We start from the raw sequence: 72,089 nt of genomic DNA on the forward strand, positions 1-72,089 counted from the left end.
TAGTCTAGGACTAGTCTAATCCCTGTCCGGGAAACCGCCCCTATATGTTTTCAGAAATATAGTCGAGCAAGTCTCTTACCTCCAAGCGAATGCGTTTCACGCTGCAAAGTCCAGATGGCCCCGGCCGTTCAGCGTCTTGTGGAAAGGTAAACACAGACGGAATGGAAGATTCCAAAAGAGCGACTCTCTTCATTCCCAAGACCATGGGTCTTCAACCGGGGGTCCGCGGCCCCCAGGGGGTCCATGACGGAACTGCAAGGGGTCTGCCAAATGATGTTTAATGACAGGCTATTTTTTGGTTAAAAACGTAAAATATATGTACAAAACGTTACATGTCCTCTTTAAGTTGTGCACGTGCGTGTCCGCATAGGTTTGAAGGCGCGCGTTCAGTTCAGCCAGCGGACCAAAGAAAAGAACTAAAGATTATAAATGTCCACTCAGGAAGCAACAGTAGCGACAGAAAAGTCATCAAAAAACAGGTAAATCTTATGTGTGTCTTTCTTTCAGAATGTTATTTTAGAATCATTGCGACATGTCTCATCTATATTTTTGAACTTGGACGGATGTTTCGCGCGGTTCAGATTTAAAGCGCTAATTCAACAGGCAAATTACACCACACCGCGTCTGCATTTTAAACTGTGACAAAACTATCGCTCGATTTTAAAAATTAATAAAAACGCGCGCCGTGATGGTGCTTTGTGCAAGATTCATAGTCAGGTTGAAATCCGCCTTTCAAAAAGTTGCCCCAAAGAGATGGCCTCAGACTCGTTGCATGTTCTCCTGAGTCTGATATGAAGCTATGCAGAAAATAAACCCTGCGTTACTCAAACTCGTGACAATGATGATACACGAGCAAGGCAACAGACCTCAAAATTATAAAGTAGCACAACCTCTATCCCCACCAGAATAGAGAGTCTCTTTGTGCTTTCACCATGATCAGTATCTTTATAAACTGAAAGCCTATTGTGTCCAATTCACAATATATTACACTGCAAATACCTTAAAATAATATTTTATTATTATTATTAATAATATTATTATATTAATATAAAAACAAAATCTATTTTAACAAAAAAATAATGCATGTTAATATGGCTGTGTGACAATATGGTTTGTTTCTATTTATAAAACAGTTCCAGTCCTTGATTCTGATTGGTCAATAGTTGTACTTTACTCCACTTTGCGTTGTGCCTAATACGAAAAGGCAGCATCTCGTACCTTACTGCTTACTTAAATATCTCTGTTTTACTTAGTTTTACTGTTTTATTTAGTATTAGGGGGTCCCTGCTCCATACCTCTCTCATCTAAGGGGTCCCCGACCCAAAAAACGTTGAAGACCCCTGCCCAAGACATTTAATTGGAAGTCTTCTTTTTTGAAATAAAGACTGCAAACCTTTAGTTTTGTCAAATATTCCGCGGGTGTGTATTCCGAGTAGTACGGATGATTTATCACCCTGAGCCACTGTTTGCATCGCTCCGTATCTTTCGGTAGATAATGAAAACTTACTTGTTGCCCTTTCCTTGCTCTGACTGAACATCCCTGTACCATGCAAGAATTCACCATTTTGAAAGAAAAACAAACGAGGAGTAAAACTAACTCGATAAAAGTTTTCTGTGAAATGAATAAGTCTTGTATGCGGTGTTCTGGATTAGTGGGAGTGGCTTGCGGAGCTGTGCATTGTGGTGCATTGTGGGAGTTGTAGTATTCTATACAAATGACACCCTAAAGTCAATTTCTGTCTATTCTTGGTCAAGTAGGCACCAAATTTGAATTGTGTGTTAAATTTCTACTACAAATATGACACACTTTCAATAAAGATTAATGTTTCTACGGGTGAAATGCTCCTTTAACTCTCTAAACATGTGTCTCACTGCAGACCTCTCTGTTCAAAGCCATGCCAAAACTGACTCCCCAGGTGCAAACACTCCCAGACTAATGCTGCGTTCCAGGCAGGTTTTTGAGCCCATGAATTACGACCTCAAAACCACGACCCACGACTCTATGCGTTCCAGGCAGCCTGTAACCCGTGTTTTTACAACCTTCGACCTTTGAAAGTGCACTGGAACGGCAGTCAAACCCGTGACTTCCCACCCGTGAACTCGTACTAGATCGATGTACTCCCAGTTCAGAGTCGTGACTCGTGGTTTTGAGGTCGTAATTTATGGGTTACAGGTTGCCTGGAACGCAGCATAATTAACCAACTTTCCTGCCAGCACTGTGGAACAGCCCACAATTGCAGGGACCAAACAATCTTCATTCAGAGGATCATTACAAAGCACATGGCATTACCTTAACTAATGCACATTAAAACACCATATCATTTCATCTCAAAATTACTTAATCAGCATCTCATAAATATAGACAGTACTCAAAATATACGCGGAAGTGAGTTAGCATTTTAGCACTACGGGTTCCCTCGCCCTGAAGTCTATGGGTTTTTTGAATGGATTTTTGCTAAATCGCCTGAAATAAGGTCTGTGGTTAACAAAACCTCTAAATATTTTCACGTTTTGTTCTATGACATAAAATACACCAGTTATAATCTGCTTGTGATTTTTTTTAACTTTATTGTGCCTTAAAAACGGTGGTTGCTAACAAGTTGCTAATAGGGACTACATCCTTGGCGGGGAGTTTAGACGTCATCATGACAGGAAATCTGTCACTAGCCTTTCAGCCTCACGTTCTCAGAAGTTTACCTTTCAGTTAATATACATAACGTTATATATTTAGTCTTTTCAAATTGTAGTTTTTCCAAATATTGTTGTACTGTGGAGAGACTGTAGTTTGACATGTTTTGTTTTGTCCGGAGATGCAACCACAAGTCGTCGATGAAAGATGCTCGTTTACCGTCCGATGTTCCCCAGCGGAGACTGTTCGTGCCGTAAGGTAAGCTAACACAACGATGATTTCCATGAACACCGTATTTACTGCCTTAATGTGGCCATGCACGACCAAACTTTAATGGTGCATATTGCTCAACACGCGATTGATATGATACTTTGACGGTCAGATGGAATTAAAAAGGCTAAGTTAGCAAGAATAAACGTTTTTCATAACAAAATCAACAGCTAAAATAACTTACCTGTGTCTTTCTCTTAAAATATCTTAAAGCTGATTTACTTTGCTGTTTAATAGATTAGATCCGCTGCAGTTTTATTAAAGGCTAACGTTACTTCGAGAAATGTGTTTAATTAAAATATTCAAAATAATACCTGGTTTATTGACTTTTATTCCACTTTGCTTTACCCACTAATAATAATGATTGTAGTTATTTGTAAACAGCACTAGTTAGGCATTAGATAACAATGATATTAATCTTTGTTATTTTAGTAGTAAAGTGTGATTTTTGTAATTTTAATTTGTAAAGGTGTAACTTCCTTAAAACTAACACTGCTTATTTTGAATTTATCCTTAGACGAGCTGACCGGATGCCCAGTGTCCATTCTCGCATCTGCAGCTGTCATTTTCCTGCAGGGGATAAAATGTCCCCGTTTTGTTTATATCCACAAATGATGTTCCCACTGGACGAATTTTGGAAGATCATTCATACTCCTTGAGACAGGATAGGGCTGATGTGCCTAAAAATGTTCCACCACCCATTTATAAAGAGGAGGAAATGGCTACAATTTATGGCTGACAAAGATGATGAACCATCTCCGGCTGATCAAACCCTCACTATCAATTCTGAGGAACAACCAAATAAAAGCACAACTAAAGAAGAGCTGCAGTCTGGACGAAGAAGAATCCAGCTTGAGATTGAGTTAGAGCATTCCATAACAGAGATTCAGCTTCTCAAAGACTAACTCCAAAGGCAAACGAGTAACTGTCATGACAGGTATTCAGCCTTTCAGATGAGTGAAAGTGTGATTCGAATGGAGACAGGATTGCCAAATAGGGATACTTTCATTGCTGTGTGTGAATATGTTGCTCATTTTGAGGATTCCATTACGTACTTTGCTGGATGGAGGAGACCCAAAGAAATGAGGACCTTGATTAAAATTCGCCACAACTATACACACTTGCACTTGCATTTTCCATGTGGGCATTCACATTGTGTTGCAAAAATACCTTCTTTCCCTGTAGAGACTTGTCATGTGAATTATATAGTATATAGTTTGTTTTCAGTTTACTTATTTTATGAAAATAAAGATGCTTACTACAAAACGTGCTGCAATGTTTCTGTGGATCATTGATTGGAGCATTTTGTTAACTTTTGTTTAATTCCCAGAGAACACGCTGATATCTATAGCTTATGAATGCACTGTAAGTCACTTGTCTAACAAATACCAAAAATTAAATGTTAAACTATTGTATACTATTGTAACTATACACCAGTCAGCTCACAGTAATGTGAGATAAAATTTACTACACAGGCTCTCACATTGGGGCTTGTGGATTACCAGGTAAAAATATATAGAAAATGTGAACAAAATTAGTATGGTTTATTTAGGGAACATGTATGGTTTAATTATAATATATTGTATTTAAGCATTGATGTTGTTGGACAATTCTCTTTAAATTCAACATATATAATTATATATAACTATTATATTAAATGTTTGGATTTTAACTGTGTTCCATTTGTTCAGAGATTGTAAAGTTATCTTATAAATACATAGAACACTTTATTTAACTCCTCTATCTCTCCATAGTTTTACTTAATGAGACTTGATAAACCTTGTCCCTCATGCTGGCCCTTACAATACCGGTAAGTAAACCAGTATCTAAGCTGCACTGTTATATCTAGATTTATAGTGGTTCTCTCTCCTCGATCTATGGTTTTCTATCGTCTAAATAATAAAAAGTACATAAGATTGAAAATTGATACGGCAATAGCTAGGGCTTCTGAGATGTTTTTTTTCTGGCGAATTAGCAAATGGTATGCAAACATACAATCAAACATAATACAGTGAAAGATAATCTTTAAACTTTATTTGGGGCACAATGATCATGCATAATAACCTTAATCACAAAGAAAATAATATTAAGGTTTATATAAACTAACGAAATAATAAACTAATAAATAAAACATTAACAAAAAATCTCAAAGAGGCACGCGTAAACAAAATTTCTAACATTTTTGGAAATAACGAATGGGCAATATTTCTCATGAAAAAGTGGATAAGTGTCCATAAACAGCGCAGATCATAATGAGCGAGCGTGTTTTTTAAATAAAGTTTGAGAAAGCTTGATGATGACGTTGATCCGCGACCGGTGCGCTGTAGTCCGTTTATAGCATACCGTTAGCATTTTATATCTGACGGCTTTATTTAGGCTTCAAAATGTATACATTTTCATTTAACTTATAAAGATTATCTTGATAGACAAAACGTGTAAGGTTCATAACTCTTTGTTGAACACAGATCTTATTTTTTGCGATTTTCCAAAAATCTATGGGAAAAATGAATGGTTTTTCGATCGAGGGAACCCATGCACCGCTAACTTACGGGTTGGCCTACAAAGTGACGTCATGACTTCGGCACTCTATTGTGCATAAAAACACACACTTTCAACATGAACAGTTCAATCACACTATGATCACATAACAGTGTATACCTTAGAATGAACAGGGGTGCGTTCTCCGATAACGTTGTCTCTTAGCGCGCTAGGAAGACTCTTAAGTTAAACCTTAACTACAGGTATACCTTTCCTACGTGTGTTCTCCGAACTATACCTTAGGATGTTGCTTAAGGTAAACCTTCTTAAGTTTAACCTTAGCGGGTGCTGTCCATGGTGGAGGTGCTGAATAGGTTGATATCGATTGCTCGACAATCAATTATTCACTTCATGTAATAGGTTTTGCTGCGTTATGAGATAGCGGTGTTCTTTATTAAATAAACATTTTTGAAATAGTTCAAGTTCAATTTATTAGGAATATCTGGTAAAAAATATTTCAAATTGCAAACAACTAAATTCAACCTTCTATATTTTATGTCAAACCCGTGCAAAACCCGCAACTTTATTTCCAAACGTATCATGTTTAAACTGCTCCAATTCATCCGCTATGCCTTGAAAGGATCATTTATATTAGGGGTTCCCAATAAGTGCGTTGAACAGGGAAATAAAGTGGGTTGTGCAAGTACTTGGCTGTGCATTACACTTAAAATATATAAAAACAAACTGCTGTTGTTCATTAGTTCACGCGTTTATTGTATTTCTTGGACACTGGGTTGCGTATGCACAAGCAGCGCGTTAACAATGCGGATAAAGCTTAATGGACGCATTTCTGGAGCCTATCTGTCTAAATATAACATATCACATATTATATAATAGCCTATAAATATATAGTATGATTGCTTTAGATTTTAGCTTTGATTAGTTTTAATGTGGAAATGTTGTTGACCTTAGACTATACAAACAGTAATCAAGTGCACAGTTTATTTTGAATGTTTATTAAGAATATGGCATGCAGTTGCCTCAAAGTTATTAAACATTAAAAAACTTCGATGCAAAGTCGAATTTACATTAATAATCATAATTATTTTTTGTAATTTTACCCGATTTATTTATGCAGCTAAAATACTAGCCGTTAGACTAAGATTTAACGGATATGAAATGCACAAATGAAATAGTAGGATTCGCTGTATAGCTGCCAGTTTCACAAACTCCATCACCCAAAATATATTTTTTAAATAGTTTCTTAATCCTTTAGCATATAATAGTTCGCAGTTGATGTCCCTTTGGAAAACATAATTAAAAATCTAACAACCATCAATGTAATGATGTCTAATTATGTAAATGTTTTATTCTTTAAATATAAAAATATTTGCCTAATTAAACACGAAGTGTATTGCTTTTTTTTACAAATATTTAGTTATATAGACTGCAATGTAAGCTTTTATGAAAGTGATGGCCCCTAGTGGAGTCATGTGGGATAAGGTATAGCTAAGAGTGCTCCAGACCAACCTTCCGAACGAACGACTTACAGAAGTGATACGTAACTAAGAACGTTTCGGAAAACACATATTAGCGATAAGGTACAGCTTAAGGTACAACTTAAGAACGACGTAGCGTTAAGGTAGTTTCGGAGAACGCAGCCCTGATGAATGTAGCATAGAGCAGTGGCTCTCAAACTTTTCCAGCGTGCGGCCCCCCTCGTGTACAGGGCATTCCTTCGCGGCCCCCACAGAAAATTTATGACAATTTTGTTTTTAAACGTAATAATTAGACAAAACATATTACAGTATACAAAGTAGTGCTGTTGGTTAGTAGCCTTATTTATTAAGGTTAAATTATACAGAGTTCATGATAAATTAATGTATTTTATAAAATGTCATAAAGCTGGGGCCCCCCTGGCACCATCTCGCGGCCCCCAGTTTGAGAACCACTGGCATAGAGTACTCACGATATTAAAATCCAAGTGATGTTAAATGATAACAGTAGTTTAACATTGAAAAACAAGAGGCAACGCAATGTATATAAAGGGACACGGTAGATTGCACTCTGGTGATGATGTCATCACAAGGATGCGTCAATACACATATTTATTTCCAAATACACTTCAGTTTTGTCTTTGTTTAACTGGAGGAAGTTTTGACACATCCAACTGTTAATTTCATTAATGAATTATTTGACCAAGTGGGAGCATATACAAAATATAGCTGCAAGCAGCAATTACCGGGTTTCGAGCATTAAAACACGTCAAAGACGTCAGACGTCATCGACCAGGCTGAGGAGTTTCACCCGAACACAGCCACAATGAATGATACATCACTTCGCATCCAGAAAAACGAAAGACATGTTCAGAAATGGTTCATACAGACTATGTATGCTTACACACACGTGCAGCCATAGGACAAACTTGTCATGTCCTTAATGTGAAGTCATTCTGATAATTTGTAAGGGAGAATATTAGTTTACCAGATTTATACAGTAACATACAATTCAGAAATGGCCATGTTTAGTTTAACTACAAGGACATTGAGTCGTGGTATGGTCAGCAAATTAAACAGAAGCAGTGCAAGAATTGAGCCCTGTGAGACTCCACATGTCATGGATGTCCACTCAGATGTATGGTTACCTATGTTCACATAGTAACCTCTCTCTTTCAGGTATGTTTTAACCAGAGTCGTATAATAATAGAGTTACGAAACGCTTTGATCTCGCCGCCGCACGGTCACGTGATTCATGTAACGTTCTACAGTTCCAAACCAAGCAGGGCTGTCAATCTGTTTGCATAGGTTTTCAGCTATTTTAGGTAAATATTAGCTTGGAATGTGAATTGATCACTATACTTACTATATTTATAACGTTTTTGTTTTTTTTACTAGGGAGTGATGGAAATACAGTAAATCAGTTAATAAACATAAACAGTTAATGGTGACCCAAAGATAAATGTGGTTATGTATACCAACTAAAGCAACACAGTTTATCTTTTATTTTTGTAGCAAAAATATGGCTATATAAATGGCTATCAATCTGCTAAAAACATAATTTCTACACTTTTACTATATTAAAATCACAAAAAAGATCGCCAACGCGGTTATTTGTAACAGTGAAGCATAACAGAAACACACTAAATTCATATTTAATTGTATTTATAGTACACATTAAATGTTAATATAATTAAACATGATTTTCGAGGATACATCACTCGTATTACTTACCAAACACAATGAAACACATAGCAGCATTGTGAAGCAGTGTGACTTTCCTATAAGGCATTTAGCTTGTCGCTGTTGCCCCCTAGTGTTACTCGTAATATATAAAAAAGATAAGTATAAAGTAGATGGCCACCAGTAATAAAATATTAAACCATTAAATCTATATTATTCACACATTATACACAACTCATTAAAATATAAAAATTTTACTAGTTATTATTAACGATAATCATTACCTACAGCAGAGTTCATAAAATATCACTGTTAACTATATTCATAAAATGTCTGAAAATGTAAAGAGAAACGGTAATTTCATCAATTTACCAGCAGGTGCCATTGAAATGGATGGGCTTCAGTGCTGCGTTTGAAACTATGCGTCACTGCATGACACGCTGTTAATTCCGCATTCCATTCTTACAACGGACGTCTATGTGAGTGTCGTAACTCTATTATTATACGACTCTGGTTTTAACCTGGCAAATCCGTGACACTTGTGATTTTGGGAGGTTTAATGGAGCAATAAGGTATAAATTACAACCTTCATTTATCCTGAAATAAGCTGTATTTTAGGGTTGTTATTATTATGTAGCATATATGTAGAAAGTTATTCAGGAATATATAACTGTTATATATAGAAAGTTATAAAAACAATATTCGGAAAGATTTTGTAAAAAATAATATAGTACATTTGGTAACACTTTACTTGAAGGGGTGTGCATAAGTCTTACATGACACCTTCATAGTCATGACATGACACGTGTCATGAACATGATAGAGATTTAAAGCACATTTATGATAACTGTCATTAAGTGTCATTTGTTCAATTATGTCATTTTTAATGCAAAGATTACATTGTTTGAGATGTCTTTGTTATGAAAATTTGACATAAATCAAGACATCATACAGTAACTTGTCATTAATGTGTCATAAACATGACATAGCAGAATAAACTTGAAGGTGGAGTCCACGATGTTTGAAAGCCAATGTTGATATTTGAAATCACCTAAACAAACACGCCTCTACCCCAATAGAATCTGGACCTTCTGTTGATAGACCCGCCCCACACATACGCAACCCGGCAAGGATGTCGGTTAGTAGACACGCTCCTTACTGCTGATTGGCTATAAGTGTGTTTTGGTAGTCGGCCCGTCACCTTTTCCAAAGCGTTTTTCAAACATCGTGGACTCCGCCTTTAACGAACTTATCTTCATGGGTTAACATTACATTAAAGTGTCATTTACATGTCATTAGGTGTTAATACTCAAATGTCAAATAGTTTTATAACAACATCATGAATATGACCTTAACTACAGTGGTACAAATTGAACTTGTTTTTAAAATGTCAATGCGTGTTAAAACTATGTCAAATAATTTTAAATACCTTAACAAAATGCAACAGACACATCAAAACACTATACTTAACTTTATGTATGTGTTAAGTATAATCAATACATAAAAACTGAAAACTAACAGAACTTGTTCCCCACACAGAGGGAAATTTCTTTTGCAGCGATATGGACCCAACGCTGCATGGCTTAACCCATTATTGTGCTGTTTTTTTTTCCAAAATGCAATAAAATATTATTTTATCAATTTTAATAAGTAGCCTATTATTAAACTCTGATTAACTGATGATAGAAAAGGAATCTTTTACTCCATGTTGTGAAACTACATGGAGTTAGGTCACAGTGACCATGTTTACATGCACCCTAATAATGCAATTATAAAGGGATTTTGGCAATACTGCGATTATACTTTACCTCATGTAAACGCAATAATTCGATAAAAATAATGCGATTAAGCTCATAAGTACATAAGTATAATCGCATTAAAAGAGGTGGCGTACGCCGTTTATAATAGCAGTATGCGTCCATGTAAACGTTTTAATTGCATTTATACCACACTAACTGAAGTGCGCGTGTTTTTTAGTCACGCACCTTAAGCACAAATTCGTTTTAAACTTGAAATTAGGAATTTTTACATGAACTCTGCCAACACGACTCGCTGTCAGCAGTATCTTCATTCAGATACAGCTCAAATAACACGACAGCAGTGTATAAAACCTTTAAGGGACATTAACAATAAATATAAAGATAAATATATTAGTGACCACATCATAATGATAACTTCATGCTAATTTGCTCAACGGCCGCGGTATTACCTAATATTGGATATTTCTTGTAATAAAAGCTATTTTGCAATTGTTTACATTACCCTGATAGCACACTAACATCTCAAAGACGTCTATTTGATGTCTGCGTTTACATCTGCAAGACGTATTATTTAGATTGTTTGCTCATCTGCAATAAGTCTCTGAGACGTTTCCTAAAAGATGTCATATAGACATATTGAAGACGTCTGCAAGACGTTTTTGATTTAGAATGTATGTAAAGCAGCTCTTTCTAAGACCTTTATAAGATGTTTTTACACACCAGATGTATTCCAGATCTCCAGATCTTTACCAGACATCTTGCAGACGTACCTGTGCTATCTGGGTAGGGGTGTCAACAATAATCGATTCGGCAATGCATCGCAATGCGCGCATGCACGATTCAGCATCGATGCAGCAAATGCCATAATCGATTATGTCACTGTTTATTTTCTGGAGATGACCGTGATAGACGGGTAAATAAAAATGCACCCTTTTCCGTGGAAAGTGGACATATGGGCACATTTCGGGTTCTATGAAGTTAGTGGGAAACAAGACTTAATTACTCTGTGTGTAAAATTCTCATTTCAGGCAGGGCTCGCAAAATCGCTAGCCCGACGTCTCGTTTCTATTGTGAATTCCTGGCTGTCGGGCTCCCAAAATGTATGTCCACCCTGCCCGTCGGGCTATCTTGGGGAGGAAATAATATTTTAAATTTTTTGCTTTGTCTCAGATTTAGTTAAGTAATTATATTATATGTATTTCGGTGTCCTCTTGTCAGTCATTATCCTCACTTACCAAGTGAAACTGTCAGGAAATGAAGTGAAAGTAACTCATCCTCTAATGTGCACGTCTGATATGCGTGCGACCCTCTGGACGCGCTTCTCTTCATGAGCACCTGCTTGCGCGAACTCAAGTCATTTAATAAAATAACGTAATTTCATTTTTACCTCATAGACTAACATTGTTTTAGCTTTTATTTTTTCTTTCTTCAGTTAGTAACTTAAATATGTGAGAAGGAAAATATGTTTGAGTGATTTCCGATGGATTTGACACATCTAGGCTATTGAGAGTATGATGTTAGAAGCTGATAGGTGACTAAACAGCAGTGGTAAGATATGTTTACCTAAAGCGAATAGAATGTGTGTTTGTCATTTCATTTTACCTCAGAGTCTAACATTAGGGGAACATAAAGGGAATTATGTGTATTCCTTTTTAATAAATATCTGCTTTAAGTCTTCTATATTGTGTTAAAGTCACTGGTTGTTTATATATTTGATAAAATACCATGTTATCTAAATACAATGTGTGATGTGTTGAGGTATTTTTATAAAAAATAACCTGTGTTATAATACATTCATATCATATTTCAGTAATATAACAATTAAATTATTCTAAGGTTATGGGAACGTTAAAATAACCTAAAAATAACATTAGGGGAATGTTTATTTTATTAAAGAAAACATTCCTGGCTAACCAAAAACCCTTGGAAAATAGGGGAACGTTTCCCAGATAGCACAGGTACGTCTGCAAGATGTCTGGTAAAGATCTTGAGATCTGGAATACATCTGGTGTGTAAAAACATCTTATAAAGGTCTTAGAAAGAGCTGCTTTACATACATTCTAAATCAAAAACGTCTTGCAGACGTCTTCAATATGTCTATATGACATCTTTTAGGAAACATCTCAGAGACATATTGCAGATGAGCAAACAATCTAAATAATACGCCTTGCATATGTACACGCAGACATCAAATAGACGTCTTCGAGATGTATGTGTGCTATCAGGGTTTGGGAACCAAATTGTTAGCTGGGATGGGCAGGAATATTTGGCTTACATGTAAATCCAGGATTTATCAATATTCTACATTAAACAGTGTATTTTTTTATTCGGGCTACTTATATTCATTTCGGGCTACCAAAAATTAAAGAGTGTCTGTCCGAAGGGCTACCAGGGATTTAAAAATTTTGCGAGCCCTGGTCAGGTATATAATTGTCATTGTCTTCAAGCTGCTCAGCTTTCGTTTTTGTTGAGAATAGTTGCACTTGAGTTTACTACTTGACTTATTAAAAATTTGCCTTGTTGTGTACAGTAGAATTCTGATGCATCGCAATGCATCGTAGAATCGAATTGAATTGAATTGTTACCTGGTGAATCGTAATTGAATTGAATTGTGAGGGCAGTGCCAATGCACACCCCTAGTTTACATGTCACTGAATATGTAAATATGCTGTTCTTGCATTTACACAGCGGGAAACCAGCAGATGTCCTCAACTCGCTGCGTTTCGTGTAACTAAACAATGAATGTAGTAGTTTGTGTAATAATATCTTACCTTTTGGCATAGTCAGTGTGGTAGATGCAACTGCATCAGCACTGGGTAGACTACCTGAGGTAATTTTATGTTATAGACCTCAGCAATGAATGAGCTTTACTGCATTTAAGTGCGCGTGCACTTCAAGTTAAATAGATTTGATCTGTCAATGGTTTATCGTTCATCATGTGCCAAAATCGCTATCGTTATAGTTATTGTGTGAACCTTGCTATTATCTTTAATATAAAACAAATTTTAAAACTATATTTTTATATCGTTTTAATGTGAACAAGGCACTGTCATATTTATATCTTCATCACAGCACCGGATAATGAAATACATCCAACAACGTGTTTGTCATTTAACGTAAGTAAATTAAAACAGTGGACCATATATGTGAGTTCATCATTTGTGCTCTGCATTGGGCTATGTGTGAATAATCCGAAAATAAAAACTGCATGTAAACCGGAGTGAAGAGGTTAGCTCCAGTCATGTAAACATCTTACTGCGATTAAGTCCTTACTCGCCTTATTGGAAATAATCGCATTATTTGTGTGCTTGTAAACGAGCTCAGTGTTATGCAATGCTTTGACATCATACCAAATGACATACAAAAACAAAACATTTTTTTATTACATTTTATTTCTCAAATGCACATAAAGATATTAAAGTAGAGTCCATTTAATTTTCTGAGTAATTAATTTTCTATTTTGCATATATTTAACATAGTGGAAAACAATGAGTTATCTTTAGCAATATAGTAACTTCAGCCTCTCACTACTTTGAAATAAACTGCATCAGGAATAACATATTTTGATTGTGGTCAACAAACGTTTCACTATACAAAACTCTAAATAAATTAAATTATACATCATCATTTAATAATAAGTCTCTTATGACTATAAATGCAGACAATGATTACTTTTAAATTTAGAAACAACTACTAAGCAGTGTACCTATCAAGGAGAAAAAACTTGCTAAAATGTCCAATAACTGATTTTTGCCAAATGTCCATTTTACCTTATAGCAACTAAATGCAATCATTGCATCATTGGTGTGTTTTAACTTCTACTAATGGTTTGGGTGTAATTCTGAATAGTTGTTTGAAAGTATGCAGCAGTGTTCTTCTTTGGTTGAAACAACATGATGTAGGATTTTGGTATGAAATAGCTGAAGAGAATTCCATATATGCTGGTTATTTGGGCAAACGCATTCAAAAGCAGGACATATTTGCTTTTAAAAGTTAGATATATTGTATAGTATGTAATCCAGCTGAGATAGTACAAAAGTAAACTGAAGGTTATTATTTTGGCCTCATTGTAACTTTTTGGCAGATCTCTTCCCATGTAAGAAAATGAAATGCACAGGAAACCAAGAAACCAACTTATGAACAAAACTAGGCTCATGGTTACAGTGTTTCTCCTTTCACAAATCAGCATAATTTGGTCATTAAAAGTCAATAAGTCCTTGACGGGATGGTCAGGTGAGACAGTTGCCCATAATACACATGAAATAAAGTGAACAGAAGTAGAAAACACAATGAAGAGCCACTGGCCATTGTGCTTTACCCACAAGCTGTGCAATATAGGGAACCCTGCAGCCATTTTAAATACACAGACAATTTGAAAGGAACGGACGGTTAAACAGGATAGACAGATGGTGAAAAAAAAGGAAAACATGAAATTTCTTAGGATACAATGTACAGATGTGGGTTGTCCAAAGAAAAAGAACACACTTATGCTAGACATTACTAAACACCCTAACATAAGGAAACACATGTTGCCACCAGCAGATCTCACCACTGGTGTGTTATAATTGTAGGCAAACAGACAAAAGATGAAAATGAGCAGAGTAATCAGACATACAGTAGAAAATATGACAAGAATGGAGGAGATTTCTGTGAACTGAAGATAGACGACAGAACGTCTCTTACATGTTGTGCTGCCCTCATCAGACCATTCACTCTCGGCACATGGATAACAGGTATAAGGGTTCCCTGGGAAATACATCAATAACAAAATGTGAACATATAGCAATACAAACAAAACTAGTGTGTTGTGTTTAAGGCTGTTTTCACATTGGGCTCGTTTGCTATGGTCTGAGCCTGAGTGTTCCCGGAGCGTACGTTGGTCTGGTTTCACACTCATTGGATTCAATCAAACGTTAATCTCACGTCATCACCAACACGCACCTACAAAACAGTCTTTTGACCGTGTGGTGGTGTGCCATATAAGAGACTGCTTTAGTTTAACTGTGTTTTTATTTTACTTTAAGTTTTCTATCAACATCATTCAATGCTCATTGGACAAACCGGATCAACCTCTATTAATTATCTACACAACTGCACGCGTCAAGATATATTCAACTCAGCCACAAGTATTAGCAATTAAGGAAGCAAAAGAACGACAAGAAAAGGCTAATACACATATTATAATGTCTGTGATGGACCGAAGCATGACAGCAGAATCTGAAGATGTAGAGATTTATTGCCCATGGTCATATTTGTCCAAGTTCATGTCTCTAAAAAAACAAACAGCAACCCATTTGTCGTTCTGACTCTGCGTTGAAAACTTCAAGCACATAGAAGTAAGAGCCATTTTAAATGAATCCTCACCCTTTTTTGCTTCTTTAACAAATGTTTATTTAGATATTAAGTGCAGATGAATCCGTGTTTTTCCATTATTCCAGAATCTAATTTGTCCTGCCAATGTTTTGAAACAAACCTATAAGAACACTAATGCAGGGTTTACACCAAACGCGTTTTGGGCATCAAAATCGCGTCTACCGCGCCTAGTTCGCCGCTTGAACACTTTGAATGCATTTGCGCGTGTAGAGCGGAGTAGACGCGCTGAAAAAGCAAGCATTTGATGCGCGTCCGAAGCAAAATCCGCTTCTTGTGGGGGGGCAACTGCTGTGCGAGTGTCTGTTTGCAAGATGACTGATGTTACTACTTGTGCATTTATCAAGAGAGTTACCAGTTTGTATTGGGTAACCATACTATAGGGGGAAAATAAACGGCGCGAGTCGATAAACGTCACGTGATTCAAAAGTGAAGTGTGTATAACAACGTACCAGGTTGCCCAAAGTCCTTACTGACACTCTTCCAAGCAAGGTCCTTTTTATTCCTGTCTCCTCTATAGAAATAACAACTTGTGTCATATAGCTTCGAGTGACTGCTTGAGTGAGTGACTCCGGGCGGGGCTGCCACCACAGCAGCAGGCAGGCTCCTGATTGGTTAACGCGGCGCGAAATTCCGCCAAAGTTAAAATTTTTCAACTCGGGCGTCAGCCGCAAATTCGCGTGAACCGCAAAATTCCGCTCCGCGCCGAACGCCTCTTCCACGCCGCGGGACCTCCTGACGCACGTCAACGCGTCTGCACATTGACTTAACATTGAAATCACTCGCGCTTCACGCCTCTACCGCGGTTGGTGTAAACGCACCATAACACGTTGCTGCTTTAGCATCTGTCAATCAAACATAAAAAGGAAATCTGCATTTAACTTTTATACTTGCATTTGTCAAACCACATGATTTAATAATATACCTAGTCCATAAATAATAATTATTAATAACCATTTATAATTATTATTATTATAAACAGCTGAAAAAAATTCTAAGTCATTAAAAAAATATATATACTCTCTTATATATTTTCTTTTTTTTTTGACTATACATTTTACTATACCATACATCCATTTTAAAAAGTTTCAGATAATAACATCCAGATAATAGAATACTAAAATCATAATTGTATTATATTACGTAGTTTTAAACCCCAAATCATTTTCTTAAAACATTTTTCATTAAAATTATATTCAGTAATTTGTGATATAACATTGTAAAAAATCTAAGCAGTTTAAAAGTAGCTAGCTACTTTTTATAGTAACTTGTAGTGTAGCTAACTATTTTATCAGATGCGTAGCTTGGCTGTAGTTTAACTATTTTACTGATGAATAGCGTGTAGCTTAGTTAACTACAGTTTCAAAGTAGCTTCCCTAACACTGAATACCATTATACCAAATCAAAATGATTATTATTGTTAATGTAAACAAGACGCTAAAATTTTAATCATTTGCAAACGTGGATTTATGCGGGTTTTTAAAAATACTTAATGATTTCTTTAAACACTGATATGTACTCAATATAGAGGCCATTTCCTAATCCGAAGGCTGCAGCCTTCAGAGGTCGCATTTGTAGGCATATGTCATTAAAGCCCTATTCCAACGAGATTACAGGGGGACCTCTGAGAAAATCGTGCTTCTCAGAGGTCCTCTGTGTTTTTATCCCATCCGAATCGGCCATGTTTGTGTTTTTCTCTGACGACCTCCGTAAAAATTCCAGAGCAATTTACCTACTGTTTTTTGCCAAACTCAGACGTCCTCTTTGAAATTTAATCCTGTCCGGATGCAAATGTCTGTGTTTGCCCGCAATAACTTTTGAAAACGCAGTTCTTCTCGTGTTTTGGCCAACGTGATCTGCCGTAAGGTCTTACTAACGCGCATATATTGTACACAGGGGCATCATGCACCAATTTCTTTAAGGGAGGCACTGTGTGCACAGCTCACAGAAATTTGTGCATACACAGACATCAAACGAAATATTATAAAGGTTTCAATCTTTTTCATGGCACTTACATTTCTAACAATTTGAGCACCCCTGCCTTCATGCAAAAACCTCTAAAATAAACGTGTTGACTAACTTTCATATCAAATACTATTCAATTGGAATAATGACATATTGGCATCATATTTATATCTGAAACGGCATGTTTTGTTTATTTGTTTAATGACTTTTTTGCATTTTGCACAACAACTGCATTATCCTATAAAATTAATGCAATTTTAAATCCATAAAGTATATAACCAACAAAAATTACATAAGCTTTAGACACGTGATTAAGTTTAATGTTCATAATGATAAAATAATATGTTTAGATAAAATTATTAGAGCAAATTTTTGCATTCAATTTTACCTCATATGTGAGCACGTGTGATTCCGCGCCGCAGTGAACTCTGGCGAACTTTGGTGTTGTACCAAGAAGATGAATCTAGAAATCTCTACTATATAATGTCAAGACTTACATCACATTTTAAACCATACATTTTCTACACAGAGGAGGTTAACTGCACATTACTGTACTGGGGTTTGGAAATGTTGTGAGTGTTTCTTACACGTTTTAATTACTCAGATAGCAAAATGAATCAGCAACAGCAAAGAGCTTGTGACTATGCTCAGACGCTGATGACGTCTGCGACTGCACTGACTGCAGCGCCTAGCTGCCGCCAGAATAAAGTAATGTAATATGATCAAAACACTATCAAAATGCCAAAAATCTCTGAAAAGTGACAAGTATTCAGCACAGAATTAATAATATTTTGCATATTAAACAGATTTAAAAGACAAGTAACAGATTAATGGACCCTTCTTTGATTTTGAGGTAGCATGCAAAATCCATTTGGCTTAGAAAACCGAGGGGGCACGTGCCCCCTCAGTTTGAATGGGCATGACATCTCTGATTGTACGTCCTGAGTCCCATTCATTCATATATGGGTGTTTTTTACATTCAGCGAAATTCAATCACTTAAACGTCGCACACCTGTGTGCGATAGGTGCGTAGGAAAAAAGGACTCGAAAGTCCAAATAGACAGATAAAAAAGAGAGGTCCCGCACACTATCCACTTGCAAAAAAATGAAAAGATTTATTGCAACGTTTCGATCTTTCGATCTTCTTCAGGCATCAAAACATCTATTCTAATAGATGTTTTGATGCCTGAAGAAGATCGAAAGATCGAAACGTTACATTCAGCGAAATAAAATAATTAAATTAAGACAAGCTGAATATCAAACACTGTTAAAACTGGCCACTGTAATATCAGTATAAGGTAAACTCAACCTTATTTTGTTCAACTCCAGAATGGTAATGTTAATTAACCCTCTGGGGTCTAAGGGGTTTTTAGGGCCCTGGGGAAGTTTTGACATGCACTGACATTTGTGCTTTTTTCAGATGCTTAAAAACATATAAATGGCAAAATTCTCATAACACTGCGTTCAGCACAAACTACAGTAACCATGTTTTTTTGGCTTTTTACTGTAGTAAAACCATGGTTCATTTTCGTAAGGGGTGTTTGGTTGGCCAGCGAGAGTTTTACAGCTCAAAATAAAAATAGCCTATTGTTGTCTGGACTCTTATTTGTGTTTTTGTAATCATTATAACGTTAGGAGAAACACAACAAGGGACAAGCGTGTAAAAACTTATCAATGTTTGTTTACAGCAACTAAATAAGGATTGTGTTGTTTGCAATCGCGTATTTTATAAGAATACCAAAAACCGCGTCGAGTTTCCTGACTCGTGTGTTTGTTTATGTGTGTTCCCCTCGCGTGAAATGTTTGACGGAAGAACAAAGAAAACACTCGTGTCTGGAGATACTGACACACATACGCAAATGTATGTCAAAAAAGTAAACATGAGTTTAAAAATTTGGTCCGGGCGGAACCTCTCCTCCCCATTTTCGGTTCCGCCCTAAGTCACTCCTTACATTTATTTTCTTAATTTTGCGAAAAGCACAACATTCTGTTTTTATTGGGAGTGGACAGAAAACTCCCAAAAAAAAAACTCAGAAAAAAAAACTAGACACTTTAACGTTTTTAATGATGTATAAATCATATATGTATGTCCAAAATCAGCAGAGTTATCTAAGTCTCTTTGCGGAGTGAATGAAAAATATAGAGCGAGTGTTAATAGAGATAATAAATTGTTATTAATCATTATTTCTTCATTTCTTTGGGTTTATTATAAACAGCCAGTTATTTAAAATACGTAGACTACTTTAGTAGGATTTGTATAAGTTGTTTTGATTTGTCAAAGTTAAATTAATAAATTACATGTTCTGTAATAATTTTACATTTAAAGCAAAATTTCAATCATTACAAACACGCATATCCAGAGCATGTGATCTTCTGCAATGGGCAAATGCACGAAACAGACACTCCCATCTCTGGAATAGCCTGAGAATTTTTATCCCCTCCGAATCGGTACATAAAATCACAGACGTTGTGGGGGACACATTGAAACTCAAACGTCGTTTGGAAAACTAATCCCGTCCGAATAGTGCTTAAGACGTATTTCAGAATATTAACAATTACAAAGTTGACTATTATTTTTAGTTAATTGTAAATTGTTATACTCATGACCTGCAGATGAAATGCTCATTTAACTTAACCTTGAGCTTGGCCCTCCGGCGGTTTTTTCCCTCCTAGGACTTTTTGCCCACAAGGTTTTTTCCTAGGGTTTTTTCAACCCCTGGGGAGTCTGCTGACATTGGCTTCACACTCGCTTGTATGGTTAATCTTAAACGCTGTATTGCGCTGCTTATGTTTTATTATTTTTCAGTTTTTCCCTGCATCTATTAATGTAAAACTGCTTTAAAACAATTAAACAATTTTGAATGAAATTGAATTGAGTAGCCCAGCCTGCAGCTTGACAAATATCCACCAGGGAGGCGCTGTTAGCCAGCGCCCATGAAGAGGCAACGCCCCTCGTAGAATGAGCCCGCACCCCCAGAGGACAGGGCAAATTTTGGGACCGATATGGCAGAGAAATGACATCAATGATTCAATGAGCAAGCCTCTGCTTGGAGACAGCCTTCCCCTGCTGCTGACTTCCAAAACAAACAAAGAGCTGATCAGATCAGTGAGTCTCCACTCCCCGCACAGCATCACCTACCATGAGAACACATCCGCCGCACGGTTGAGGTCGCCAGGGACATTAGTGGCACGCAGAGACTTGAGTCTCAGCTGACTCCATAAATGAAGTTAGTGGGCGAGCCGTGACATCCGGCGAGAGCGCAAACTGCGTTGCGGTTGACATACGCTACTACCGACGTGCTGTCAGAATGGACTAGCACGTGCTTGACCTGAATCAGAGGGCAAAACCTCCTCAGGGCAAGCAAAACTGCCAGTAGCTTGAGGAAATTGACATGCCAAAGCCGGCGGGGTCCTGTCCAGGAGCCTGCAGTGGCATGCCCATTGCACACAGTGCCCCAACCTGCTCTCAAGGCATCCGTCGTAATGCTGATGCGTCTGGAGACCCGACCTAGGGGCACACCGGCCGGCATGAAAAAGGGTCCAATCACTGGCTGAAAAGCTGGCGACATGCAGGAGATACAGGAAGCTGATGTGTGCCGCAGCGCCATGCCCACCAAGGGACTCGGTCGTGCAGCCACCGCTGAAGTGGTCTCATATGCTTTAGACCGAGTGAAGTAACCGGCGATGCTGATGCCACATGCCCCAGGAGCTTCTGAAAGAGTTTCAGCGGAGCAGAGAGTCTGTCTCTGAAGGCGTTGAGGACAGACTGAGCATGCTGCTCCGTAAGACGTGCTGTCATGGCGACCAAGTCCAAATTAATGCCCCAAAGATAGATGCTCTGCACCAGGGAGACCTTGCTCTTTTCCCAGTTGACCTGAAACCCCAGTCGGTGATCCAGGATTGGTCGTACCACTGCTGAGTGGCCGGTCTTCTCTGCTCCTGCTATCAATTTATTCTTCCCCAGCAGTGCATGGCCGGCAGACGCAAATTCTGCATGCCAATATTCATTGGCTCGTTCTAGTTACACTCAAAGCAGATTTGTCTTTTTAGCGAGTTCCCAATTCGTTGGTCATCGACATTACATCTGGGTTTTCTGAAGGAAGGTAACGAAGACGTCATGTCAAGGACCAACAAATTGTTAATCCGAGACATTTTAATGCCAAGAAGTACCCGCTAAAGTTGCGCATGTGCAGCAGAACGCCATTGCCGATCAATCAATGTGTGTGAACCCAACCATACTGAGGACTGAAATACAGGACTGACAACGGAACAGTATTGTGCGATTGTATAAAACAGGTCAAACTTAGTTTGAAGACTGTTTCTGACCACTCTAACGCCCTCTGGGAAGGCAAACCCCACAATTGGAAAAACCCTAGTTTATGGGATTAATCTTCAATGAGCAATGTGCTCTTTTGTTCTGTGTTTGAAAGCACATAAACTTTCATATCTCACATCTTGACCCAACCCCTTGTTTCATGATTACATTCATGCATTTAGCAGACAGTTTTATCCAAAGTGAAGCTATAAATTTTTTATCAGTATGTGTTCACTGGGTTTGAACCTATGACCTTTTAAGCTGCTAACGCAATGCTCTGCCACTTAGCTATACAGAAGCAATTATCCAGTTTCTGTTTCATATATGTATTGGTTTGCACACAAAAAAAAACAGTGAAGACACTTGGATAACAATAACCAACATATCTGTACACAACATTTTCCTTTTTTCGCCCATAACCCCCACAAAAAATAAATAAATAAATAAAATGAATATTGTAAAAATATATACATATATAAAAATAATAATAACAAAATTAAAAATAAATAAATAAAGGAGGGGGAGTCAGGCCTAGTTAGCTTGGAAAAATTGCATAAATGGTTGCCACTTGTTGTAAAATTTGGCGAGATTACCTTTTTTAGAATATCTTATTTTTTCCAGTTAAAAAAGTCAAATATCAAAAAGGTACTTACGAGAATAATCCACATAGGTGTTTTGTGGGCATTTTATACACTGAAAACAGCAATCATTAACTCCCTCACGTTCCCTTGAATATCCATCCTCACATTCAACAGAGCAGTTTGAGAAAGGAACCTTTATAAAACAAGAAATTGATTTAAACAGTTTATTAAAAAACAATTATTAAAAATCTAGACTAAAATGTAGCTTACAAGGATGAATAACTTACAGAAGTATTGTTATCCCAAGGCATAAGAGAGTTATTTATAGTAAAATGTATTTCTGGGTACGTGTCAAATGTGCCCACCATCTCAATCCATGGAGGTTTTGTTTTAGTGTGCCAGAGCACAACTGCATAGCTGACAGGTGAATCACCATTAAAATCATATTTCACCTCACGGCCATTGAGTGGAAAATCCAACTTCTTAATTTCTCTAAGAAGCTGTTATAATGAAAGTGAAAGTAAAACATAGAAAATATATAGGATAGGTATACTGGTGCATATACATACAAATATATACATACACAAAAATATAAATGCTATTATAATAAAATATTAAATATTTTAAAATAATATTTATCATTTTTATGTGTCATTCAGGGTTTCCCGCAGCACTTTGCAGTTCGGACGGCCCGCCTAAGCTGGGAAACCCTACCGCCTTACCTAGGTTGTCAACAAAAAAAAAATCGCTGCACAAAAGGCCGTCAAGTGCATCTCAAAGAATAGCGTAGATGCGCTTAACACAGCGCGAGAGGGCGCGCGCGCCACATGGCTGAAATGAGAGGTATACGTACCCGTCTACAACATCTGCTTCAGTTTGTGTTAGTTTCACTTCATCACGCAGCTAAGGTATTTGTTAACAACATTTAATTTATAATATAGTATGTGTTCATTTTCTTTCATATTTTCTTCAAAATTAAGAATTTTATTTGAGTGTTTTTAAAGCAACACTGTGTAATTTCCATGTAAAAATGACTTACAGCTCCCCCATGTCGTTAAAAAGCGCAACAGTGCCTGGTATCAGACACTCTTCTGCAGGCAGGGGAGGGGAGGGTCTGTTTGCTCTACCCTCCACCGCCACTTTCAGAGTGTGCTTGTAGCAGCTAGGAGGCTGCTCAGGTTGCAGCAACAGTACAATTTGTCCAGTTAAAAGTTGTTCTATTACTGAAATAATTTCAGTAATGAGACATTATTTGTAGGTAAAAAAAAACTACATAGTGTTGCTTTAATACAAATATTGATTGCCACGCCCCTGGACCCGCCCAAACCTACCACCTTAACTAACAAATTTTCTGCGGGAAACCCTGGTCATTATATAGTTATATTTCTAAATTAAAATAACAATTCACCCACCATGTATGGTTTAACTGTTATATTTTTGCTGCATTGATTTATTTTGCACTGCAGAACTTTATGTAATGCATGAGCAATGGAATGTATGGAAGAGTAGACACCAAATGCATATGACGGGTCTTCGTTAATAATTTGCTCTGCAGTCAACAATGCACCTTCCTTACATTCTTGATTGCATATCTTACTCTGGACTTCATTCTTAACATTGCCATTATTAGGTGTGGCTTTGGCTTTATAAATAAACTTATCAAATCCAGGTAATGACATTACTCTATCATTAATGCCAATAACGGTACCAATTTTCTCAATTCCTGGCTCCTTTAGAAGCTGCTGATGCATAGACCATCCTTGACCAGCAATCCAAACTTTGCCTTGAATGTTGTTTGCTATTGCAGCTCTTATAAAGTTTTCTACATACATTGCCACAGCATAAACCACAATGACATTAATGTTTAGACTATTGATTTTTTTAAGTGTCTGGTTGTAGTTTCCTCCTATTCTAATAGTGTCCTGATAGGCCAAGCAGATGCTAGTATTTGTAGTATACTTGTAAAACAGTTTGAGTCCATCTTCACTGTAATTGTCTGGGCCTCCAAGAAAAGCAACCCAGTTCCACCCAAACCACTGTATGATGCGAATAATCATCTGTATCAAGTCATTGCTGCTAGGGACTGTTCTTATAAAAGTTGGATACTTAAGTTTATTATCCAATTCATAACTTGAAGCTCCATAATTCACCTGTAAGAGGGAAATAAAATATTACATTATATTTCACTGAACATTATACCTCTTGCTCATGAATTTTTAGGACAATAAGGTAATATTGTTAAAAGAAATTAGTTCTTCTGTTTATCAGTGTAACATTTAATTGATACATTAAATGAATCAACACATGCATGCACACGCGCACACACACACACATTCTGGTTTCCATGTTTTGTGGGGACATTCCATAGACGTAATGCATTTCATACCATACAAACTGTATATTCTATTCCCCTTACCTACCCCATTCCCTAACCCCAACCATCACAGAAACCCTTCTACTACTTCACATTTTCAAGAAACATCATTTTGTTTGATTTATAAGCTTGTTTCCTCATGGGGACATAAAAATGTCCCCACAAGGTCACAAAAATACTGGTATTCCTATCTTTGTGGGGACACACACACACACAGGCATATGTGGTTTACGGAGACAATTTCATAGATGCAATGCATTTTGCACTGTACAAACTGTATATTCTATTTCCCTAACCTACCCCAGTCCCTAACCCCAACAATCACATGAACTTGTTGGCAGTCTTAAGTCTATGAATTGTCATGACTTTGAAACGCATCATGAAACTAATTTTATTCAAATAAATGTACGAATAATTTAGCTGAAACCTAAAATATATTAATATTTATAGTAATTATAAAAAATGCTACAATTGCTTTAGTTTACAACTTTCCCATACAAATAACCAAATGTGCGGTGGTTTGCGACCAATCCTGGACCAGCGTTTGCTAAATCGAGCTCTTTACAAGTTGCCGTTTAAAATGTTGATGCCCAAAACATATTTTAAGCGTTCGTCCACACAAATGGTTCACAGCCATCGACCTGAAGGACACGTACTTTCATGTCTCGATACTCCCCCGACACAGGCCGTTTCTATGCTTTGCGTTCGAGGGGTGGGCATATCAGTAGAATGTCTTACCTTTCAGGCTCTCTCTCCCCCCCTGTGTATTCACCAACGTAGCGGAGGGGGCTTTAAAACCCCTGAGAGAGAAAGGTGTGCGCATTGTAGCGTATCTAAAAGATTGGCTCATAATACCTCAATCACGTCAGATGCTATGCGATCACAGAGATTTAGATCTCCAACACCTAGCTTGTTAAGGTCTTCGGGTCAACTAGGAAAAGAGCAAACTCTGCCCCGTGCAGAGGATTTCTTTTCTCGGTATGGAACTGGATTCGGTCGTTCTAACAGCATGTCTAATAGAAGCGCGTATACAGTCCATCCTGACTTGCCTGAATACTTTCAAGAGCAAGAACGCGGTCCCGCTGAAACAATTTCAGAAGCTCCTTGGGCTTATGGCAGCAGCTGTGACACCACTCAAGCTTTTCCATATGAACCGCCTCAGCGTTGGCTTCGTGACTGAGTACCGAGGAGAGCGTGGCACAGCGAGCTGCACTGTGTCACTATTACACCGGCTTGCCAGCTAACCTTCGCTCCGTGGTCAGACCCATAATTTCTCAGGGCCGATGTGCCTCTGAGACAGGGCTCCAGGCATGCTATTGTATGCACAGATGCCTCCACCATGGGTTGGGGAGCCACATACGATGGGCACGCAGCTTCGGGGTCTTGACGGCACCCCAGCTGCATTGACACATAAACTGCCTAGAACTACATGCTGACTCCACCCCCACTTGGTTCAGCTGATTTCGAAAATATCGGCAGAGCACAGATAGATCTGTTAGCTTCTCCAGAGACAGCCCATTGTCGCCTGTTTTATTTGTTAACCAACAATTCACTTGGTGCGGATGCACTGGCACACAGTTGACCTTTTTTGTGCGCCTGAGCTTTGTTTACAGTTTACAGAACATCCGGTCGTGGTGAAATCTCAATCCTTATATTACTAGACCTTAGTGCAGCCTTTGACACAATAGATAGAGCCCTGCATTTCAGCCCGAGCCCGATAGGGCCCGACCTGTTTACGCCCTTCGGGTCGGGTTTCGGGCCAATTTTAACGTCACAGCAGATACGCGGGCTGGACCTCTGGCTTATTTAGGCTTCTCCATCTTTTTATATTTTTCAATTTAATTAAAAGAACCTTTTGGCAGACACTGATGATTGCAAAACAAACATTGGAAGGCGTTTAACCTATCGCATGAGTCCGCTACGCACAGCCACACATTTACAATGCAGCTATTGCGTATTTAACAGCAGGACCTTCAGCACACCAGGAAAAATTATAAATGGAGTACTAGATTAAAACCTTGGATACTGTACATAATCTATGCAGACAGCATCCAAGACATAATCTATTAAAGACTTCTCCCTGTATTAATTTCGTGTACGAAGGCTGTGTCTTTATTTCTTGTTTGTGTATGGATCAACTTTTTTTAATAGTATAACTGCTGGATGGATACATGAATAGCCATGTTCTGTGGTAAGTCCTTACATTTAAAAAAAATGTATATGCAAAAGCGAAGTTGTAAGATAAGGCAGCATTCATGTTTATTCTGTTTCATGTTTTGTATAGCCCTTTTTATTTTTTTATTTCTGCACTCGTTGGAACTGCGAGCAGCAGAGCAACCTGCCTTCGCTTTTTAAAAATAGTGTGTGTTGATAATAAACGTTTAAACTAACATTGTGATATGCTGAAAATATTTATTATTATAGGCAAGTGAAGTGTTGATTTGAGAGGCTCAATTCATCAAACATGTCGTCAACTTGCTGTCGGCCGCTAACTACTTGGTTATCATAAAAAACTTTAACAAAAAAACCCTGCTCTAAAATGTAAATAAAAAAGAAATATAACTATTTTGCCATTTAAAACAAAACTGAACTGCTTTAATTGCTGCAAGAATACAGCTGTACAAGCTGTGTAAGGAGTTATTTTTTGCTATTTCTTTGGATTTCTTTTGCCAAATCTATGCGGAATTTTGCAGAATGATTTAAAATGTTTTAAAACAATCCGAGAGAATGTGCGCTGTGAATATTACAAATAGGGGTGCACGATTCAGAAAATTTCACGATTAGATTCGATTCCGATTTTTAGGCTCGAGATTCGATTCAAAATCGATTTTCGATTCAAAAACGATTCTCGATAGATATACAATTTTAAAGAAAAGACACACAACAAATTAAATGTAGTTTGAAGCAATTAGATGACCCCTTTAATCAAACTCTAATAAATACAATAATATAGTATATTAATGATAGACAGTGCAGGTCTATAGATTAGAAATGTGACTGGTGTTATAATGGTTATTATTTCTATTAGATAGAGCAGAAGCAGGAAAAGTGTCTCTTTTTAATCCACTCATTATTTCAGATTCAAAAGTCTACTTGCTGTCCCACTGACAGGGGACTTTACAGCTTTACGTTTTGTAAATCTTGAGTCAGCTTGAGCTTTGCTCGTTCAGTGCAATAGATTTTGGAAAATATATGGTTTATTAATAATAATAGAAAAGAGCCAGTTTTATCGACATAGAAACCGTCGGCATGCTGAAACTGCACGCGAGCTTTAGCGCAGTAGCACTCACGGTCATTCTCCGATCAACTTATGCCGAGTTCACCTGTGGTTTCACACTGCGTGATTATCTGGGGAAGCGTTCAGTCGCTGCTGTTTCAGATTGCATGATGGATTGGCGACAGGGGTTTTCACACTGCATGACTTTACTGTATGAAGAATCGCAGACAACTTTCTCCCGGTCCGCAAACTATGTCTCAAAACCAAACGCACATGAGAAGTGATGCGAAAGAAACAACGCAAGGTCACGCAAGCAACACCGCAGTTCTCAGGTGATACTGGGATTATTATTAAAAATAGTCACCTGCAAGAAGTTTACCATACAAATTGCATGTGCGCTCATTTGCAGCAGAAAGAAGAAGAAATAAATATTTTGAATGAGGTAATGTTTGGAGAGACTCCTCCCCGAAGTTCCAGCTGTCCTGTATGTTGCTCTCTCATTGGATGTAGGTCATCGCCGATGTTATTGTCAGTCAAAACACATTTCACACAGAATGATTTTGAATCGCCGACCAGTCCAGATATTTAGCATGCCAAATATCTCACGGGTGTCGGCGACTCGTCGGCGATCCTCGCAGAACGCGTCTTTTATAATTCACACTGTGTGATTGTAACTCGCGTGCACGAGCATCGATTTGCCTGTGATTTCGGCCATTTGTCGGCGATTTCTCAAAACCTGTCGGCGAGTCAAAATCAGGGCTAAAATCGTGCAGTCTGAACTCGGCATTAGGTTTTATACATAATATTAATCAGACTTCGGACCCGAAGTAATTTAACTATGACTGACCCGGACCCGACTGACCATTTCAAATACAAACCCGGAACCATACGAACCGCGGGTGCTCCGTCAAGTTCTCTAATGTTAAAACTCTGAGATAAACTCCTTTCAGGACAATAGTAACACGGCATTACAAAAAAAAAAATTATGAATCGATTTTTGGAATTCTATGAATCGATTCTGAATCGGCAAAGCTTGAATCACGATTCAAATGTGAATCGATTTTTTTGCACACCCCTAATTACAAAACAATAAAATATTTTTATAACTATATTATACATTTTATTAAAAATTCAAGTTTTACATATTAAATAGGCTATTAAAAAGTTTGTGCTTCTCTCATAAAAACCTCACAGCAGACAGCACAGACATCTACTCACAAACACACGTGATGCAGTGACTATATCTGCGGACACAGATTCCTAATGGGGAGAATTAAAAAGTGAGAATTCTGATAAGCTGTCGGACAAGGGCCGGGCTAGGGCCTAAGCGTCTCGGGCCAGGGCCGGGTCAGGGCCTAGATTTCAGGCCCTTGCAGGGCTCTAACAATAGATCACAGAATCTTACTCAATAGACTAGAAAACTATGTTGGCATCAGTGGTCAGGCGTCAGCCTGGTTTATATCGTATCTAACCAATCATGGTTTAGATCGTATCTAACCAATCGATATCACTTTGTTTATGTAAATGAGGAAGAGTCATATAACTCCGCCGTTAAATACGGCGTACCAAAGGGATCAGTTTTTGGCCCTATCCTATTCTCGTTATATATGTTACCTCTAGGAGACATTATCAGGAAACATAACATAAGGTTTCACTGCTATGCGGATGATACCCAGCTTTACATCTCATCACATCCTAGCAAAACCCACCAGTTTGCTAAGCTAACAGACTGCATTAGTGATATTAGGGACTGGATGGCACATAACTTTCTTATGCTAAACTCCAATAAGACAGAGATACTTATTATTGAACCAAATCACTCCAAACATAATATGTCAGATTACAAGTTACCCATAGATGGCTGCAAGGTGGTGCCATCTTCTAGGGTTAAGAACTTAGACGTGATGTCCGACAGCAATCTATCTTTCGATAGTCATATCTCCAACGTCTGCCGCACAGAATTCTTCCATCTTAGAAATATCTCAAAAATACGCCATATGCTGTCTGCATCAGATGCAGAAAAGCTTATCCATGCTTTTATGACCTCTAGAATAGACTATTGTAACTTGTTACTCGGGGGATGTCAGGCAAATCATGTAAACAAGCTACAGCTGGTTCAAAACGCCGCCGCAAGAGTGCTTACTCGATCTAAAGTATGACCACATAAGCCCAATTCTGGCATCTTTACACTGTCTACCAGTTAAATATCGCATATAATTTAAAATATTACTAATCACCTACAAAGCTTTATATGGCCTTGCACCCTCGTATATTAAAGAATTACTACCAGAATACAATCCACCAGGTACACTGCGATCACAAAATTCTGGCCACTTAATTATCCCTAAAATATCAAAAGTGTCTAAAGCTGGTAGATCCTTCTCATACTTAGCCCCTAAGCTCTGGAATGATTTACCAAATAACGTTCGAGTATCAGACACAGTCGATCAATTTAAATCTAAACTTAAAACATTCTTCTTTAACAAAGCATTCACATAAAGGGCCCTATTTTAAAGAACTAAGCCCATTGTCTAAAGTGCAAGGCGCAACATCTAAATGGGCGTGTCCGAATCCACCTTTGCTAATTTAACGATGGGAAAAATGGTTTGTGCGGCAAGCGCATGGTCGAAAAGGGTTGCTCCTATTGTAATGGGAGTATTTTGGGTGTAACGTGCAATAAACCAATGAGAGTCTCAGCTCTCATCCCCTTTAAAAGCCTGTTGCGCTGGCGCTATGTCTAATCCCTATTTAGATTACGGACTTTGTAAACTGAAAAACTAAGCGGAGGAAGAAGATCCCCAGTTTAAGATTAATGTTAAATAATTGTGTTGTTTTTCACTTGTATTGAAATTGTTCGTTTTTCATTAAAACCTTTAAAACCCGCTTTCTTTTAGTCATGGAAGTAAAAAAGCAGGCTTTTAATTGCTTTAAATGTATGGCTATCCAATATCATCAAAAAATTATTTACAAGTATCTAAGATAAGGTTTGTACTCTAAAAATACTTTATGTGTAACAAACAGGAGATAAAGAATTTACAAACGGCTCTCCGCACGTTTCAGCATTTGGACAGCGTCACACGTTTTTTTAAGCATTACTTAAAAAGGTTTCTCATCTCACCATATCCACAGGGACAGAGTCATCATATACAATAAATCCGTGAGGTAGCAGAATTTAAAACTAAGATTTAAATATAGATGCGTTTGTTTAAAGCAAAGTATTTATTTGCCGGGCTACAGGTGGGGCAGCTCTTTGCGCCTTCTGGCGTCTCGTGGTCGGTCCTCATTTGTGTCCAAGAGACTCAATGTTAATCTTTTACATTAAATCCTTTAATGTTTCATATTTAAAAATGTTTTTGCGCATTCATGTGTGTAAAAAGCAAACCCGCGTTGTCGTCCCGTTTATAGGCGCATATTACTAATGCGCTCTTTAAATAATAAAAAAAACATATTGCGCCATTGACTTTAGACTTTAGACCAAGTTTTTGTTGGTCAATGGCGTAGTCTATTTTAGTTGCCTCAAAATATCAACGTGCCAACAATGCGCCTGAACACAACAGACCAGAACGCCCATGGGCGCAAAAGCGGGCGCAAATGCATTTGCTATTTAAACAACGTGGTGCTAAACGTGAAAATTATAATTGCGCAGGGTGGAAACTAGCAAAAGACAATTGTGCTGCATTGCGCCGGTTGTAAGATAGAGCCCAAAATGTCCAGTAAATGTACTTATCCCGCAATAGGTAGTTTGTCTAGAACAAAGCACTCACATACCTCATATAGGTAATATACTTATGCCGCAATAGGAAGCCTGTCTGGAACCGAGCAGATTTTAAACCACAATACTGTATGACACTTGCATTACATGCGAATAACCCCTAGGCTAATAGAATTCTGTTTTTCTCTCCCTGTCTCGTCCTCGACCCCAAGGACAACGAGACAAAGACCCTGTTCCTGCTGCTGTGAAGGTCATCACACCACTGATCTATTGGCTGTCCTTCAACGTGATGCCAAGCCGATGCGCAACCAATGACCACCGGCTGAACCAGTTTAATCCGCTTACCCACTTCCTATCCCTACCGTGTTTATATATATACATATATATTTATCTCTCCCAAGGGTTTTTGTCCTTCTAGGAGTTTTCCCACTGGGTTTTTCTCCTAGGGTTTTTTTCATCCCACGGGGGAGTCAGCCAACTTTGGCTTAACTTAGCACTTTACTGTATACGTTACATTATTACGACGCTCGCTTGTACGGTTTATTCTTAGCCCCTGTATTCTACTTTTTATATTATCTATTGATTATTCTGTGTCTTCCCCTACATCTACTCATGTAAAGCTGCTTTGAAACAATTAACAATTGTGAAAAGTGCTATATAAATAAAATTGAATTAAATTGAACAGTCTGAGGGAGATGAAAAAAACTTTGCAAACATGTCTGAGCCCAGACTGAGACTATAGTGTCGTGCATGCCGTTCACAACAGAACCGGAAGAAAAGACAATGCTGAATAAATTAGTCATTTTTGTTATTTTTGGACCAAATTCTATTTTAAATGCTTTAACACATTCTAACCGACCCACTGATATGGACAGTAAACCATACATACATTTTCAATGGAGAGTCGGCAAGCTCTCTGACTAAATCTAAAACATCTTAAACTGTGTTCCAATGATAAACAGAGGTCTTACGAGTTTGGAGCGACATGTGAGTTTTAAGTGAGTCATTAATTACATTATTTATATTTTTGGGTGAACTATCCCTATTAAGTAGCCACGTTGTTCCCTTGGGGGGGGGGGCAATAACAAAAGAAACAAAAGCCACTTATTCAGTATATAAATACACACAGACAATGACAACCCCCACTGCATGCTAGAATCTCCAGAAAAACGAGCTGATTTCAACCTCAAAATGTAGGCTTTTAAATATACAAATACTGTTATCTCAAACATGGAGAGGCTTTTTCGTGATTTCAACTAACAGATTTTGCAAGAAAAACGAAAATCACCAATTTTGAAAAAAAAATAAATGTTGCTTTTTCATTAGCTCGAAAGTTGTGCTGCCGACTTGTGTCACTGGTTTCTGTGACGGGGCACATATGCGTTTCCCCTAGTGAGCCTTCTCGCACAGACAGGGAGGACGAGAAGAGCATGCTTCTAGTTGCACCATATTGGACCACGTGGACGTGGTTTCCAGAACTCTCGTTCCTCGCGACAGCCCCTCAATGGAGGATTCCCCCGAAGAAGTACCTTCTTTCTCAAGAAGGGGGCACATTATGGTACCCTAGGGCTGTCCTCGACTAAGGATTTACATATTCGAATCAGAATTGTCTAATCTTTTCATAGTCGACCGATAGTCGAATCATCTATGTGTGTGTGCATGGGTTGGGAGGGGGTCAGACTAGGTACAAATTGATAACTTTTATTTTCTTTCAGAAGCAGCACACATAAACAACTTTCTGATAAAGTGACCAAAACTGTCTTTCAAGTGATGAACGAAGACAAAACTGACTATGCATTTATATGTATATATTTTTAAGGTAAAATGTAAGGCAACATTTGTTTGATTATTCCTCATAACATTTTAAAGCCACGATCTACAGAACATCACACCAAAAAATTTTTGATAACTAAACCTAAAAATATAATAAAGGTGATCCTGCCTTGGAAACCTCGGCTAATTCAGTGTTTTTATTTAATTTGGAGATTAAGCGCGTCAAAGCAGTCATGACCAAAAAAAAACGACAAATGAGAAATGACAAATAATTTGTGATTGTTACTGCAAATTATAAAAGCTAAGCTTTATACAATTCATAAAAACACTGAAATTAATGATTTTATAGACACTACGCGTTATTATTTAGCACAGAAATACCTGCTTGCTTTCAGTTTGATCATCTCCATTCACTTTAGATACAGAAACAACTGATATTATTTATTTCAGGAATCTTTTCTATCATTTGAAAGTGAACACCGACCATAATATTAAATCACAAGAAAGACAGTCGTGTCAGGCATAAATATAGGTTAATTGCAGATATTTTCCGTTTCATCACCGAAATGTAAAGAAACGGCTTACCTGTTTTGTAGTTTAACTTTTGACAAGATAACCACTATGTTTTAAATACATTTTAAAAACGTTTACCCGTCGAAAACATCAGTTTTTTAATGTTTAGTTTGATGAACTTCTAAATATGAGACGAAGAGCACCTAACACGTTCGGCTAAATTGCATGCGCAAGCATGGCCAGCACGCAATAGTGCAAAATCTATACAACGAAAAGCAATCAAATGTACAGACTTAAATTAGATCAGAATTTACGTTTATAATAAATATTTTTTTTAAATAAAATAAGGTCAGAAGTAACAAAGTGCAGAACAAATGTGCAAAATGCCTCAAGTGCACGAAAACAAAACACAAGCCAAATAGATACATCAGATAACCCAGAGTGATTTATAAATAAAATAAAATAAAGAAATTATTAAAAGAATGAAAGTATAGCCAGAATTGCCAGCTTTTTCTTTTAAATGAAGAAACAAAGAGGCAATGGTTTATTAACATAGGAACCTCTTATGGACGTGTAGCCCAGTCACAGGGGTTGCTGGATTTATTAACGCATTTTAAAAATATTTATTAAAAGCTGATACTTCACATATTATTTGCAGAATTATAATAATATGCTGTATATTAATAGTTTGGAAGAAAGCTGTTATATGTGAAATCAGATTTGTGCACAGTGCACCCATATACACCCAAAATTAAAGGATTCTCATTTTATAACACATCTGCGACAATTCGACTGTGAGATTGGTAGTCGAATCAAGCTTCTCCTATCGATGCATCGAATCTTCGACTATTCGGGATCACCCCTATGGCACCCATGTACATTATTGCACATTATGAAGGTTCTGAGTGATTTACCGCAAGAAGAGGTATCTAACACTATTGCTGTAGCGTGAGCGCCATCTACGAGACAGGCTTGCAAGCTGAAATGGAACTCTTTGCCGAATGGTGTTCTTCTCAATGAGAAAACCCCTGAGATTGTCTCTATCAGTGTCATGCTTTTATATCTTCAGCATTGTTTAGAGAGGAGGCTATCCCCCTCCACCATTAAATTCAATATTGCTGCAAAATCTGCATACCATGCTCCGATAGTAATACAGTGTCAAAAATACTCACAAGCTCAAGGATGCGCAGCTTGCATGCTCCTCTTACACAGAAACAGCGTGCATTTAGCACTGTTGTTTGTGTTTTAACAATGGTTATTTTGCTGGAAAGTGAAAGGCATATTGACCCAGTTAACTGCCCAATGGCTTCAGTTCTGGATTTTTTAAAAGATCGGTTTTCCTTAAAGATGTAAATACTGCCGCCTTAGCTGCTTTTTACTCGCCTCTAACTGAGAAGTCTTTAGGGAGTCATCCCTTAGTTGTGCGTTTCCTGTGTGATTTAATGAGGATGAGACCTCCTTCTCAGAGAAAGTTCCGATAGGGGACCTTAGTTTAGAAGGTTTCGCCATGGCACCCTTTGAACCTATTGAGATTTGTACAGAAAAACGTATAATTTACCTATCTAGTTGGTGGTGTTTGCTTTAAAAAAGCAAGGCATCGTTATTAGTGGTGTTTGCATTATATATTCTTCTTTTTTATGCATTATATACCTTAGCACGTAACTTGTTCCACACGGTTTGCTGTAGACCAATGAAAGAGGGCTCAAATCGACCGGCTTATAGATGAGAGGTGTACTATGACTTTTATAAGCAATTGGGTGCAAGATTTCCGAAAGTGGGTTGAAAAACCACCTGAAAAATGTTATACACTCAAAAAAATGGGTTAGCTCAAAAAGGGACAAGCCCAACAGCTGGGTTGAAATAACCCAGAATTTTTTTTATTTGACCCAACAATGGGTTAAAACAACCCAGCATTTTGGGTTGAAACAACCCAGCATTGGTTAAATTACAACTCAGCAGGCTGGGGTCCCAGCATTTTTTAGTGTAGACTTAACATTGCGCTGAACTTTGAAGGGTCATATATTTAAGCGAGAATTTCGTAGAAACATGTGGGTACCCCTGGGATTTAAAGGGAACCCGAAATTACCCATTGACAAAATGGTGTGTAAGTTCACACTAGCAACAATTTTGGGCACCCTAGCAACCGATTCCATAGACTGCCATCATAAAAGTCCATGATGGATAGTTGTCCAAAAAGTCCCCTAGACTTTAAATGGGAGCCCCTGTTTTGGAATACTGCCTACAGTTAACTGACACTCATAGACACATATTGCTCAGACTTTTATTAAGTCTTTCTCTCTCTGTCTTTATATTTATCATTTAAACAGTCACTGTCATTTTAATTTCACCTTTCAGTAGGTCTGTATAACAGCTAAAAAATAAAGTTATTTACCATCGGTATAAGATCCACTGTGAGCACTTGAGCAACAGATATAGTTCTTGAGCTTCCATATGGTCCTGTTAAAGCAATGACTTTAGACTGATGGCTGATGAGTTTTTCTCTAGGTTTTATTGATCCATTCTGTGACATAAAATTTAAGACTGAAGGGAAATTCTTAGTGTCAGTACAATGGTCAAAAATGTCATAGCCCAGAGAAACATTGGGCAGCAAGGTGGTGGAGTTATTTATTTCCTCAACAGCATATCTCATTACTTGGAACATAAAATAGCCAGATTTTGTGAAAGTGTGCCTAGAAAATATAAGGAAGTTAATTGCACAATTTGTTTAATCTTAGGAACTTTTATTTAAACGAAAAACAAATGTCATGCTTCAATTTAAAATACTACCTAGTGAAATATTCATAGAATCAGAGTGTGAAAATGATCCAATTGATCATAGGTTTGTCAAATTCACCGTATAAAAAATAAAATATCCTTGCTTACCGTTTACATTCCAGAGCCTCTGGGGTGAACCTGGATGTCGTCTGTACAACTTCATGTACTGGGAAAAGGCCACCCAGTAAATAATCTCCATCTAAGCTGAACTCAGATGTTGAACAAGAAACTTTAAAAAAGACAGTAAAGACCACAAGGAAAGTGCAAATGTGATTTAGAAGCATGGTTTAAGACTGGTTTAGACTGCTGCTCATGGATGTGTGGTGGTTTATATACCATTCTGCAATTTGCATAAACCACAGCATTTACCGACACAAATGTAAATTTTTATATCTACATTCACAATGCATACATTAATCAATAAAGTGGAGCATTAAACCACACCAGAAAAAAAACAGATTATGCAAATAATAATTTATTTAAATATAGTGTGGATGTGGAATATGTTAACAACTCATCTCAATCATGCAATACTTAAATATATTATTAAATCAACTCACTGCTAGTTCTTGATAGGGTTAGTGTTAACACATTTTACCACTAGGTTAAAGGTGCAATTTGTAAGATATTTTCAGTAAAATATCCAAAAACCACTATGCCAGTTTTATATTTTTCATTCGGCTGATTACTTACAATATCTCTAATGTTTTGAACTACTTGTAAATCGTGAGAAAATTGCCATTCTAAACAGTGACATGTGGCAGTGCAGTCGCCTGTCAATGACGTTAATATCCACATTACCCTTTGTTACCACCTTTAATGACATAAAAACCACATGACAACAGTGTCGTAAACAAATGTTAGTGTTAATTAGTATAGTGTCTGTCGGGCTGCTCACTTTATGGACTACAATTACTCTTTACCATCTGCCGCTGGTTGTGTCAGCAAAGACAGCTCCCATAAGCGTACGGGCCAACCAAATGACCCTAGAAGAGTTTGGGACACAGAAGAGAGAAAGAATGAGGACCATTATCGGTGTTGCATTATCTGGATGGAGAGAGCTTTGCAACAACCTTCAACTAGACAGAGATGCTGATCTTGCTTCTGTTTTACGTGAGAGGTGAGTTGTTTTGATTCGTAACCCTTCAAAAATCGTATGATATTATATTGATCACAAGATTAGTTTGTAGACTGTAATCAGTGTCTTCTCACGGACAATAGTGCACATCAGGAGGTATTGTACTGCAGTATAGTAACTAGGGCTGTCAAAAGATTAATCGCGATTAATCGCATTCAAAATAAAAGTCTGTGTTTACATAACATATGTGTGTGTACTTGTGTGTAAATATTATGTATATATAAATACACACACATTCATGTATATATTTAAGAAATATTTGCATTTAAATACTGTATATACATTTATATAATTTATATTATATATGAATATAAATAATTTATATATAAATATAACCAATTTTTCTTAAATATATTCATAATTGGGTGTGTTTTTATATATAAATAATAATAATACACCGTACACACACATATGTTATGTTAACACAAACTTTTATTTTGGATGCGATTAATCGCGATTAATCTTTTGACAGCCCTAACGCAACATTCAATGGTGTCATGTCCAGTGTTGGGGTAGTTACTCAAAAAATGTAATTAGTTACTAATTACTAGTTACTTCTTTAAATTGTAATGAGATTACTTTACTAGTTACTGCATTTGAAAAGTAACTTCACTACTTATTACTTTACTTTCCTTTTTCTTAATTTACCACATAGATACATGGACATGGTTTAGGCGGGGTCGGCTGATGATGAGTGACTCCTTTAAATCAGGGGTACCCAACCTTTTTTCACCATGGACTGGTTTCAGCTTTAAAAAAAATTGCGGACCTGGGGGTGAGATTTGGGGGGTTTGGGGTCGCTGAGTTGCTGTTCAAATGTGGTGAAAATCCTCCTTTTCGAAATGTACGTTTTAAACGGAAGTAATATATCAACCATGCATTAGGAAATTTAATAATTGCTTTATTTAGGCTATAGTATATTTTCTATAGACGTGTAAAACCATATTTTGGCGGATTGTTTTTTACTTTCATTGTTTTTACTAGTTTGCCTGCCCATTTAGTCTTAATAATTAATTGAACCTAAACGATGGCTTGCTGTTCTCGAAGGCAGCTCGAATCTTGGTCGGGCTCGAGACCCAATTCCAAGTAACAGAATAGAAGAAAAATGCAGTGAAGTAGTAGAGATGCCAGAATAATTTCGGCTGGATGCAGAGGCACGGAGACTCACGTTTACCATGATTAATGATGATTGACAAGTTTAGGTTCTTTTTCAAACCTATGTTAAAAGTGTAGCCGTTAAAATATTATTGGCCTAATAGTTTATTTTGATCATGGTGCTACGATCGATGAATAATTCTGAAGTTGTTTTAAAGAAGAATAAAATAATTACTTTTCAGTCATTTGCGCTGTCACACAGTTGAACGTCTCCGCATATGTAAGTTAGCCTACATCATTGCGACGTACATTTGCAAATGATTCATAAAGTCATACCTCCGCAATTCTTTGATCGATTGTGTTTTAGAAGTAGTACTGTATGCTCAAACTCTAATGACAGTAATGTGATCGCTGATGCACTGGTAGAGAGAGAGAGGCGGAGAAAAAGAGAGAGAGTGCGGCTCTGTACAAAAGTGGAAATGATCAATGTTATCTGAAGTCGGCTCTTAAAGTACAAAATACCCGATTAAGCTATTACGTGGCTATTATACACATTTTTTTCGGGACGTTCTTGCGACCCGGTGGCAACTTGTCCACGCGCGACCCGGTGGTTGGGGACCTCTGCTTTAAATGACCGGTAAGCAGGATCTTTCGCCACAAGTGTTGTATTGCCATGTTGGGCTTACAAATGCTCAGACAGGTTGCTCATCGCGTTGTCAGCAGTTGAAAGACACTTGTCGTGTGGGCATAGTGTTCATTTCACACGAATATTTTTGTCCTTTCGAGCAATAAGCTGAAAGTAATGTGAATATCGCCCCAGTGGCCGAAACCCTCCGTCTTCATTTCACGCTCCCCTTTGCACCAGCAGCTACGTCAAAATCAATCTCTATGGCAACGGCACACGCATGCACGCACCACTTAAACAGACAACTTTACACCCAGGCAACTGCTTGGGTAACGCAGGAAAGCGCGTTCCTATAGTCTAGTAAAGTAGTGTAGTTACCAATATTATTAGTGTAATGGGTTACTTTACTTCGTTACCCAAAAAAGTAATACAGTTACTGTAATCCGTTACTTTGTAACTCGTTACCCCAACACTGGTCATGTCAAAATGGAAATTTTTAGACACTTACTAAATATTGGATAGAGTTTGATACTGTACAGTGTAGCTATCATAATTTTACATCATAACCTCACAATAACAATTTACTGTCAAAAAATATCATTGTACAACAAATCATTGTAGATTGTCAGTTTGTTGATCTGAACACTTAATTCTGTGCTCTGTTAACATCTATGACTAACAATTTAGTTTTGAACATTATATGAAACCTTACATAATAAACTTAAACGATGTCATTGGGGATGGACAATAAAGCTGAGCCATATAGCAGACTTCAGTGAACTATGGCTTTGTGTAGTAAATGAAAAGCAGGTTAAAGCAGGTGATGGCAATTTACTTCTGTTGTATATTTCCCAGTAATAACTTCACTACTGCAAGTAATCTGCTCAACGTTTATTTACATCACATCACATACACTTCTTCATGTGCACTCATTCTCATTTCTTCTACGTAGTTGATAGACTATAGCGCCATCTACTGTTAATGCCTGTACTCAAAATATCACATATTCCCTTTTCTAGGGCAGAAGACTTACATTCCAACTTAAATTAAACAAAGCACAGAACACAAGAAACAACAGTTATGCATGTCAACACAAGCATAATACTATAACACTGCATATTCCAAAATGCATAGTTGTATAACTCAAATGCTTTATCTACTTCAGTTGTAAAGAAAAGGAGAACAATTAACTTTTTTAATTCAAAACCCTTTTTTTCTGTCTCCCTCCCCTGATAAGTTATTGAGTATGCCCCTTTATGTAACATAGTCCTTAGACCACACTGGAGCACGACAGATTCTATGAGGGCGTGAGGTAGTGGGGGAAGAGATTGACATTTGAGATGTCTGAGGTGCTTCAAGCGGTTTGAAGGAGTCTTCTGCTAGAGAGACTGTATCAGGTGTGGTGACACATGGTGAAGTCGGAGCCAGGTGAATAGCATTCCAAGCTCTTCCATCCGCAAGGAGATATGTTGCTGGGCCTTTCTGAGCCACAACCTTCAGAGGCGGAGTAAACTTGGAATGTCCTTTCTTAATGATTCAAGGCTTCCTGATACGCACAAATGAACCAACTGGAATCTTTGGTGATTTTGCATGGCGTTGCTGATCTGTATACTCTTTCATTTGGTTTTGGGATTGTTGAATGATTTCTTTCAAGTTCTTTTGGTCCTTTGGTGGGGCTACACATGGAAGACCACCCACATGCAATTTTGTCTTAATTTGTCGACCATGCAGAAGCTCAGGAGGTGACAGTTTTGTCACCGCATGTGGAGTTGCTCTGTATGTATGTAGAAATTCGGTCACAAAAGCTTTCCACTCTTTACCCTCAATGCTAGCGGTCTGTAAACAGTCTTTAAAAACCCTGTTAAAGCGTTCAATCTCACCATTAGCTTGTGGGTAATAGACAGAGCTACGGTAGTGTTTAATATCTCTGTCTGCAAGGAACGCCTCAAACTCACCCGAAATGAATTGTGAGCCATTGTCAGTTATAAGTTCAAGTGGATTCCCTTCACGACTGAATACAGCAGACAAGAACTTCCCAACGGTCGCAGACGTAATGTCAGGGGCAAACGCAATCTCAGGCCATTTGCTGTAATAGTCAATGAGTGTCAGAGCAAAGCGACAACCTGGAGGAGCATTATTTAGGGGCCCGACAATATCAATAGCCAGCTTTTCCCAAGCTCGTCACAGGACAGAGCGGAGCTACGTGAGTATTGGCAGTTTTATCATGCTGGAGGCATGTGGAACAGGATTTGATGGCATTTTCTACTTGACAGTCCATACCAGGCCACCAGTACAAATCTCTCAACCTCTGCTTTGTGCGCACCATCCCTTGATGAGTGGCGTGGGCCAGCTGGATGAACTTTGATTGCAATACTTCTGGAATGATCACTCGATGTGTGCCACAAATTATGTAGCCAGCATGTACAGACAACTCATTCCGAAGACGATGGTAAGGGGCAATAACCGAGCTTTTCATGCTACGAGGCCACCCCTTTTCAATGCAAGCCTTAACTTGTTGAAGAATAGGACAGGCATCACACTTAGACTTAAGCTCCTGTAAAGTAACAGCGGCAAATTCAGGAGACACTACAGCTACCAACTCAGGCTCCTGCTCTTGGTTATGCTCAGAATCTGGAAGCGGAAGTCTGGACAGGCAATCAGCTGTCACATTGTCTTTGCCAGGCTTGTATTTCATACTGTAATTGAAACATAAGGGGCATGCAGACCATCTAGCAATTCTCATGCCTGCTCGTCCAAGGCCTTTAGTAGAAAGCAGTGTAGACAAAGGGCTGTGGTCGGTGCAGAGAGTAAAGTGGCAGCCCCAAAGGTAAGTACGCCATTTTTCCATTGCCCATACACAAGCCAAAGCCTCTTTTTCTGTTGTCGAGTACTTTCTTTCACAGTCTGACAACGTCCTAGATGCAAAAGCAACTGTTCTCTCTGTAGTGTCATGACAATGGGTAAGCACAGCACCAATGCCATAATCTGAAGCATCTGTAGTGACTGTTGTCGGTAAAGAAGGATCAAATAAAGCAAGAGCTGGGCTAGCTGTGATTAAATGTTTCAGATGGCTGAAATGTTCATGGGCTTCATCAGTCCAGCAAAAGTCTGTCGACTTTCAAAAGAGTGCACGGAGCAGTTCCACTAATGCAGTGGTTCTCAATCCTGGTCCTGGAGCCCCACTGCTCTGCACATTTTGTATGTCTCCCTTGTTTAACACAGCTGATTCAAATAATCAGCTCATTAGCAGAGATCTCATTGTCTGTCAGATAAGAGAGACATACAAAATGTGCAGAGCAGTGGGGCTCCAGGACCAGGATTGAGAACCACTGCACTAATGTAGCGTAATTGGGGATGAATTTGGAATACCATCCTGTAAGTCCAAGAAAGGGATGCAATGACTGTGCATCATGAGGAGGAGGAGGTGCTTGTTGTATAGCTAGAACATGATCAGGATTCGGGTGCAGACCTGAAGCAGAAATAACATGGCCAAGAAATGGGAGCTCCGTTTTTCTGAAACGCAATTCTCTACGTTAAGTTTCAAACCACATCTTTGCAACCGTTGTAAGACGGCTTGAAGTCGTTTCTCATGTACCTCTGGGTTCTCACCATATACAATGATGTCATCTAGATAACATTGTATGCCATCCTGACCAGACAGAATTTTAGACATCATTCTTTGAAATGCACTTGGTGCTGAGACCAGCCCATAAGGGACCCGTTTGAAACGATAAAGTCCATCATGGGTGATGAAACCAGTCAGATCCCTACTATCCTCATGCAGGGTCACTTGGTGGTATGCATTCTGGAGGTCTATTGTAGAGAACATAGAAGCTCCACGCAATTCTGTAAAAACCTCCTCGATGTGCGGCAAAGGATGACTGTCGACATCAACAGCTTTGTTTGGTTCTCTTAAATCAACACAAAGTCGAATGCCTCCAGTTTTCTTTTGGATGACCACTACCGGCGACACCCAAGGGGATGACTCCACTTTTTCTATGATCCCTTCAGATTCCAGCCTCTTTAACTCCTGTGAAACTGCATCTCTTACAGCAAACGGCAATCTGCGCAATTTCTGTTGTATTGGGCGTACATCTGAACGTATATTCACTTTATGTACAAAGTCGGCAGCCAAACCCAAAGGCTCAGTGAAGTTTACAGCAGCTTGCCCGTTCTTTGCAGAAGATACAACTGATCCATTTCTTATATCCAGATGCAAAGCAGTGAAGAGATCCATACCAAGTAATGGTGTTCCGCCTGGCACAATGAAGAATGAAACCTCTGTACAGTGGCATTGAAAACTGGCAGTAATGGTAAGGCACCCTAAAACTGGAATAGTCTTTTGCATGTATGTCACCAAATGAACATTAGGCACAGTAAGGGGAATATCCGAAAAGTACTGTCGGTACAGATTCTCTGGGAGGATAGAAAGAGCTGAGCCAGTATCCACAAGCAGTTCAGTGTCAATTGAATTTCCATCCACAGTATGTAAAGAAACAGTACATTTAAGATTATGCTTCCGTTTTGCAGGCAGTGGCATTTCAATGCTTAAGACCGTTAACTCCGGCACATCAACTTCTAGTACAACGCATGTAGATGCAGAACTCCGACAAACTCTAGCAAAATGTCCAACTTTACCACACTGTCTGCATTTTGACTGTTTAGCTGGGCATTTGGGGTAGTTTGCTAAATGCGATGTAGTGCCACAACGGTAGCATGTCTTTGCATCCATTTTTTTCTGTTTCATTTAATCCCCTTTAATGAGAAATTGTGGACTTACGTGAAGCAGGTCTCTGTTGCCATCGCTGTTTTGCTCCGTCACGTGAACCAGTATGCACAATGTTTACTGAAGTGTCAGTGCGCTCCATAGCTTTAGCTTCAGTTACTGCAGACTCGATTTGTCCAGCGATAGTAATCGCCTTTTGCAGAGTAAGATTCGTTTCCAACAGCAGACGTTCCCGTATGCGAGGGGTGCATGTCTTCTCAACAATCTGATCTCTAATCATATCATCCGTGAGCGTGCCAAAGTCACAGATCACAACCAGTTCACGGAAAGCTGCAACATATTGCACGATAGACTCACCAGGTCTCTGAGCGCACTGGCAAAATGTATTTCTCTCAGCAACTAAGTTCACTTTCTGTACAAAAAATCCTCGCAAAGCAGTCAACGCAGTGTCATATTTGTCATCAGTCACCGTGAGGGTATAAAAATCCTCTGTCCCTCCGTACCTAAGCAATGAATAAGTAAAGCACGCTTCCTTTTTTCTGGAATGTCCTCTGATGACAGTGCAGTCACGTAGTTATCAAACATACGAATCCATGAATTAAACAGTATTGTCGGCTCACCCGGAGTATCCAAAAAAACAGAAGGGGGCGAGAGCGCAAGCATGGCCATCCTCGCCGCCAATATGTTGTATATTTCCCAGTAATAACTTCACTACTGCAAGTAATCTGCTCAACGTTTATTTACATCACATCACATACACTTCTTCATGTGCACTCATCCTCGTGTCTTTTCTACGTAGTTGATCGACTATAGCGGCATCTACTGTTAATGCCTGTACTCAATATACCACAACTTCTAATCATGGAACCAGCTTCACTGACGAGATGCGCAATGACAATCACATGCAAATTATACCGCATCCCTAGTTGTCATCAAACGCAACAAAACTTGATTACCTCATCCGTCAACATGATTTCTCGTTCTGAAGTCTGATTGATGGCCATCAGCGGTTAAAGACAACAAATCCCATATTCCAAGCTGCTTCAGAGCGTCATTAATCTACATCATTGTTATTGTTTTGATTGTGCCCCCTTTAGCAGTGGATTCTACAAACTGCACCTTTAAGATGTATGTAAGCAAATGTTAGATTTTCTTGAATTTGGCTGCTCAGTCTTTCATGGCTCGCCAACGTATTAGAATGTATCTAATACGTAAAATAATAAGCAGGACCAAGTGCACGTGGGGAAAAGAGATTTAATGAAGGTTCTTATGTAGCATAGTTCTTCAGGAGCGATGTTGTCGTGTCAACCTTCTACATTCTTAACCCAAAGTTCTGTCTGTGGGACAGAACTTTATACATGATAACAAAAGGCCTACAACCAATAGACACCTGTTAGGACCTCCTACAGGAGATTGGTCTACCAAGCAGTCTACACTGAGGAATGGTGATTCTTTGTTATTCACACTGATTAGTTTCTATAGGCCATTTGGTTCACACCTTTACTGCAGACATATGTTGATTACATCAGGGCACAGTTTCAATGTTATGCATCAGACATTGATTACACATGAAAGAAATATACACAAAATCCTTCAATCCCCCATTTGATCATATTTTGATCACACAAAAATAAAATAAAAGATTTTGTCGTTCATGTACACATGCAGTATACAGGTTCTTGCTTGTGATCACTGAAAAAGGATTCAATGTAAAAATGCCTGCATTTCTTTGTGAAAATGCACGAGTCCTTTTTAAATTTTCATTTTAAAGTTGCAATCATGTGGACTTGGCGGATGTGGTTGGGTTTTGGTCTTTTTGTACTCTGCGGAGTCCTGCAGGTTATTTGCAAGTTAGAGTAATGTGGAAATGGCGGACGTGGATGTGCTCTGTGGATCTTCTCAGGTTTCTGCTTGGTGCAATATGGTGAAGGTGCCAAACATCAGAGGTCTTTGCTTATTCTCTGGAACACTGAAACACAGGAACACCTGCAATCACACACAAGAGAAAAGGGAAACGTATCTTGCCAAAGAAAACAGATTATTCACAAACAACTTCTACCTAAAACTGTCCCTATTTAATGTCGGCAGGACACTACAGTGTTTACCAGTGGTGGTATGTGTACCTCTTCATCCTCAGACGACATGCTAGAGCCTAAAAACTCTAGTCCCGCAATATATGGACTCTAATAAACACTACTGCCATCTATCCCTCATCTCTAGGCAGACTAATTAACTCACAATGGCACACATTTAAAACTTGCTCTTCAGGATTCTGTACTGCCAGGCTGAGTCCTTCAGGACTTGGCTGTCATTCATATGAGCTTTAAGCATGTTTTCTGTTCAGGGTAAGGGCCTGCCTGTGACATTTTTTTTAAAGGGCTTAATCCAGGTTTCTTATGGGCATAATTGCTGTCTTGCTTATCATCCTTTTGTTTTGCTGAACCTTTCATCAACAACATTTGTTCTCCGGAACAGTCATCTTCAACTTCAACTTGCTTAATGTCTAAAGTCAAGTGTCTTTCTTGTTTGAGATTCCTTAATGCCGCTTGTGCACCCCTCTCCTTCACGGCTTCACTAACAGCATCATCTGCTAGGACATCACCTTTTGCTTCTATTGTTGAGTTTTCTCTGTATGCTTCTGTTTTAAAAACTCCATCTGGTCTTGGATGAAATGTCACTAGCTGGTGCTGTAGAGAGGGGGTCTCTAGTTTCGCTGCCACTCAACAGCGTTTAGTAGAGTCTGTTTTTGTTCTACTGTCAGCTGCTGAAATCTTCTATCCAGGTGGTCCTCATCAACATTTTTGTCTCTTAATATCAGGCTGCAATCTCGAATCCAGTGTCCTTCCTCGTTCCAATCAGAGGTGGAAAAAGTACTAAAATTTTGTACTCAAGTAAAAGTAAAGTTACTTTAATAATATTTTACTTAAGTAAAAGTAAAGTTACTTGTCTAAAAATCTACTCAAGTAAAAGTAAAAAGTAAGTCATTTTAACTTTACTCAGAGTAAAAGTTACTTTTTTTACAGCAGGAAAGGTGGAGGATTCTAGTATAGTTCAAAAACGACAAGGGAATATACATCTCAAACTAGTTGTTTTTAATTGTAGGAACATCTTTACAATGAAAGTGCAATAACAAAAAGTTAATAAAATAAAAAGCTTTTTTAAAGTAAGAAACATTTATGGAATTATTTAATGATTTTACATGTGAGTTATGCACTTTTGAAGGTGGTCAGCAGCTACAATCACTATAGTAATGTTGTAATTGATGTATTGCTGGTAACATACATTATTTTATTAAACTATATCTAGTTTAAATGAGCATATAATGAGATGAGTGCCATGTCTATATACATTTGACACGTTTATTATCTTCTTGCTTCCCTGACTGGGTACCTGATGACCTTTATTCTCTCTCTCTCTCTCTCTCTCTCTCTCTCTCTCTCTCTCTCTCTCATGACCGCATTCTCGAGGACGTTTTGAAGTTGTGTTTGACTTGACGCGAAGCTGCTAGACCTCAGAAGATAATGCGCATGGTAAAAAACGCGTCGTGCAATTTCGTACTTAAGAGCATGAATCCTACCTTTCATAGAAATGAAACACTCGCTTCGCGTCAGTGGAAAGTGGTCGCTTAAATGTGACCAGGGGTTTCTTTCATAAGATTTGAACTGAGGCGGGTCTGCAATAGCGCGCGCCTGTCTCGTCCGTCTCCATGGTTTTTTTTGCGCGTTCCCCCGGGCCCCGCCCATTTACATCCGTTGCGCATCTTTATCACCTTGCTTTTTAAAATATTGTTTTACTCAGTAACGGATATGATTTAAAATGTAGCGAAGTGCAATACTTTAAATAAAACATACTTAAGTAAAAGTAAAAGTACAGATTTTAAAAACTACTTAAAAAAGTAAAAATACACAAAAAAACTACTCAATTACAGTAACGTGAGTAAATGTAATTCGTTACTTTCCACCTCTGGTTCCAATACCTGCATCTTCCATGTTTGGTGTTTGCACTTGTGTGTTTGTTATGTTCCACTCTCTTGTTGCTCTTCACAGATTTTGTTTGTAAGGCTCTCAGCTGGACATCTTGTGTTCTTTCAATCTTTGTTGACCATTCAACCAGCTGATTAAAAGCAACCCCAATGCTGTCCCAGTCATCATAATGAATTTTCAGAGCTTTAGAGATCTCTGGTTTCAGTCCATTTACAAATGCAGTTTTTAAAGGCATACCAGTGTCCCTGTCAAAATCCTCACTGTCATTCAAACCAGCATGTTCCAGCCAAGTTTGTTTAAAGCGATCTTCAAACTCTGTGACACTTTCCCCTGTCTTCTGCATGCAAGATGTAATTTTACCCCAATTAATCTCTGCAGGTTTTAATTCAAATAAAAATGTCTTTACAGCTTCCCATCCAGCTTCAATGTTCTCTGAGACTCACCAACTTTGATGTTGACACTTTCAGTTAGCTTGTTTTGGTCACTGTCCCTCAAATTGACATTGATAATGACTACTCCATCTAATGGATGTAGTGTGTAGATTTTGTGCAGTCTTTGTAGAACTTGCCAAACCTTCCGTGGATGCTTGTATACATCAGGCAGTTCCCTTGACCTTTTGTCAATCTGCTCAGGTGTTGCTGGCTGGTATGTTCTATGTGGAACATATTTTTTCACCATTTTTGTCACAGTGCGAGTTCGTCTCTCTCCATTCTCCTCATACTCCTCCTCATCGTCCACTTCAATTTCAGTCCTTCTGTTTTTGACAATAACAGGAGCGAGTCTGACCGTAGATCTGCTCTTTGGGACATAGGTGTGAATAGTTGATTTAGCCTCTCTATCTAAATCACCGTTTTCACAGTGATCATGTGGTAGCTCTCTCAGCAGAGCCATTCGTTGTTGATTTTCAGTAACTTCTTGTTCAGTTACTTGCTTGTTGCAGCTGCTAGATTCTTTAGTTGATGTCCTTGTTATAAAACAGTCTTTTGATTCCATTTGTTTGCAAATCAAATTCAACATCATCTCGTTCTGGTTTAACAGACGTTCTTTATCTTTCTCTTCATTTTCCAGTTGTTCAGCTAATGCTCGAACCTTAGCCTTCTCAGCTTCAATCTCACATTGTAGTTTGTCCATCTCACACTTCTGCAGGTGCTGTTGAATTTGTATGAGCAAAATCACAGACCATCCATCTTTTCTGGTGTTTGTCCTTAACCGCTGTATCTTTCCATAAGCCCTTTTGATGTCTGGCAAAGCCCATTGTCCACTCTCTGAGTGCTTGAGACTGTATTTCCTACAGATGTCATCATGGCATGTCCTTATCTCCAGTCTTTTGTCCAAATATGCATTCAGATTTTCCATCATCTGATCAATGGTTACATTTGGAGGTTCTGTTCCATGTCGTTCTGTAGTGGGTCTCAGGTTAGATCCACAACCATTGTTTTTCATAGACTCAGCCATGGCCAGTACAGGAGAAGTGCCCTCAGAGGTGTGAAAACAAAATAAAAGGTGTTAGATCTGTTAAAGGTGCTTATTCAGACTGACCATTTAGAGTATACAGACAAACCCAGTCAAACATACATTAAATGTACTCTTAATAACAATAATTAGTTTGCGCTAACTTATTGTTTTGTTCTTAATACAACAATTAAGAATAAAATGCATCTACAGTTTGCACACCAATAAACATTAGATTTTACAGTTTAAAATCTTAAATTCTTTCTGAATCCTCCTTCAGAATGCTCAATTACAGTTCTTAGTTTTCTATTTTTCACTCAGAACTTTCCATATCTTTCAATGGAAGGCAAATTGACTTAAAGTTCCATAATTTTGGTTCTAGACCATCTTTTTCTAACCTTGTTAGAATCTAACCAAATAGTGGCTACTGATTAGCACCCAGTCAAGAATCCTAAAATCTTGCAGCAACATCAGTCCCAAACTATTTCTGTGACTTCTACAGTTTCTGGATGAATGGACTAAATTGTTCTTTAACAATTCCTACAGACATTTAGAGAAAGGACCAAGCTTCTACTTCTACAATCTCTAGTTGAACGGACTAAATTGTTTCTTAACAATTCCTACAGACATTTAGAGAAAGGACCAAGCTTATACTTCTACAATCTCTAGATGAATGGACTAAATTGTTTAACAATTTCTACAAACTCCAGAAAAAGGACCAAGCTTAAAATTATTAACAATGCTACACCATAAACATTGGTCTGCTTAATTTCTTAAGTAGTTCTTTAAGAGAGCTGATAAGTTTCACTCACCAATTGAAGATTTTTTTAAGACAAAGTCATTAAGGTAGTTGCTTCCACAAACACAGTTCACAAACATAGTTGATTTGTCTTCAATAATCTTCAGAAGCTAGAATCTTCAAAATTCTTCAGTTCTCGTCTTGTTGCAGTGATGAGTGCTCTTCTTATCTGTCTCTCCTGGCTGGCTCCGCCAAATTGTTAGATTTTCTTGAATTTGGCTGCTCAGTCTTTCATGGCTCGCCAACGTATTAGAATGTATCTAATACGTAAAATAATAAGCAGGACCAAGTGCACGTGGGGAAAAGAGATTTAATGAAGGTTCTTATGTAGCATAGTTCTTCAGGAGCGATGTTGTCGTGTCAACCTTCTACATTCTTAACCCAAAGTTCTGTCTGTGGGACAGAACTTTATACATGATAACAAAAGGCCTACAAACAATAGAAACCTGTTAGGACCTCCTACAGGAGATTGGTCTATCAAGCAGTCTAAACGACGTGCAGATCCAGGACAGTATTTGGACATCTGACTACGACGTCTTTTGGACGTTGATATGCAGTTCAATATTTGAGAGTCCGTTCTTGGACGTCATGTAGACGTTCAAAACAGGTTCAGAAAAAAATATATAAAATTATGCAATACAAAAACGACAAATGAGTTCTATGTGTTATATTTTTATGAATGAATGTTCACAACGCGTGCCAAAATCTACTGCATTTCTTTTGTGTAATTTGCAATTTAAACCAAATTCAAGTGTGATTTACAAAAATAATCAACATTGCAATTTTAAGTTTAACCACAAGCAGGCACGTGCACACATAGACATCAAAGGGGGCTTGAGTACCTGCCCTTTTTATTCCTGGAGAGAAAGTGCCCTTTTTTTCTGGGGTGCTTTAAAAAAATATATGATCTTTATTCATATAACAACTGATGTCTGTCTGTTTCTTGTGTTTTTTACTTGTTGCTTATTTAATTTAACATAAATTTATTCAGGAATCATTTAAATGAGATTTAAAATCTTATATAAAGAAAAATAGCGCTATTTGTGGCACACAAACGGTTAACAGATGAGTCCCGCCTCCAAAATTCACATCGCTAATATGATTGGCTTTACCTTTCCTTAGTCCCGCCTCTCTAACTTACTTCGCTTTATGATTGGCTTGTCTACACTCGTGCTGCATCATTCGTGCTTCAAGCGCCAAAGCTGAGCCTGAACGAGACGCGGTCATGTGCATGATTATGCAGGCAGCTACCGGTAAGTGTGTGAGCAAGAAAGCATTCTTATATTAACAGTTTTATGCACAAAATATGGGACACGTTGTTACTCATAACGATTTAGGGACATTGTTTTCCATGGCAATCCCATATTAACCTGAAGAGTTGCAAACTTGTAACCGTATAGTGTAGGCCTATGTAGTTTAAACAGACTGCTCATAAAATAAGAAAGCACGAACAATAAAATAATTGCTAACTGCAGTAGTAAGCTTTTTTGTTTGCCTTTTTTGTAATGGCTGTTAAAATAAGTAGCCTATAATGTGTTATACTGGAGTACTGGAGTAGATTGGGAAGAAATCTGATGGTTCAGTATTTTCACTGACATCACAAAAAATTTAAATATAAAATACAAATAAAATAGGCCTAATCTATATTTGTTGTTTCTGACATGTGTAACCCTAATAAATATGAAACCTAAGATTAAAGGTGCCATAGGATGTGTTGTCATAATATGTTAAATTGTTCTTTGACAATTACATAGAAGGTATGTTGCTTTATTAAGTGCAAAAATTATCCAGAAACGTTTTTACATGTCTATTTACAACCCTAGAATTCGTCATTTTAATTAAATGGTCTATTTTTGCCCTATTTGAAAGGGTCATGAATAATAATGTTGAGCTCTGCTCTGAGGCTCATGCCAGAAGCTCACATTAGTAAACAGACCTTATATTTTGAGCCCTTATCAGACAAAAATACATTTTGAGTTACAACTAATCAGCTAAACGCTAGCATAGGATATAGCATTTATTGGCATGTAGCGCTAACTCAGCAGTCACAACTTTGTGTTTAGCATTTTAACAAATTTGTAATTAATGTGTAATTTAATGTTTTCAAAACATGCACATTGTGTAATGGCCTCCTTTGCTGCTCTATAAACCTAGACTACTAAGGAGACCATGGTGTCTGTGTGACCTGATTATTTTGTAGACATCTTTTGAAAATTAAACAATTGCGTGAGTTTGAGGAAGATAAAATTAATTAACGTTTTTAATAATTTTTTTTAAAAAGGAAGTCAGAATTGTGTTTATATATATACTTTTTGTTTAAAAAAAATATACATAATTATGAAAGGTGCCCTTTATTTCACTTGAGCCCCTGCCCCTCAAAATGTCTGTGCACGTCCCTGACCACAAGGGTGTGTAAAAGCTTAGGTGGCGCAGAGGTGGCGCGTGATCTTTTTTTGCACGTGATCAACAACAGACGTAATTAAGCATCGCCTCAGCGTAAACGTACTCAACGGACTCAACCTGCTGTGAACAGGTAAGTTATGTTTATCCATTCCAAACAGTGTGTGTTTATTTTGTTTTGTGTACTTATTTTATTGTCAAAAATATTTTTGTTAGAAAACGTCGAGTTTTTTGAGAATTGTTTTCGATAAACGGATGACAGAATTTGACACAGCGGAGGATAACGTTCCGTAGGCTATTTTCAGACTTGGTTAGTTGTTATTAACTAACTGATGCCTTGGTTAGTTGTTATTAACTGACTGTTAATATGTTCGCGTATTACATATTTTTAAGTGAGTTATTTTAGACCGTCTTGGGGAACTCGTTTATCTCTTTCAGTCCGAGGGGAACTCGTTCCTTAATAACAGCCATGTTTAACTAAATAAACGATCGTAAAATTTACCTTTTTTTACCACACAAAAATGACATCCGTCCTTTTATAATATAAACCATCTGAATGCATTTTTAACGATTTTGTCTAAGTGACATGCTTAAAAGTGGGCTTCTATGGTAAAAGTTCATCTGTCAATCAAAGAGCTCAGTTCAATACAAGCGCACAGGCACTAGACAGTCAGACAAAGAAATGATTAAGGAAACTAACATGATGATAACTTGATAATGAACCCCTTTGCCTAGCAATCTATTCATAAAATTAAGAGCCTTTATTAACCTTTGGAATTTAAACAAAATAGAATAGTTGTCTTTTCTGTTTTTTCAGTGATCGATTGTCATCTGATTTTTGTAAGTGATCAATCTAGAAGTCATACTGATTTGTCATGTTCTTAACATACTGTTTAGTCAATAAAGATCAATGAAAACTGAATGCATATTAATTTACAAAGGCATTTGCAATATATTTGACGACTTTTTCTCCTTTCTGTTTTTGTAAACAAGACCTACATACACCCCAAAGGCTCTTTTCAGAGCCATTTTACCAAGCATCTTTGCATCTTTGTACAGTAAGTATTTGTTTTGATTAACCTCAAAGAAAACAAAATAAATTTTAATATATGCTGACGTTTGTAATATCTTGCTCTTTTTCAATTATGTTTCAGTAGTGCCAGTTTTCCTTCAGTTGTGCCAGTTTTCCTGAGGTACTACAGCCCCCTACTTCCTGGTTGAATGATGTCAATATTAGAGGTGTTTTTTACTAACCTCCACCCACAGAAATATATAAGAGGCCAACTAAGCTCAAATGCAGTGTTGCCAGATAGAGTTCATGGTGTCTACCCCAAAAACTGTCCAAAACCCGCCCAAAGGCACAAAAAATGCCCAAAACATTTAATCAACATTTTGATTCAATTTGATCAGCATTTAGTTCTTTAACTACCACAGTTAATGCACTATACTATAGCTAGCAATTAAACACCAGCAGCTACAGAATCACAATAGTAAAATGACAACATAACTCGTTTACATATACAGCTATGCCCCTCACCACATGCAAAATGCACATTTACAGTGTATATTTAAATTGTTTTGGGATAATACAAATATCTAATTCGTTATTAATAAATTCAACAATGTCTGATTTTATCTATTTATATTATTAATAAAAGTATACTTGTATTTTACTCCTTATAAACAGGTGTGTGAGTGAGAGCTAGAGATCGTATAGGCTAACTTTTAACGTTAAATGCACAACAATAATTGGCTGTATGTTAACATGCAAGGATGCTGAAAAGCACTATAAACATCTGAACCTTTCAGAACTATGTAGCCTACGAATCATTTTGATTTGTTGACTCTTTGTTATTTATAGGGGCGGTTTCCCGAACAGGGATTAGACAGAGCTGTCCAAACTGAAAACAACTTGCAGTGACATCTTAAAACACATCAGTGCTCTTTGTTTTGGTTCAAAATGCACACAAGTAGGGGTGGTTTCCCGAACGGGATTATTTTATGCCAGGATTAGGCTTTAGTATAATTAGGAATTATAACTAGTTTTCAACAAACATGCCTTACCCTCAATTTCCACCGACTGCGGAGCGGCTGCGGATCCGCTGCGGAACGGCGGCGGAGTCAATCGGTTTCCATTCAAGTCAATGTGTGTATTTCCACTGACTGCGTTCCGAATCCGTCACAGCTCGGGCCATCCGCAGCCCTCTGGCACAAATACGCAGAGCTTCTATTTTTGACGGATGCCGGACAGCTCCGCAGGGCGGAGCCATGACTTTATCGCGTGATCATACCAAGAACTTGTGTTTTTTTTAATAAAATTAAATCTTTGCAATACAAACATTACAAACACACACAAATAAAGTCTTGTATACAGAAACAACAAATAATAGACAAGAACAGAGCCAGGGGGAGTTTAAAATAAATACATTAAAGATAGAGCATCAATAAATGGTTTAGCAGTCTTCTTATTTTTTTAATTTTGGATGGATTTGATGTACTGCTCTGTGGATGGATTTGATGTCTACGCGAGATCTCGTGTTGTGATCTGGGCTGGTTTGTAAAAACTTCATAATTCAACGGCATAATGTGTAGAGACAGAACTAGGTATCATCACGTGAATTTGCGAGACCTCACGGGTCCTTGTCACTTCAGCACGCAGCCGCTCTGCAACAAATACGGAACTGGTGGGTATTGGCGGACGGCAGAGTGCGGAGCCGTAACGCAACGGAGCGATCTGCAGCCGCTCCGCAGTCTGTGGAAATCCGGGGTTACTTAAAACATTACTGGTGTCCATTTTGAGGCTAAACAAAGGACACTAATGTATTTTTAGATATATCTGTCACGGTAGGATAAGTCCATCGTGACTTTCTGTGTTGTGTTTGTCTGTATGACTGAAGTGTGTGTGTGTGCGTGTCTGATCGCTAATGATCTGAGTGAGTGCAGGTGTGCGTGATTGCTTTGCTCCAGCTGGTGGTAGTTACCCAAACGGCATATATACTCACCCATTCTCTCTTCCCACTGCCAGATGATTACGCTACATGTCTTACCTGTGTTCTCGTGTTCCTGTGGTCTCGTCTTCGCGTGGAATTCTGCCTGTTTGTGTATCCGGTTTCACCCGTTAACCAAACTTCATCCACGTTCACCAGGAATTGTCACCGCAGCCTTTGTCTGTCCAACCATTTCAGCAATATCATCTGTGTCATTTGTTTAAATAAACCTTTGTTCATTTCATCCTGCATTTGCTTCCTGTTCTTATCATCCAGTCATTACAATATCAGTGCAAGTTGTTTTCAGTTTGGACAGCTCTAACATTTATTTTAGTCTAGGACTACTTTAATCCCTGTCCGGGAAACCGCCACGTAATGTTTTTAGTAAGGAATGTTTGTTGAAACTAGTTATATTTCCTAATTAAACTAAGGCCTAGTCTTAGTTTAAACTAATCCCTGTCTGGGAAACCACCCCATAATGTCCCATGTATTCTGCCCTACAAAGGCTAAGTGCAGTAACTACATGTGGCATGACGAGGGGGTTGGGGGATAGCTTCGTGACGAAAGCAAAGATTTTGCATAAAACTCCGACTACGCCACCCCGGGACTTACACCCAGGGAAATAATCCTTACACCCAAAAAGGTGGTAAGGCACACAAGTTCATTCCTCAGAACAAGAGAGCAGGAGACGTGGGTATAATACAAAAATATAAGATTTATTTTTGCAACCTTCATTGAGGTATGAGAATGTCTTAAAACAGGCATAGACTGATGTTACTCCATACAGCTCTTATATATTTCCAACAATAAGAGACACAAAACAAATTACATAAAACATCACATCATCACACAAAACAAAATTTTACAAAAAGTACAAAACGACTGTAGAAAAGAAAATATAAATTTCTACAAAAAAATACAATGACTGGCAACAGTCAACATGACAAATAAAAAAAAACACAAAACATCAACTTACAGGGCTGAGGTTCCCACAGGAGTGATCACTGGCGCAAATTATCAAAAAGCACGCACACACCACACCGTGAATTCAGAGCACATACTCATACACATCAAAAATGTGTAGCACGGCAACCGTTGACGCTGTACCACCACCATTACAAGATCCTTTGCCCGTGGAAACCCCCAGCCCCTGAAAGCAAAATAACACACAGTAATAAATGGCAAATGGGCTACACAGAAGAAATCATACGACGCGAAGACAAAGTCCATACGCCAGCTTCAATGTGCTGGACAATCCTCCACTGAGAAATAGAATTTTGCAGTAAAGCTTAGAAACCAGACAGTATACAGTCCATGGTATCACGGTAAAGATAGTGACGTCGCGTCAGCGGTACGACACAGCAGCGCGAAAATCAAACTGCAGCAACAGAGGAAGCACGGCGTAGAACAAAAGGGAGAATCCTAAAATGAATAAATGAAATATATTAAACCTAAATCACAACGTCATTACTAAAACATTACGACTACGTGCTGGACACTTACCAAACAGTGGCATCACCTCAGACACATTACAGTTTACAGCACAGGTTTACCAACATCAGGTAAACAACAGCTAACTGAGGGTAAACAGTCATTTAATCCACTCAAGTACAGGAAGGCACCAGCACGATAGACAAACGCTCTAAAACCAACGCAACATTAGTTTTAAATAACATACAAGAATTAAAACTATGAACAGCAGCACATTAACAAAGCTCACCTGTCGCTATCGTTAAAAACACCCCGGGGAAACACAGGACATGACGCATTCCAGGGAGCAGCCAATCAGCGCTTAAAAAGGGACTGCCCCTTCCTGATAGGTTATATCAGCTGTCAATCACAGCTCACCTAATCCTGCTACAATCCACCCCGAGTTTCTGCAACGTCGCCCCGACGGTGAACTAAACAAAACCCACCTCAGGGTGCTCAGCCCCAAGGTCGGAACAAGGCACCAAATTTACAATCCACTCCGCAAGACACAACCACTGTGCCTGCCAATTACAAGAAGTGGTATCAGTTGGAGTACTGACCTGACGTCCTCTCCAGTAACAGATGACTAAAACAAGAGCTTCCCGGTGCAATAAAATGTATGAGATGGTTTTTCTCCATCTGGAAATAACTTCCCTTGAGGGGGTACATCTCCTACCAATAACCCTCATCGGACGGTTCCACCTCAGACTCTGAGGGACCCCATCCGACAACTAATATCCTGGGACCGATTAGTACCTCCTAACCCCAACATTAAATTGACTAACCTGGGAATACATCTCCTGCATTATAACATTCATCAGATGGTTCCACCTCAGACTCTGAGGGACCCCATCCGAAAATGACTGACCTGGGGGGGGTACATCTCCTACCAATAAACTCTTCAGATGGTTCCACCCCAGGTTTCTGAGGGACCCCATCTGACCATAAATGACATGGGACCGATTTGTACCTCCCCACCCCTTCATAAAGTTGAAGTCACAGGCCAAACCCTCTCGGTAATACCCTACCTTCAAACATAACAGAACTGTACGAATCATACAGAATGATTAGGGTACGACAACCAATTGTATGGTGCCTTTAATGATACGCCATGCCAGACGTGCCCAAATGTTCACAACATGCCCATAAAAACCCAACTGGCCCTCTACTTAATACATTCAGATTCTCCCTCTTGTTCTTAACCCAATAACACATTTTACCTCTACGGAGCCTCTAAATGTATTAACCTGTGTGATTCGTCCTCTGTTCCTAGAACCAAGGACCACTTACCGCAAACGATCGAACCACGCAAGCCCAGCAACAAATTGTGCTGGGATTCCAACACGAAAACTGCCGCTGTCTGGATCCTACAAGACATAAACAAAAAACAATACCCACATACACAAAAATAAAAAAAACAATACCCACGTCTCTGCACTCAAAATTCGAGGATCCTGCCGACTATACGCCAAAATGTGGCATGACGAGGGGGTTGGGGGAAAGCTTCGTGACGAAAGCAAAGATTTTGCATAAAACTCCGACTACGCCACCCCGGGACTTACACCCAGGGAAATAATCCTTACACCCAAAAAGGTGGTAAGGCACACAAGTTCATTCCTCAGAACAAGAGAGCAGGAGACGTGGGTATAATACAAAAATATAAGATTTATTTTTGCAACCTTCATTGAGGTATGAGAATGTCTTAAAACAGGCATAGACTGATGTTACTCCATACAGCTCTTATATATTCCAACAATAAGAGACACAAAACAAATTACATAAAACATCACATCATCACACAAAACAAAATTATACAAAAGTACAAAACGACTGTAGAAAAGAAAATATAATTTTGCAAAGAATACAGTGACTGGCAACAGTCAACATAACAAATAAAAACACAATGCATCAACTTACAGGGCTGAGGTTCCCACAGGAGTGATCACTGGCGCAAATTATCAAAAAGCACGCACACACCACACCGTGAATTCAGAGCACATACTCATACACATCAAAAATGTGTAGTACGGCAACCGTTGACGCTGTACCACCACCATTACAAGATCCTTTGCCCGTGGAAACCCCCAGCCCCTGAAAGCAAAATAACACACAGTAATAAATGGCAAATGGGCTACACAGAAGAAATCATACGACGCGAAGACAAAGTCCATACGCCAGCTTCACTGTGGTGGACAATCCTCCACTGAGAAATAGAATTTTGCAGTAAAGCTTAGAAACCAGACAGTATACAGTCCATGGTATCACGGTAAAGATAGTGACGTCGCGTCAGCGGTACGACACAGCAGCGCGAAAATCAAACTGCAGCAACAGAGGAAGCACGGCGTAGAACAAAAGGGAGAATCCTAAAATGAATAAATGAAATATATTAAACCTAAATCACAACGTCATTACTAAAACATTACGACTACGTGCTGGACACTTACCAAACAGTGGCATCACCTCAGACACATTACAGTTTACAGCACAGGTTTACCAACATCAGGTAAACAACAGCTAACTGAGGGTAAACAGTCATTTAATCTACTCAAGTACAGGAAGGCACCAGCACGATAGACAAACGCTCTAAAACCAACGCAACATTAGTTTTAAATAACATACAAGAATTAAAACTATGAACAGCAGCACATTAACAAAGCTCACCTGTCGCTATCGTTAAAAACACCCCGGGGAAACACAGGACATGACGCATTCCAGGGAGCAGCCAATCAGCGCTTAAAAAGGGACTGCCCCTTCCTGATAGGTTATATCAGCTGTCAATCACAGCTCACCTAATCCTGCTACATACACAAACACTGAAACCGAGAAAAATGCCCTTAAAGTTTTTTTACACCATCCAGTCAAACATGTTACTGCAATTTTGGCACACACGTTTCTCTAAAATGGGACAAAATTGAACCAGGAGACTTTGTCACAAGACACAATAGATCTCACAAAGCCTATTTCAACCCTTAACTCAATTTTGACCAAGTGCATAGTTACTGCGCTTTGGCTTTGTAGGGCAGTATTCAAGACTGCATATCTATACACACGCATGTAATAACTTTCACCTATTTGCTTGTCTAGATTATTGGCATTGTTGGAGTTTGACATTTATTAACATAATTCTCAACATTTGGTAATGACATTCTTGGAGTTTGACTTTTATTAACATAATTCTCAACATTTGGTAATGACTGTACTGTAATATTGTGTGTCAATAATTGCAAATAACATATTAATGTTCTTTCTTTAATTTATTAGATTTTACCTCGTCCTCCACTGCCTTCAGTAATTCCTGGTTTTAAGGTTAGTCATTTTTTTAGTTTTCAGTGCCATTCGTCTCAACCCTGACTTCCTAAATAGTCTAAATTTGAATACGGAAATCTGGGCTTGATCTGTTTTTTTCTGAAGGTGTTTAAAAGATTTACTGTTTTTGATCCTCTGTGTCTAAACGACGCTACAATGTGAATAAGACAAGTTACAATTTTTTAATAGTTTAATTTGTCACAAAAAATGCATCCAATATTAATGTGAAAATAATGTACATGTACAAATCCCCGGTTCTAGAGAACAAACATACATACTCTCTTAAGCACACACAAACACACAAGTGTTATTGTAACGTAGAGTTTTTTTTACAGATGTTATAAATACATCAGGGTTCCCCAAATCTTACCCTGGAGGGCCGGAGCACTGCAGAGTTTAGCTCCAACGCTGATCAAACACACCTGAGCAAGCTAATCGAGGTCTTCATGATCACTAGAAAATCACAGGTGGGTAAGTTTGATTAGGGTTGGACGTAAACTCTGCAGTGTTCCTTACCTCCAGGATAAGACCCGGGGAACCCTGATATACATAGTCATCATTCAGTTATTATTGAAGAGCCACACAGATCCAAAATCGAAACTGACCTGTATTGCAGTGTCTCATGTAGCTGTCCATCAATGTAAACAATGTGCAAAGTAGTTGAACCAAAAAGTGCACGATTAATAAAGTTATTGGCTTCTAAAGAAGGGAGTCCACTCTGACTCGCTGAAACGAGTCGTTATATGGACTGATTCTCCTGCCTGACATTTTCCACGTCACACGAACACTTGGACGTCACACGAGATACTAATCTCCGCCTACAGCCTTGCCTGCGGGAGAAACGAAAACCATGACCTGCCCACAGCTAGTTAGTGTGTAAACATCATATCATGTAGGGCTGGACAATAATTCAATATCAATATATCTCGCAGTATAATATTTTTCGATAACTGTGATATGGTTTCTAAACGCATTTCTATATAATTTATGGCTTCCCGTGGCCGTTCACATGTCACGCGTAAAAACACATGTTAAACGTGGGTCAAGGCGCAACTTCCCTATAAAACGTGTTGGCGTCTTTTGTAGTTAAGCAACCATGAGACGATGAGCAAATGGAATGCGGATTTAAATCGCTCATCTGTACCTCGCGCCAAATCATATCATTGTCACCATGCGATCAATTAATATATTTGGGAGTTTAGAGTGTTTGTTCAGAGAAGAGCTGTCACTTAGAAGTCCGAGAAGGAGGTGCGGGGTTAGTTGGCGTCAAGTCACAGCTTCCAATGACGACGCCATATAGGGAGAGAGAGACCAGGGGCCTCATTTATAAACGTTGCGTACGCACAAAAGAAGGCGTACGCCACTCTCTACGCAATAGTTGTAATTTATAAAAAGCAAACTTGACGGGAAAATGTGCTGTCCATCACGCAAGCTCTGACCCAGGCGTACACACAAAAACGGGTGAAATGAGAAATGGCGACACCGTCGGCAGATGGAAGAAACACATGAAAGTGACAACACTGCCTCTCATAAATAACATGAAGACTTCACAAAGCAAGTCTTACAATTAACAGCCTACACGAACACCCGTTTAATCGATCAGCAGTGAAACAAAAAAATAAAGAAATCGAAAATTACAACAGAAATTCAAATGAACACATATTTGCTAAAAGAAAAGTGAAATATGTTCTGCAATAATATTGGCATGTTGTGCAATTCATCCTCATAAAGAATATAATTCACAGAACGAAATAATGTACAAAACTGATATTCTCGTCAATGTGTCCGTCTGGCGGAGCAGATATAGATGCAATTACATAGACAGATAGATAGATAATTAAGCAGATATATAGATAGATAGATAAATAAATATATAGATGTATTAATTGTCCACTGGGGAAAGTTGTTTTCATAGTAAACCATATCTTCATAATCTACGGAATTATGGTATTCATGCATATGCCTTTAGTGTGTTTTATTTTTGATAAAACAATGTCACTCAAGTGCCTTTTTTGGCATTAGTGATGCCCACACTGTGCCCTCCAAACAACATTTTTCTCCTCTTTTCCACCTTCTACTTCACATTGAGTGAAGTTACGTTTTTTTGATTTCCTCTCTGTGTTTGCCATGATTTCGCAATCAAGGCATATTAACTTGTGGGCGTTTCACAGACTATTTATGGATAACTTTGGGCGTGTCATGAAGCCGCAAAAGCTGCGCTACATTTAGAATTGATTGTGATTTATTAAGGGAAAAATGCGTATGATGTACATGCGCACAGTTTTATAAATCCGATTATTTCTGTGCGTACGCGCGTCCTATGTTTCATCCGTACGCCACTTCTGACGCAAATCCTACGCAAAGTTTTATAAATGAGGCCCCAGGAGATGTGATGCAACACAAACTAAATTACTGATGAGAAAAAAATAGGCTTAAGCCATAAAGTGCCATGGTTAGAAAAGGGTAAAGATGAGGAGAAAAGATAAGTATGTATGCTGCTGTGTCACCTGGTTATGAGTAATATGTATAATATAATTAAATGTCTAGTATTACCGTAAATATATCACTATCTAGCTTGCTAAGCAATTACAAGTAGATTCATATATTTTTTATTTTTCTAAGAGTATGTAACATTAAATACTACCATTGAAAAGTTTTAGGGTCACATTGACTTTATATAATATTTTCTCCCCATATTACTAATAGCAAATTGATCAAAACTATGGACTAACACAGATGGAACTATGAAAGTCAATACTGTGACTGAATAAGTCCATAATATATCAAAACACAACCTGGTGGCAAAAAATGCATAATAGTTTATAAATGTAAAATAAATAATTGTCTTTTTTAATGTTAAAATAGCTCTTCTTTTGTCCCTTTTATGAAATGTCGATCACAGAAATGGCCCCAAGCCTATTTAAGTTTGAGACCCCTGCATTACAGCATTTAACACTGACTGACATTCAGGGTGCACTTATAATATTATTAAGCTGAGCCTGAAAGTCTGGTTTACTGGACAGTGATATCACTTTTTTGTATGAAGACTTAACACGTATTATATATTTATCCCTTTTCATTTAAAATATAATATAGTTTTATAGGAGAAGGTTTTATTGGCAAATAATTTTTTTCGGAGGTTTGTTTTTGGTTAAGACATCCATTGCAGGCATTCTTGGCAGTATTTCCTGAGGCTTATTTAAAATGCGTACCGTTATCGGATTTATACTGTATCGACCGAAATTAAGAAGTATATCATGATAAAAATTTTGGCCATATCGTCCAGCCCTAATATCATGCTGTTTTCAGTTTGTGCTGTTTTCACTACCAAAGGAGACATTTTCAAGGAGGGTATACTAAATGTGAAGGAGACATTTTCAAGGAGGGTATACTAAATGTTTGGCTGGGAAGAATCTGTGGTTAAAATTAGGGGTCGACCGATTATCGATCTGGCCGATTAAAGACGTCGATATTAAGCATTTTGCAGACTATCGACATCGGCCATTTTAAAAGCCTATTTGCCGATAATGTAATTTCATTTTGAAATGCACTATTTCGGCTTTGACGCAGCCATGGATTTAGTGAGAGCCATCGGAACACGGAACAGGGCACTCTATTCAGTTGCCTACAGCAATGCCCGCCTACCGCCCATCTGATTTGTTGGGAGTCATGAGTCCGGCCAATCAGCGCAGGAGGCTGAAGACACCGCAGAAAGCGCTTGCTAACTCGAGCTGCTTTGCAATGATTTCGCTCTGTGAGTTGACACTGCAATACAAGAGTTTAGCACCTGTTTCAGGCAATTGACCGAGCTGGCATTTGCACGTCATTGTAAGTCATGTCATTTTAAAAATACAAGCCACTTTAAAGCATAAAGAACTTGACCACTTTGGTCTTCACTCAGTGTGCTCTTATGCACGCGCACACAGCCGCCTGCTCGCAACAAGTAACAGATCAAGTTATTTTTTGCGACTTATTTATTACACAGAAATGTTCATATACACACGGGTATGCTTAAATGCCTGTCTTGGGGACATATGAAGAGTTTGGTTCCAAAACGCGATAAACGTCATTTTTGAAAAAAATGAGTTACTGCCAAATCAGTATTATATCAGGTCAGTAGTTAAAAGTAAATTCTTAATTTTACACAAAATCCAATATCCGCCGTGTTATGTGTCATCTTTTCTCCCTTTTTCCCCAAAATGCGATAAACGCCACTGCTCCTTTTTTACAGAACGCAATAAATCCATTTCTGATATTACAGCCCACCAGTCACGCAATGTAAACAAACAATGGCGGACGCGTTGAGTACACGGAGTCCTAGTTTTCCCCATCTACTTTGTACTTCGTGATCAACAAACAAAACAAAATAATACTTTAATTGCATCGCTAAACCTGTGATGGTTTTCTGTGATGGGAAAGAAACGTAAGCTATCAGCATCTAATATTTTCCCTGAGAGGCACTCGGGAGACGGGTGCTTGTTCTCCCGACAGCATCAAGCTTCTCATGCTAACACATTGACCCCAGAGGATCTTATGAAAAACTTTACATAATTTTACTCAAAGTCAACGAAAATCGAGCAGGACCAAAAACATTTTACAGCTGATCTCTGTGAAAGACGTTAAGCGACGACGTAACCGCAATGACAATGATCTTAATATGACAAAGTAAGTGTTTTGATTAATGACATTAATGTTTATATTTTTAATTAGTGTGTACAACTAGTCAACTAAATGAATATAACATGGCAAAGATGAATGCACATTTATATAGGCTATTGATTCAATAGATTTATAGCATTTTGAATAAAAACTTGTCATGGATTTATTGCATTTTGTGGAAAAGATAATCCGTTTTTATAATAAATCTTTGAAAATCAACTTATGGATTTGAATTTTTTATGTTTTTATAACCTAAAGATGCTATGTGAAAGTTTGTAACAGAAAATAGTTGTTTTCATATTGTCACTTTCTTGGTATAGAAAACACGTTTTTACCAAAATTTGTCAAAATGGATTTATTGCGTTTTGGAACCAAACTCTTCATATATACTTAAGGAATAGGCTGTTGAACCAACTAATTGTGCCTATGATATGGTATTAATGTTATAGTTTTATGAAAACATTTGTAGTCTTTTTAAAAACATACAGAATGAAGCTATGAAGGCAATTACATTAAATACACCTATTATATAATACATATTGTTTAGTTAATCATTATATCCATATGATTAGGGATGCTCCGATCAGGATTTTTGCAGCCGATACAAATTACCGATCTGTTATCTTTGCGATCGTCCGATACCAATTCCAATTTTTGTAGCTGATATGCAAGCTATTTGATGACTGTAACTGTTAATTTTTTTCTAGATAATGTAATACCACAGATGTTGCCTTTGTTATATTACTTACAGTAATTGGGTATATTATTGTTTTAATAGAGAATCAAATAAATTAGCACTCTTCTGCAAAGAGATATTTAATCTCTTTAAAAATGTTTGTCTCCTAAAAGTACTAAAAAATAAAACACTTCACAGTCTTTACTGTATGTATTAAATATACACACATTCGTATGAAGTATAACAGTTCCTTAGTCAAGAGCCGAGAGTGATTTTATTGAGAGATGAATTATAATACTGTAGCTTTAAGACGTGAGAGAGATCGCTCTGTTCACGTGCACTGATGACAGGCTGCTGTGTGTGCGTGCGGCGGCTGAACGCAGACAAGAGCAGTTGTGAGGAAAATGAACGTTTAAACGCTCAAAACTCGAGTCATTTAATGCCATTGTCGACCGATACCGATCGGCGGCCGATCGATCGGAGCATCTCTACATATGATAGTTCATCCATTGATGTGCAACATGATTAACTAAATAGTTCTACTATTGTATGCAATGATAAAATCATCAGAAAATAATTAATATATTTAATTCAATAATTTTTATGTATATATAGTTTATTGGTGCTTCCTGCTCTTTTTTGTTATTATTAATATGATTGTTATAATTAAAAGGATAGTTCACTTTGAAATTAAATTTTGATATGTTTTAGCTTACTTCAGGGGCATCCAAGATGTAGGTGTCTTGGTTTCCGCAGTAGTTTCACTTTTGATATTTTTAGGTCAAACCGTTGTTGTCTGTCAGTCATATAATGCAGGTCTATGGTCACTTACTAAACGTTACCTCAAAGAGCATACCCTTACATGTTACGATGTAAATAGTCTTCAGATTGTATATTATATTGTATTACCCGACATTCATGCGAAATCTGATGTAAACAATCTATATTTCACGGATTATACGCATTTGTGAACAAAAATGGTCATTGGATAATCTGAAACAGACTGGAGTCGACTTGTGATCGCCACATAGGTAAAATGAGACATGTTTATTTTTGCATGTTGTTATTTGGTCATAAAATACTACATATCATGCTAGAACATGGGTCTTCACCCGGGGGTCCGCGGCCCCCAGGGGGTCGTGACGGAACTGCAGGGGGTCCGCCAAATGATGTTTAACTACAAGCTATTTTTTGGTTAAAAAATTAAAATACATGTACAAAACATTACATGTCCCCTTTAAGTTGTGCACGTGCGTGGCCGCATAGGTTTGAAGGCGCGCGTTCCGTTTAGCCAGCGGACCAAAATAAAATATCTAAAGATTATAAATGTCCACTCAGGAAGCAGCAATAGCGACAGAAAGTCATCATAAAACAGGTAAATCTTATGTGTGTCTTTCTTTCAGAGTGTCATTTTAGAATCATTGCGACATGTTGTCTCTTCTATATTTCTGAACTTGGACGGCTGTTTCACGCGGTTCAGATTTAAAGCGCTAATTCAACAGGCAAATGACACCACACCGCGTCTGCATTTTAAACTGTGACAAAACTATCGCTCGATTTTAAAAATGAATGAAACGCGCACCGTGATGGTGCTTAAATTTGTGCAAGATTTATAGTCAGGTTGAAATCCGCCTTTCAAAAAGTTGCCCCAAAGGGATGCGCGCGGACTCGTTGCATGTTGTTCTCCTGAGTCTGATATGAAGCTATGCAGAAAATAAACCTGCGTTACTCAAACTCGTGATGATGATACACGAGAAAGGTAACAGACCTCAAAATTATAAAGTAGCACAACCTCTATCCCCAGCAGAATGGAGTCTTTGTGCCATTCACCATGATCAGTCATCTTTATAAACTGAAAGCCCTTGTCTAATTCACAGTAAAATGAAAATATATTACACTGCAAATACCTTAAAATAATATTATTTAATTTTTATTATTATTATTATTATTATATTAATATAAAAACAAACTCTATTTGATGCATGTTAATATAGTATGGCTGTGTGACAATATGGTTTGTTTCTATATATAAAACAGTTCCAGTCCTTGATTCTGATTGGTCATCAGTTGTACTTTACTCCACTTTGCGTTGTGCCTAATACGAAAAGGCAGCCTCTCGTACCTTACTGCTTACTTAAATATCTCTGTTTTACACATTTAGTATTAGGGGGTCCCTGCTCCATGCCTCTTTCATCTAAGGGGTCCGCGACCCAAAAAACGTTGAAGACCCCTGTGCTAGAACATCTGTATCTCAAAACGGCTTTACAGAGGTATGGCTTAGCTAAATGAGATGTAAATGAGCCCTATTGTCTCCCCCACTTGGAAAGAAGAGTCCCTTTCGTCTCGATTTTCTCGGTTTGAGTATTTCTGAGTTCCTATATTCAAATGGCCACAACTTCTCCAAATCTTATCAGATTTCCATGTGTTACACATCGTTGGAAAGCTTAGAAACTGCACTTTCAGAATGAATCTGTGAATAAAGCCCGGTGCACACCGTGAGATTTCAGACAAGATTTAGCTGTCTGGGACAAATTTTGAAATCCTAAACGATTTCGTCGTCTTTGATCGCTAGTTTGACATGTTCACAGACAGCCGATTAATGACCGTTGCGATCAAAATTATCCTCCGACAAAATTCTGTCAGTGTCAGAAATTTTGAGATACAATCCTGCTGTGTGACATCTCCCTACGACAACCGGCAGCTCAATAACTAATAGAAGCACAGAACCCGATGACGCAATTAGTGCGGTGACAACAACAAATCAACGCAGACAAAAAGAACCAGGTAGCCTGTACAGCAGGAGGAGAAACTTGTGGAGTTATGGAAACAATAAAGAGTGTTTGTACAACGTGTCATCGCCACTGTACCATGATAGGATAAAAATGGAGCAGCCTGGAGAGAAATCGCGCTGGAAATTCAAATGCCAGGTACTCGTCTCCTTCATTTTTTCTTATTTTTATGCTCAAGACAAGTTATGATTAAAATGAACAGTAGATGTTGTTTCGGTTTGTTAGCCTTCCCTTCAGCGTGTGTTTTCCAGCCGTCGTCGATCGATGACGTAAAACTGCGGATGCGTTTGTTTGCGTGCGTCCGATTTTTAAAAGTCTTTAAACTCGTACAGTCTGACATTGATGGAAACTGAGATCATATAGTGTGACATGAACTTAATTACGATCTTAATCGCACAGTGTGGTAAGCAACAATCCTAAAAGACTATTTAAAATCGCACAGTGTATGCCGGGCTTAACTCAAAATGCCCCAGATCCGACTTGTGTCCCTACTTTCCGTGACTGGTCAAATGTGAGACTTCTTGAACCAACACAGATCAAAGAGGGTTCATGAAAATAAAAGACATCTATCTTAACATTATCTGACCACTTGGTTGAGCACACAGTTGGGTACTAAGATAATCTGATCATATATACAATGACCCATTTGGGCACAGTGAGAGATATAGAGGTCATTTGTAGTATTAGTCTTAATTTACATTTAAAGGGATACTTTATTAGCATTAGGGGTGGGAAAACAGGTTTGAAACTATAAAGTGTTAAGACTGACTTTGCTGAGGGTTCAATCTGACTCCGCTGAACCCAAAGTACGACGTGCTTTGTTACTGCTACCACAATAAACTACTTTCATCAAGATTTTCTACGTCCTCATCATTTTTTCTTACACTGGCGAGCCGAGCAGCGAGGGATTTCCAAAAAACAAAAAAAAAGTGCGGAAAGGTAAGAAAGACAGACTTTTCTTCTTTAATGTTGTTTTGTTTTAGGGAACCCCCTTGTTTAAAAAAATCTAGAAAAGAAAATTGTAAGGAGAGTAAGGAATTTAGTTTGTTTAATTTAGCAGGAGGAGTTCTTAAGCCTATTTTATACAATTCTGTTTGAGATTCTAACGAAACTGAATTAACCCGACGCAGTGTGGTGGCAGAGTTGTATTGGAATTTTTGTTTCTAACGTAATTGAAGTGTTTCAGTTGGTGTGTTTCTAAAGTAACTGAAACGTGGTGTTGTGTTGTTATAATTTCTCTTAAGATTCTAAAGTAACTGAATCAACCCGACGTAGTGTGGTGGCAGAATTATAACAAAAGAGTTTCTAAAGTAACTGAAACTTCTTGTAGTGAGAGCCTGACGCACGGTGGCTCTGTGAAGTTTAAATCTAAAAACCCGAAGCAGTGTGGTTTTGCTCGACGTACTGTAGCAGAGTTTTAAACGTGATATATAGTGTTGTAAGCCCAAAGTACTGTGGCTAGATAGTTTAAGAGATAACACAGAAGCCCGACGTAGTGTGGTTTTGTCCGACGTACTGTGACAGCTATATGGTGAATTTCAGCCTCTTCCATCAGGCCGCAGATATAAAATGCCTGTTTGCAAAACTAAAAGATACAGAGGCAGTTTTGTTCCCTCAGCTATTAGAATGTTAAATAGCACTTAAATTAAAACCAAATTAAATGACAGCTTTCCTCAGGTATTTTATGTATTTATTTATTGCTAATTTTGACTCTTATAGTTTCCTGTAATCTTTAAAATACATCCTTTTTTGTATATCAGTTACTGAAACTGATATTAATAATATGATGTATATTTTTATCTATTTATCTGTATCCTTGTCTGAAGCACTCGTATTACTGTTATGTCACTGTTTTTTGTCAATGTTGCCTAAGTGTGTGTATCTGTGTAAAAAATCCATTCTTTTTACCTGCAACCAAAATCTACCCTCGGGTACAAATAAAGTTACCTTACCTTACCTTACCTTACAGTGTTATATTTTAATCTATTTGTGTGGTTTTGTCCGACGTACTGTGACAGTGTTATATTTTAATCTATTTGTGAGTATTGGTGTAGCAAATGTTTAGGCCCAAAGGAGTGTGGCCTCCAAAGTTGTGAGACCTTCAAGTTAAAAGAAACTTGGTTTGGAATTGTTTTAATTTCTGTTAAGATTCTAAAGAAAAAATAGAAGTAACCCAACGTAGTGCGGTTGCAGAATTATAACAAAAGAATTCCTAAAGTAACTGAAATTGTTGTGTAGAGAGCCCAATGCACCGTGTCTGTGAAGTTTAAAACAAAAACCTGAACCAGTTTGCGTTTGCTCGAGGTATTGCAGCTGTGTTTTAAACTTGATATCTGTTGTTACCCCTGAAGTGCTACAGCTAGGTAGACTGTTGTAAAATATAATACAGTGTGGTGTGTCCGACGTATTGTGACAGTGTTATATTTTAAACTGTTTGTGAGCATTCGTGTAGATGAACTTAAGGCCCGACGGACTGTGGCCATGTCTGAAGCAGGATTTTTCAGGTTCAGATGCCTGACATATTGAGTTGTTAATTCATAAGTGTCCGACGTACAGGAACTTTGAACGAACAGACTAACGAACAGTGCTGGGCAGTAGCTTCACTACAAGTAGCGAGGCTAGTAGTTTAACTACATTTTTCAGTAGCTTGGTGGTAGCTTAGCTGCTTTCTAAATCAAATAGCTTTTCAGTAGCTAAGCTCTTTTTTTGACCAAGTAGTGAGGTAGCTTCCACACAAGCTACAATTTTCCAAACATTTCTGAAGTCGTCCTGAATTTGAGAATAAGCGCGTCATTTGAATCGACACAGGATGTCGTTTGTTCCGTATTTTCGAGTTGTGCAGCTTTCATTCACACAAAACATTACCACTCGCATTCTGTGAAGACTCGTGCTCTACCTCTGATTTGGTTATGTCATCAAGCCAAGCTAATATAAAAAACATGTAATAAATATTACAATTGAAATTATTAATAGAATGTGCTTTGACGGGCACCAGGCGAGATTTTGACACACCGAGAGGGAAGACATTGATGAGTTCAACATGCTTTTCATTTATTTGGCAAAAAAGAGAATG

The 72,089-nt window shown here is 38.1% G+C and overlaps 2 protein-coding genes, 1 long non-coding RNA gene and 1 pseudogene across 3 annotated transcripts; all 4 read right to left on the minus strand.

Moving 5' to 3' along the window:
• Positions 1-13,777: 13,777 nt before the first annotated feature.
• On the minus strand, positions 13,778-15,259 carry LOC129455624 (taste receptor type 1 member 1-like). The gene has a single exon (XM_055220393.2). The coding sequence runs from the start codon at positions 15,211-15,213 to the stop codon at positions 14,128-14,130; it is 1,086 nt and encodes a 361-aa protein (XP_055076368.2). The 5' UTR covers positions 15,214-15,259; the 3' UTR covers positions 13,778-14,127.
• Positions 15,260-20,857: 5,598 nt separating this feature from the next.
• Positions 20,858-36,915, minus strand: LOC129454744 (taste receptor type 1 member 1-like). The gene is made up of 6 exons (XM_073858268.1): positions 36,529-36,915; positions 23,960-24,697; positions 22,835-23,047; positions 22,620-22,740; positions 21,505-21,641; positions 20,858-21,397 (listed from the first exon to the last, which is right to left on the minus strand). The coding sequence occupies exons 1-6, from the start codon at positions 36,796-36,798 to the stop codon at positions 20,858-20,860; spliced, it is 2,019 nt and encodes a 672-aa protein (XP_073714369.1). The 5' UTR covers positions 36,799-36,915.
• An 8,720-nt stretch (positions 36,916-45,635) lies between these two features.
• On the minus strand, positions 45,636-50,927 carry LOC141351373 (uncharacterized; annotated as a pseudogene).
• Positions 50,928-56,639: 5,712 nt separating this feature from the next.
• On the minus strand, positions 56,640-60,161 carry LOC129428095 (uncharacterized). The gene is made up of 4 exons (XR_012359615.1): positions 60,031-60,161; positions 57,837-59,949; positions 57,620-57,758; positions 56,640-57,538 (listed from the first exon to the last, which is right to left on the minus strand). It is a non-coding gene; the product is annotated as an uncharacterized lncRNA (long non-coding RNA).
• Between the last annotated feature and the right edge of the window lie 11,928 nt (positions 60,162-72,089).

Source organism: Misgurnus anguillicaudatus, chromosome 20 (assembly GCF_027580225.2).
Source record: "Misgurnus anguillicaudatus chromosome 20, ASM2758022v2, whole genome shotgun sequence".
NCBI lineage: Eukaryota > Metazoa > Chordata > Actinopteri > Cypriniformes > Cobitidae > Misgurnus > Misgurnus anguillicaudatus.

Bases quoted from the DNA above. Each gene is read 5' to 3' on its own strand.
- LOC129454744 (XM_073858268.1), bottom strand. From the start codon at position 36,798: ATGTTCCAAGTAATGAGATATGCTGTTGAGGAAATAAATAACTCCACC. The intron at 23,048-23,959 runs GTGGGTGAATTG...TCATTATAACAG, and splicing joins TAACAGTTAAACCATACATG to CTTCTTAGAGAAATTAAGAA. The intron at 21,398-21,504 runs GTCTCCCTGGTG...CAACGCCTTCAG, and splicing joins TCAACTGGGAAAAGAGCAAG to AGACAGACTCTCTGCTCCGC.
- LOC129455624 (XM_055220393.2), bottom strand. From the start codon at position 15,213: ATGAGTGTGAAACCAGACCAACGTACGCTCCGGGAACACTCAGGCTCA.